Source organism: Euprymna scolopes, chromosome 31 (genome assembly GCF_053919585.1).
Source record: "Euprymna scolopes isolate OS-2025 chromosome 31, ASM5391958v1, whole genome shotgun sequence".
Taxonomy (NCBI): Eukaryota; Metazoa; Mollusca; class Cephalopoda; order Sepiida; family Sepiolidae; genus Euprymna; species Euprymna scolopes.
The window spans coordinates 37,418,073-37,490,161 of record NC_136512.1 but is presented as its reverse complement, the minus strand read 5'-3'; the positions used below and the strand labels follow the sequence as shown (position 1 = coordinate 37,490,161).

Sequence of the window (72,089 nt, the reverse complement as noted above, 5' to 3'; positions counted from 1 at the left end):
TCTACCGCTCCAGTAGATATCTCACTGCTGATGCAATTCTCTACCTGTATAAGAGCCAACTACGTCCAATGATTGAGTACTCTTGCCACGTCTGGCCAGGAGCTACTAGAAGTACTTATCCTGCCTTGACATAGTTCAAAATAGACTGCGTAGCTTTAGTTGGGGATGCCCTTTTCTCTTCTCACAGAAAAAATGTTGCGAGTCTGTCTCTGCTTTATAATTATTTTCATGGCAAGTGTTTATCTGAGCTCAAATCTATGGTTTCCTTTGTCTTGACTTTCACAAAAACCACGCGTCTAGTTGAAACCACTATCGATAATTTCCCCCACTATTTATCTGTGTCTAAACCTAAACGTAGATTCCATGAACAAAGCCACTTTCTTAGAACTGCACGCCCGTGGAACTCTGTTCCGTTTTTATTCTTTCCAACTGACTACAATATGGTTGTTTTCAAGTCCAATATGAACAAATTCTTGATGAGCCATCCCCTTACGTAATCCAATTTACCAAATTCCCAGTACTAACGATTACTACATTTTCTCGTTGACTACTGTACACTCATTAACCCTTATCCTTGAGTGGTATCCGAGCTTTGATAAGTGGTGACTCATTTGGAAAAAAAAGGACGTTATCTTTATTACAGAAAGAATTAATCAGTAATTCCCATAAGTTGAACAGTACAAGTCTAATCAGAAATGATTTTGCGAATGAGGAAGTATATATACTTTTGATTAATGAGTTTTTATCAATGAACGAAAATGTTACAATGTAGTTCTTTTAACTTTAATTTTGTAACTGATACTCCTCTGGAAATCTTTTCTGTGTTCGTTAACCGTGGTACCCCTATTAGTGGACAAGTTCATTCGTTTATTATCGATATATCACTTCCAGAATCGAATAGCAATTCTACAGTCTGCCCATTTATTTTTATATTTACGTAATTTCTTTCCCCGCCTTCATTTTGTTTTTAGACAAAACTGCGTTCACCTCCGACTTTTATTTGATGCTTTTTACTTGTCTCTATTTAGTCAGTCAATGCGAACTTCTCACAGCCTACACGCCGACAAATACAGTATATTTAATCTTTAAAGAAAAAGTCATTTTCATACACTTTCCACCACATCCCTTGCATATAACATTCCTTTCTTTATTTGGATTCGACTTTTGTCTTACAATCAGTATCCGTGATATGCTTTTCTCTTTAATCCCATTATTATCTTTTTTAACATTTATTAGACACTGGTATCCCTTCGTTATTTGTTGAAGCGTAACGTTTTTTAGGTTATGTTCCATAGTACTAAGAATTCTTGTTCTAATTTCTTTATCCTCCGGCGGTGTTAAGCCTTGGACGTAAATTAAACATTTAAATATCGCTCAATAATTCGGTTAGATTAAATGTGTTCACCATACCAGCATACGTAACAATGTTATCGTCCTCATTTTTTTTATGATATTTAAGAATTTATATCCCGTATGAAACAAACTGTCTCTTTTATCGAAATTTTTTTTTTCACTTAATGATATGTCCTCCGTTTATTATTTTTTTTATCTGGAATAATTAAATTTATGTATTTACTACTTTCTCCTGTCCCCAACGTTTGTAGCAATAACGCAATTTTTTTCTTCGTCCAACCATTGTTTACATCTTTTAGAAAATATGGTTTCACACTTACGAAAATAAGCTGGAAACGTTAAACCAATAATCGGATTCTATTTAAATTCCGATGGTGAATTTGAGATTTCCTTCAGCTGAAAAAGTCCTCTCTTTACATTATGTTTTGTTTTTTCCTTCATCCTTTACGTTTTATATTTTTATTTGCCTTCCTTCTATTTTAATTTAGATTTCAACTCTAATTTTTCCTAAGCTAACTGTCGCACTTCCCCTTTTCTGTAAACAAACTCCCTCCTTCTCTTCTGGCGAGAAGTGTTAGGCTTCGAAATGCCTAGGTATAATGAGCGTTTATAACTTCTCTTTGTATATGATGTTTGGCTTTATTGGACTGAGAAATAAATTTATATATACCTATATTTATATTATTTTATGTTGAATACCTTTATATATACTAGCAGGGATATCCGACGTTGTCCGGGATGGAATGATGGTCAGCAAATGTTCCACCCTCTAATATTTTTTTGTCATTAAAATCGATGAAATCGCCCGTTTTTTATCAAGTCGATTGATTGTCTGTAATAGTTAGGAACCCACTTCCCCATACTGTACCGAGAGGAAGTTTCACATGTTTCAGTGACTTACTCTTGGCCTTCGGGACAAGATCAAAGCGTAGTATCTGTTCTTCAGATGCTGCACTTCTATTTCTTGTTCTCTTTCGGTGGAGGAGAAATCCTTCACGACTGAGGCAATTTTTATTTTTGTACCTTTTCTCCACGTTAAAAAACGACCCTGGTGTCTAACTCTGTCCCGTGGGGAGGCATAGTAAATAGGTACATTGCATTGTAGGGGATCTACTGGTGATTTTATGTAATTATCTATAAATAATTGTTTCACTTAAAGTTTGACATGCAAAAATCAAGTATTATGGTTCAATTGTGCTCTAAAAACGAAACATTCATTTTAGATGTGTTCCTACTTTATAAAAGAATATACAGTTGATTTTATAGGCTGTGCCTTTCTGCTTCTGCAGTGATACAACTTTTCAAATACACGTGTGATGTTAGAGTGTTAACGTTGCTAAAAAGCAGACTTCCTTCATTAACCTAATTTTTTTTTTCGATTATCGATTTTCGATACTTATCAGGCGCATATCGATACAAAACTTACGTTAGTACACTCCCAAACACATCAAGTACATTTGTGTGAAATTTTGATATATATATATATATATATATATATATATATATATATATATATATATATATATATATATATATATATATATTTGTAATATATATATATATATATATATATATATATTTATAATATATATATATATTAGTATGGATACCCAGCGTTACTAGGGTCGACATGAAGTTCGGTTTGGCCACACCTGCTATACTTAGAATGTTGAGCAGTTGTTCATTATTACATGTCAACTCTATCGTTGCCTCAACAAAAATTTCAAAAATAAAAGAACTAATCAAAGCAGGAAAATGTCCCCCCCCCGCCCCGAAAAAAGAAATACGTGACAAACTCTCCACCAGATATTTCAACAGAAGGGATACGAAGAGAAGCTATTCTCCGGATATTGAACACCTTTTTATGACTATATTCCAGTTTGAGTGAATTTCTTTTTTGCTATCTCAGTCTAGAAAGATTTATTGTTACGATTTGTTGTAACGAAAACAAATTGTAACTAATTCAGTTTCAAAAATACCAAAGTAGAATTTGTGTTGACCGAAATACACGTTTTTATGTTATAAAAATGATGAGTTATGACTTAATGCGTTATTAAAAAAAATTAGTTACGATGTCAAAAAAATGTGAAGAAAAAAAATTGGAAAAAAAAAACGTAAATGAAAGTTTTTTTTTGTTTTTGTTTTAAATAAAGAATCGTAGTTGAATTGGAGTGTTTGTTTATTTTAAAATAAAAATCCACTGGACTACAACGTTAATTGTGAAATCACGGAAATTATTTTATTTAAACTTATTAAAAAAATAATGTTTGAAAGTTTTTATTTTTAATGACTGCCGAGAAAGGAAACAAAAAACAAAAACAAAAAAAAAAAAAACAAAGTTCGCGCCCAGAGGAAATAACTCCAACAATTTATAAAAAAATCGATTTCGGTAAAAAATAAATTAAATTAAATATGTTAGAAATATAAATCAAATTTAAATGTTAGAGAATGTATCGAGAGAGAGAGAGAGAGAGAGAGAGAGAGAGGGGGGAGGGGGGGAGGTGAGTAAATTATATCGTAGACACGTTGACCGGAAGTGAGGGTCAGCTGACTGGATTTCGTGTGAGTCACGTTATCAGGTTAGCTGGATCGTGGAGATTGAGTTTTGACATAGAAGGCGATGGACGGCTTAACAGTCGTCTCTTCCCCTTCACTGGGGGGGGGGGGCGCTGACGTGTGTGGAAATGAGACCAAGAAGAAACCACGCAAGCCAGAGATTCAATTCCATTCTTCTGCGGTCGACATCTGGAAGGTGAATGAAACTATAAAACCAATTCATCGTTTTGGAGTAATTGAATCTTCGTCCAAACAGGTTCCCGTCTCCCCTCCAAGACACGAGATGAATTCAGGTGGACCAATATCGCGAAGCATGAAGGTATGGCCAAATAATACATGTACCACACACACACACACACACACACACACACACACAACGGCATATGAACAAATAGACAGAACAACTAGACGCTCACACGACGTTTCCCCTAATTAGATGCGGAACTTTTATAGTAAGCCCTACTCTCCCCAATGGTTTACGTCGACTTGCGCAACTGCCATTACTCAAAAGCAGCATGCATACTGTAGGTTTAACCGACATAAGTCCAGTTCAAACAGACTGAAGTATATAGAAGCTAGAAATAACGTTAAGAAAGAAATAGCGACAGCTAAGAGAGAATTTACGGAAACCACTAAAAAGCGCATCGAAGTACAAAAACTAGGAACTCGAGACTTCTGGAAAATCTACAACAGTGTAGTGAATAATGGGCACTCAACAATTCCCCCACTATCCAACAATCACGAGGTTGTCTCCTCAGCAACCGACAAGGCTAACATGCTTTCCAGTCGGTTTGCCTCAAACTCCACACTGGACCCTTCCAACCACCCCTACCTGACTTTCCTATGCGGACAGACGCCACGCTAGATGATCTGAAAATCACCCCTGCTCAGGTACATGCTATCATAAAAAACCTTGACACTTCAAAAGCATGTAGACCCGATCTTATCCCAGCTGTGCTATTAAAGAAATGCTCAGCCGAAGTAGCTCCAGTTCTCTCCAAACTCTACAGCAAATGCCTTGATGAAGCTTGCTTTCCGGACTGTTGGAAAACTGCTTCTGTTGTATCAGTATTCAAGAATTCTGGCGAAAGGACTGACCCATCAAATTATCGCTCCATTAGCCTCCTCCCACTTTTTGCCAAAATATTTGAGACCTTAATTAACCATGCTCTAGTCCATCACCTTTCAGATGCTAAACTTCTGACTGACCAACAATATGGATTTAGACAAGCCTGTTCCACAGCAGACATCTTAACTGTAATCTCTGAACGTATATACCATTCACTGGACAAAGCGGGGAGGGGCAGAGCGGTAGCTCTAGATATATCTAAGGCTTTTGACAGGGTATGGCATGAGGGTCTCCTCAGGAAAATTAGATCATACGGTATCACTGGTAGAATACTTAACATGATTAAATCCTTCTTAGATAAGAGAAAAATCCAGGTTATCCTCGACGGTCGTACATCTAAACAATATGATATAAATGCGAGGGTGCCCCAGGGTTCTATCCTTGGGCCTCTATTGTTCCTGATATTCATAAATGACCTCCCCGACAAAATTGCCTCTGAGATGGGTATATATGCTGATGACACTACACTCTATGGCAGGCACGACAGGAAGACGAATGAACACATTTCTAAAGAAATGGCAGAAACACTAGAGGAAGACCTCCAATCTGTGGTGGAATGGGGACAAAAGTGGTTGGTCGCGTTCAATGCTGCCAAGACTAAACTAGTTTCATTCAATAATTACAAGAAACCCTCCCTACCACCTATAGCAATGGCCAACGACTCTTTATCTGAGAGTACATCTTTCAAATTCCTTGGCCTAACGTTCACAGGAAACATGAGTTGGAACAATTACATTGAAGGCATTGCCAGGGCCGCTGCAAGAAAGGTAGGCTCTCTCTACCGTGCTAGACAATTACTAACACCCGAAAGTATCCTGCACCTCTCTAAGGCCACCATTCGCCCATGTATGGAGTATTGCTGTCACATCTGGGCTGATGCATCTGTTACTAGTCTCTCGCTCCTTGACAAGATTCAAAAGAGAGTCGCAAACCTGATAGGCCCTGAACTGGCATCTAAGCTTCAGCTTCTGTCCCATCGACGAAATGTTGCATCCCTCTGCCTTTTCTACAAGTATTTTAGTGGTGAATGCTCTGACCAACTGCAATCGCTTGTGCCCCCACGACGCAGACACCCTCGACAAACCCGACAGGCTGCTAAATCCCACCCCCACACTGTAGAGATCCCTAGATGTAAAAGATCTTTCTACTCCAATAGTTTCTTCCCTAGAATTGCTAGACTCTGGAATTCCATTCCACGTCCCTGATTCCCCAACAGTACTGACGTGCAGAAGTTCAAGTGTAACGTGAACCGACATCTTGCTGCCCAAATCCCTACATAGTACCCCAGTAGTTGTTGCCCCTGATAGTAGCCCCCTACACCAAGGTGGCAATTTGCCTTGTTTGGGGTGAAAATGTAAATAAAAAAATTTAAAAAAAACAACATAAATAATAAACTTAAATAGAAAACTTGAAACAATTATCTCACTATTAACAAAAACTAACACACGGCTATTTAATAAAATCGATTTTCCTTAATGTAATATGTAAATGACGTCTCTTCTTAATCGTATGTTTTGCAAGAATCATATTATATATAGGAATGAATGAAACATTAAAGTAACGGACGGTTTGTATATATTAATCAAATTGTGAACAAATAAACAGACAGGAATACGAATTTTTTTATATATATATATATATATATATATATATATATATATATATAAACACTAGCCGTTGCTGTGGCTCAGTTTATGTAAATGAAACCCCCAGCACCACCAAAAAAGACAAAATTCATTTTTTATTAAGAAGGAATTAGGGTGGCCAACCTTTTTTTTTTCATTATAGAAAAATATTGGTAAATTAATTAATAAAGGAAATAGTTATGTAATTATTTGCATCTTCTATGATAATCGGAGTGAGAGAAGAGTGAGCGAGAAAGTGAGAGAGTAAGAGACAGTGTGAGAGAGGTGAGTTGGAAAGAATATATACATAGAGGGAGTGAGAGAGAGAGAGGAAATAAAAACTGTTGTAGATGTTTGGTTTTTTTCGACATAAGAAGAAATGTAAAAAGCGAATGCACGTGAGAAAGAGAAAATAAAAACTCTTGTAGCTAGTGTTGACGCTGTGAAATGTTTTTATTTTCGGCATAAAAAGATATGTAAAAAGTGAGGGATAGAGAAAGAGAATAAATAAAAACTGTTGTAGGTAGGGTTCACACCATAAAATGTATGTTTCTTTTCGGCATAAAAAGAAATGTACAAAGCGAGCGGGCGAGAACGAGTCAGTGAGGAAATAAAAACTGTTGACGCCGTGAATTCTTTTTTTTTTTTCGGCATAAAAAGAAATGTGAAAAGCAAGGAAATGAGAGAGAGCATGCGCCGGAGAGAGAGAGAGAGAGAGACAGACAGACAGACAGAAAGAGAGACAGAAAGACAGAGAGCAAGAACGAGCACACACAAGAGAGGAGAGGGCAAGAGCGAGCACGTGTAAGAGAGAGAGAGAGAGAGAGAGATCGAGCGAGAGAGAGAGAGTGTGTGTGAGATAGAAAGAAAGGAAATAAAATCTGTTGTAGGAAGTATTGACACCGTAAAATGAATGTTTTTTTGGCATAAAAAGAAATGTACAAAGCGAGCGAAGAAATATAAACTGTTGTAGATAACGTTGATGCTGTAAAATGTTCGGGGGGGGGGGGGGTTCGGCATAGAAAGAAATGTACAAAGCGAGCGAGAGACAGAGAGAGGAAACAAATGTTGTTGTTTTTTTTCTTTGGCATCGCCATGAAATATTTTTTTTCTTCGGCATAAAAAAATGTGAAAAGCGAGCGAGAGAGAGAGTGAGAGAGAGAAAGAGAGAGTTGGGAAGAATATATACAGAGAGAGTTCGGGGGAAGAGAAAGAGAAAGAGAAAGAGAAAGAGAGAGACAGCGGAAATACAAATTGGTGTACATATTGTTGATGCCATAAAATGTACGAAAATGAACGCAGCAATTTACTCAGAGTGCAAAAGTAGATATCATTGCAACGCCATATTTGAATGGTACATTAGCGTTCGTTTAGCATACAAATACCGTAAATCTGGAATAGAGGAATAGTCAGACCTCAATCAGAATAAGCGGAATTGGTTTGGGAGATCTTATAATTTTTGAATTTGAAAAAGGGGAAGATTATGTAATGTCTATGAGTTTATTATCCAATTACTGGGGGCGGTAGGAGGACTTGATATTAAGATGGAAAATTAGGAACTACTTCTTGTAAAGATGGTTGCGATTGTGATGATGTTGATTTTATGATGAAATGTAGAATTTTATTATAACGACTAAATGTGCCTAAAATGCCAGTCTAAGGTTACATAAGATAGTGGCTACTAGTCTAGACATAATAAATTTGTATGCGGCATCTGTTGTTGCAAAACTGCGGTACTTTGGTAAAGATGGAAATTTCTTCAATCAAAATATTATATATATATATATATATATATATATATATATATATTTATAAAGCACTTTACATGGGTGAAAACATTGTAACTTGCCAGACGTAAGTCGATTAAACGTGTTAGTTCTTCACTGATCATATGTATATAAGTTTAACAACGTTTTTTTTAACAATTTTATGAATTTAGCTCAAACGATAATGGACAAGGCTGCAAAGATATGTTTTCATGTCGATTCTAGCTGATGGCATCCAAGTTATATATTTTGTAACATTTTAAATCATTACTATATATTGGGTACAATGTAATAATCAATAAAGTATTGGCTCTATAATAATAAATACATAATAATAATAATACATAATAATTGTTCAGACGACGAATTAGAATGAATCTAAGAATCCAATCTAAGGGAAATAACTCCTACATTTTCTGAGAAGAGTTGCTTCCCCTTAATTGTTAAACGGTCCCTGGGATTCTCGTATGTAAACACGGGAATGAGAACACAACACAATACGAGATTAGGACAAGAGGCGGCAGTCTGCGATTGGCACAATGAAGGAACGAACATCGTTCTTCGTAGCAGAGACATTCCTAATTCAATCTGTTCCATCTGAGTATATATTTTTATATAATCGTTAGGTTAACAATCAATAAACCATTATTTTTATCTCTCCATCGATGTGATTCATTACCATGCTTTTTACTGTTATGAAGGATTCCATTTACCCACGTCATAACAATAATAAAAAAAAACAAAGTCTTTGGAACGCTGATGTTTTTAAAGCTAAAATTCTCTTCTACAGTTTGCATTTTTGAGGCGGAAGTGTTTTTCGAGAAAAGTGACTTCTATATTAATCCTACTTTTTATCTTTCGATACAAATATTACTAACTACATTTTTATTTCAGTATTTAATTTATATATTTATTTTCTGATTGTTATATTTAATGCTAGCATTTTCTCGTCCATAAATGTTGTTTATTTATCTACCAAGTTGATTTCAAAAATACATTAGGTAATTGTATTCATTTATAGTTCGTGAGAGGGGAATCTATCACCATACTTTCCCTTAAACACGCCAGTTGGAGTTTTATTAAGTACAATATTTAATAATTGTTTTTTTTAATGGAGTAGAAATCGCATTGTGGATGCATTATCGGCAGCTCTCGTTATTCTCGCTTATCTTTATTTGTCCCTCAGTCCTCATTTTTTAATGACTGATTTTTCTGACAAAGAGAGAAGAAAAAGCTGTATTCTAGGTTGGCCGTATTTTGTGCGAACAGTCGGCAGAGATGGCGGAAATTTTCTGTTTCTATGTCTATCCATGTCACTAGTAAGGGTGCTGGAGGTGAATGTTTTATCTGGGCTGACGTTATCCACCTGATAGTCAGAGACCCGAACCTTTGATTAACCGTTAAGGAGGCTGTCCTATCAGCAGGTGCAAAGTACTGGAGCTGCTGTATTGCAATTTGGTGAATGGATTCTGGACCATGCAGTAGCTTCTGGTGGGGCCTCTCGATGCCATATTAGTGGGCAATTGTTACGGATTTCCCTTTTCATGTTCTACAAAAAAAATTTCTTCGTTTCTTTTTCTCTCTTAGTTCCCCCTCTCTGTCCTGTTCTAAGCAAGTCTGACGGCCTAGTACACAAATTCAAGAATTCTATTATGACAAGTTTCAAGAAAAAATACACGATTAAACCCAGATCTCCAACTTCCAACGTAGACCCCCACTACCATGTCTCCTTCTCCAACATCAGGGGTCTGAGTTTTAACCTTCCAGAGGTTGAAACCCAATTACAGGAGACTAAACCAGACCTTTTATTCTTAAGCGAAACTGGCATTGGACAAGCTATTTCCCTAGATGAGTTTGCAATTAAAGGATACTCTAACTTCTAAATCTGACCCCCAAAATCGCCATGGGCATGGAATATGTGCCTATATTAAAGATGGCTTTCCATGTGGTAGGGACATCTCCAGAGAAAATCCTGATTACCCTATATGTGCTTCTGGGTTGCACTAGCTCACACTACTGCATTTATATTTACTCTCTATCGTCTCCACAACAGCGGAGTTACTATCTTTAAAAGCATATCTGAGAAAATTGACCAAGACCTATCTGCTTATCCTTCAGCTAACATTCACGTATGTGGAGATTTCAATGTTCACAACGTCGAATGGTTGTCCCAGGCAAACAAGACTGATGATGAGGGGAGGTTCTGTCATGATTTCTCCATGGCTTATGACCTCACTCAGATTGTTCACGAACCCACCCGTGTGCCGAACAATGACGGCCAGTATGCGAGTCTCCTAAACCTTTTTCTGACAACTTGCCCTGAACTATGTTTAGTTTCCGTTCCGTCTCCACTTGGATCTTCCGACCATTCTGTTGTATCAATTAAGATAAAAATGAAATGTAATAAGTGCCCAGATGTACCTCACCATCGTACAGTATATCGATACACTAAGGCTGATTGGGATAGCTTCCGTACATTTATATCAGATCTACCTCTGCGTTCCATGTTTAAAAAGGATGTATCCTCTATAGTATCAGACCTGACGAAATCGTCAATTATAGGTATAGACCGTTTCATACACTCGAAAAGTTCCAATAAAAACCTAACAGCCAGCCATGGTTCCCTCCAGAATGTGCTGCTGCCATTGTGCACAGAAATCACTTTTTCCACTGCTTCCAATGTAATAGATGTATGGAAACTAAAGCCGCTTTCAGGACTACCAGCAACAATTGTAAGAAAGCAATAAAGAACGCAAGAGATTTGTATGCTCAGTCCGTCAAGTCTAAAGTAGCTGAGCAGCGGCTTGGTTCCCACCAGTTTTTGCAAATAGCAAACAGAATCCTGAACAGAAGCGTGTGCTCTATCCCAACTATCATCAATGGACCTGAGGCAATCTTGTTAGCATCAGACAAAGCCAAACACTTTTCCAGGAATTTTGCAGCTAATTCTACCCTTTGCGACCAAGGCCGCCAACCCCCAATATTTCCTCCTGTCTCAAAAAAACATGCTATTTGATATACATACATCTGTACGTGATGTTGTCAAGCTAATCAAAAACCTTAATTCCAATAAAGCAACCGGCCCTGACGGTATTCCAATTATAGAACTCAAAAAACTTACAAAACTGTTTAAACGTTGTCTTAAGGAGAATAGCTTCCCATCACCCTGGAAAATCTCATCAGTATGCCCTGTATTTAAGAATTCAGGTGATCGACCATCCCCCTCTCAGTACAGGCCAATAAGTTTCCTGCACGTCATGAGTAAGTTGCTGGAATCTATGTTAAATACAGAAGTAATCAACCATCTCAACAAAAATAACCTTCTTAGTGACACTCAATATGATTTCCGTTCTGCTAGCTCTACAGTAGATGTGCTTACAGTAATATCTCATCGGATTAGCGAATCTCTCGACAGAGGCAACCTTTCTAGGGCAATTGCTCTTGACATATCAAAGGCCTTTGATAGTGTATGGCATAAAGGTTTACTTCACAAGATCTCTAGCTATGGTATAGCTGGAAATATCTTCTCAATTATCAAATCATTTCTTTCTGATAGGTTCATAAGAGTAGTAGTTGATGGGCAAAAATCAGAAGCTCACAGTATTAATGCTGGTGTCCCTCAGGGGTCCATCCTGAGCCCAACTCTTTTCCTGATCTACATTAGTGATCTTCCAAATCACATCCTTACATCATTTGTAGACATTTATGCTGATGACACTACCATTTATGGTAGCACATCTAAGACAGTAAACGACCAAGTTATCTCTGATTCTCTCTCCTCTGATCTTGCGCACGTGGTACAATGGGGAAAGGGGTGGCTGGTTACTTTTAATGCATCTAAAACCAAGCTCCTCTCTTTACATCATCAACGTTCTGATCCACATCTGGCATCAATTGAAATGAATGGCTCTCATTTTGAGGAGGCCTCAAGTTTTGACAAGCTTCTGGGCTTGACCTTTACTCCTGATCTTAAATGAAACACATACATCAAATCTGTTTCCAAGGCCGCTGGAAAAATGGTCGGATCCTTCTATCCATCCAGTAGATATCTCACTGCTGATGCTATTCTCTATCTATATAAGAGCCAGGTACGTCCAAGGATGGAATACTTTTGCCACATCTGGGCAGGAGCTGCTAGGAAGGACTAGTCCTGCCTTGATAGAGTTCAAAATAGACTTCATAGCCTCGTAGGAGATGTCCTTTTCTCTATCTCACAGACGAGATGTTGCAAGTTTGTCTCTGCTGTATTGTTATTTTCATGGAAAGTGTTCGACTGAGCTTCAGTCTATGGTCCCCCTTCACCAAACTTTCACAAGAAACACTCATCTAGTAGCTGAAAACACTATCAATAATTCCTCCTCTCTTTATCTGTGCCTAAACCTAAACGTAGATTCCATGAACAAAGCTTCTTTCTTAGAACTGCTCGCCTGTGGAACTGTCTTCTGTTTTCCTGCTTTCCAGCTGACTACAATTTGGTTGTCTTCAAGTCTAACGTAAACAAGTTCTTGATGAGCCGTTCCACTTGTTAACAAATTTACTGAATTTCCATTACTAACGATTACTATATCCTTATTACCTTATTACCCTTATCCTCGAGTGGCCTCTTGGCCTTGATAAGTGGTGATCCCTATGTAAAAAAAAAACTTTTATTAACAAAAATATCATATTTAAGCCTATTTTACGACCAAGCAAAGCCGGGCGACTTGCTAGCATATATATATATATATATATATATATATATATATATATATATATATATACTCGGGTTTTTTTATTCAAAAGTAATGGACTAATGAATTCAACGAGGTTGTTAGATAGTGCTCAATAAAAAGAGCTGATAATATTTGTTTATTGCTATATAAACATGGTCAGATTTGAAAGCAAAAAAAGTGAAGCAGAGGGAATATGGTGAAGAAAAAGGTGATTACACATAAATCATCCATTCATGTGTAATCACCTTTTTCTTCACTATATTCCCTCTGCTTCACTGTTTTTGTTTTCAAGTAAGATCTTTGACTAACTTGTTGTTTCATCAAATACTTCTGCATGCAAAATCCGATCCCGCATTTTGCTAATTCCTACCCTCTGATGAGAAGGAAAGTATTTCTTCGAAACTCCGCAGATTAAGGACTATCCATTTATCTAGTGTTTCCTTTTAAGATTAAATATGTTTTTTAACTCATTTCAAAGTGTTTTTTAACATATTTTATGAACTATTTGCTCATATATATATATATATATATATATATATATGTATAGAGAGAGAGAGAGAGAGAGAGAGAGAGATAGTGAGTGAATGAGAGACAGACAGACAGACAGAAAGAAAGAAAACAAAGAAGGAAAGAGAGAGTGAGAAGGAAACATTCAAACATATTGATAATAGTTAATATTTTATAATTTATTGCATTTAGCAGACAGTTCATTGATTGTTGGGAATTTTCATTTTATTTTTTTTCTTAATTTACGAAATTCCTCCGAATCAAGCATCTTTTATCAAAATGATTGCGTTGTCGATCAGTGTAAGGCCAATGCAGTTTCGCAATCTAGAGAAGCATAAAAAAAGTTCTGACTGTAAAACATAATTTGTGAACTTTTCCAATTTAATCTGGAAAGAAGAACACACACACACACACACACACACACACACACACACACACATATATACTAGCAGGGAAACCTGACGTTGCCCGGGATTGAATGATGACCAGCAAATATTTCCCACTTCCATATCTTTATTGTCATCAAAATCAGTTAAGTCAACCATTTTTCAATCGATTGATTGCATGCTTTATTTAAGGACCAATTGCAGTGCACCGGCCGGAAGCTTCACATGCCTTCCCGCAGTGACAGTCCACAATATATTGTAGTCTACATTGCACTGTAGAGAACCTACTGTTGATTTTATAAAATTATTTTTATATACAATAATTTGAATTAAAGTTTAAAATGCAAAAGTATTATGCTTCAATTGACCTTTAAACAGAAACATTCATTTCGAACGGGCCTCTGTTATATCAAAGAACCTACTGTTGAATTTGGTACTCTCATAAAACTTCCTCCTTTGAAGTACTACTTTGTCTCCAAATAATAAAATGTAGGTCAAACAAAAAATAATTTTTATAAGTTATCCAAAGGAAATACTGTTAGAAATACAGAATCATTTCCTTCTCCCATGTTCTTTGTGGTATTATCCTAAGACTAATATACCACCTCAAAAACGTTTAAATCTTTAGAATACTAATTGAATCCGCATATTGCTGACTTAGAACTTGTAAAGACTAATTTCACTGCTAGTAAATTCAAAAATACCAAAGATGATTTCTTCTTTTCCCTTCTACAAAAAACACACGTTGCTTATCTGCTGTTATTTCCATGGTAGATGCTTGACCGTACTCCAACCTTAATTCCTCCTTGTAAAACATTCATAGCAATAACTTGTTTTGCTATCACAGCAAAACAAAAGCTTGTCTTTCATCTTCCATATGCCTAGCGTCAGGTGGTATTTCCATGAATAGAGCTTTGTCACAAGTGTTTCTCATCTGTGAAACATTACCACAGGTCGGCTTCTCTGCAGATTACAATATGGTCTTCTTCAAATCCGTTGTCAATGAACCGTCCCCACAAATATTCGATCTTGGTTCAGTCCATTAATCATTTACAATCCTCTCGTAAGTTTCTTCTCCTTTCAACTGACAATCATTACTTTTAATTAACCTTTATCTTCTAGTAGCTTTTAACCTTGATAAGTGGTCATTCACTAATATAAAAGCAGTATTATACACAACATCGTCTCAGAAATAAATTTGGGCTGCTCTTAAAAATCTCTGATCCTTCCTTGTAAGACATTCACAGCAAGAACTTGTTTTTTTTTTACCACAATGTTTCATACATATTGTAGAAGACAAAAACAAACAAGAACAAAATAGAAATGCCCAGAGAAGAGTCCTTCTTACCGTTTCCCAAAGAATTCCTTTTTAGGTCTTCCAGTAAAACATTCTTCTACTTTTCTATTTCTCTGACGTCTTTGACAGTTCTTGGCATACTTTGCTTCTTCTGTTTTCTTGATAAACAAAACAAAACTAAATATTTTGTATATTAACCAACTTACAAGTGTAACTCTTATTCACTATTTTCTTTAGTTTCTATTTTTCCACTCTCATAGAATAAATTATTGTCTATTCAATAATGCACAAACAGAAGTAGCAGCCAAAAAACTGACATTGGTTTTCTTGCTGTCAAACTGAGATATGGTCCTGTTCAGTTCTAGAAGGTTCACCCTCTCAGGCTTTACCTTATCTCTGAGAAGGGGTTAGTTTATTGTTAACCGCTTAAGGCGCCCCTAACATGGAATATCAAAGGGACTGCTTAGGCATTTAGTAGGTCAGAATGCGTTTCTCATATCTACACTTGAATACTTATATACATTATATAATTATTATATATATTATATAATTTCCACTAGAAAGGAAAATTCTATAGTAATATAAATCTATTTTGAGTGGTAAATAATTCACACTCAGAAAAGAAAAATTAGATAAAATAAATTCCAGAATAAAAGAAACATTAGATAAAATAAATTCCAGAATAAAAGAAACATTAGATAAAATAAATTCCAGAATAAAAGAAAAATTAGATAAAATAAATTCCAGAATAAAAGAAAAATTAGATAAAATAAATTCCAGAATAAAAGAAAAATTAGATAAAATAAATTCCAGAATAAAAGAAAAATTAGATAAAATAAATTCCAGAATAAAAGCAAAATCTCTAGCGATTTATGATTTAAGTACGCTATATACTAAAAAAAACTTATAAAAGAATTAAACAATACTGTAGATTTAGCTTTTGAAGATGGCAAAGATATATATAGACGTTTCAAACTCTGAAGCTTTTTGGTGTCAAAATAAAAACAGCAAAACTAATGTTTCCAAAGGCATTTTAAAAATACTTATAAGTTATCTTATTAAAGAAAGTTATTTTCAAATAGAAAATAAAATATTACTCCAAACTATAGGCATCCCAATGGAATTGGATGCTTCACCATTTGGGGCAAATCTGTATTTACATAGACTTGAGTATATATACATGTCATCACAAATAAAAATGATATACAGTGTATCACAAAAGTGAGTACACCTCTCACATTTCTTCAAATATTTAAGTACATCTCTTCATAGGAAACACTGTAAAATGATTTTTGACACAATGAAAAGTAGTCTTTCTGAAGCATATATATATATAGAGAGAGTTAATTTATTTCTCCCTCAAAATAACTCAAAATATAGCCATTAAAAGCTGACAACAAAGGGGAGTACACCCCTTACGAAAAGTTGTCAATATCAACATACAACATATAAACACTCAATATTTTGTGTGGCCACCATCATTATCCAAAATTGCCTTTACTCTCCTGGGCATGGAGTTTACCAGAGCTTCACAGGTAGCCACTGCAATGCTTTTCCACTCTTCAATTATAGCGTCGCAGAGCTAGCAGGTATTTAAGACTTTGCATATCTCCACCTTCTGCTTGAGGATGCCCCAAAGATGTTCTCTTGGGTTCAAGTCTGGAGATATGCTTGGCCAATCTATTACCGTCACCCTCAGCCTCTTCAGTAAAGCAGTGGTTTTCTTGGGTGTGTGTTTTGGGTCATTGTCATGCTGGAACACTGCTCTGCGACCCAGTTTCTGGAGAGAGGAGATCATGCTCTACTGCAGTATTTGACAGTACATGTTGGAGTTCATGTTTCCCTCAATTAAATGTAACTCTCCAATACTTGCAGCACTCATGCAGCCCCAGACCACCACCATGCTTGACTGTAAGCATGACACACTTATATTTGTACTCCTCAAATTGGTGTGCATGGCTGTCGCTCCAGGAGGAAGCCTCTTCTGAAGGCAATACACAAGAAAGCCCGCAAACAGTTTGCTGAAGACATGTCAACAAAGTTCATAGATTACTGGAACCATGTCCTATGGTCTGATGAGACGAAATTTAATTTGTTAGGTTCTGATGTGTGGTGGCGACCAGGTGAGGAGTACAAAGATAAGTGTGTTAAATATTTGAAGAAATATGTGGGGGTGTACTCACTTTTATGATACACTGTATCTAAAACATATAATTTTCATGATTGTAGGAGATTGTAATGACCTTATATGTATAAATGATAACGAGGAATTTGAAAAAAAAAATCATCTTATATTTCCAAACGAGTTAGAATTAAATCGTGAACATAGAGGAACACAAGCTACATTTCTGGATTTAGATATAAAAATTGAGGATAGAATTTTTATTAATAAAATATTTGATAAAAGAAAACCTTTCCCCTTTCAAATAGTTTGTATGTAGCACAAAGATAGTACCTGCCCTGTATTTATGTTTTATGGAACCATTATGTCAGAGTTTTTGAGAATAGCTCGCATTACTTTAAAATTATTAGATTTTATACCACCAGTTTCTAGCTTAGTAATAAGGATGATTAAACAAGGTGGTGATAAAACTAAAATATTTAAACATTAAATAAAGCATTTGTTCGTTATCTAGATGCTTTTGAATCGTATAAAATTAACCAGAATATATTAATAAAGGAAATCCAAAACTATATTAGTAATGTATAAATTGTCTTGTATATATAAAAAAAGTGTGTGTATATATATATATATATATATATATATATATATATATATATATATATATATATATATATATATATATTTAAATAAGGGGGTAGTCACCAACAATGTGTATTTTTTAACATTATTTTATTATTCCGTGTCTTGGTTTTTCTTTGAGAATTATGTTTAAATCATTGTAATAATGTTTTTAAATCATTGAAATCGTTTTTAACGCGTTTCAGACGTTATGTGAAGCGTCCTCGTTAGAAATTATTTTCAAATGTGTTGGAGATGTAAAATAGCATTTTCGTAGTTCATTTGAAGTGTTTCCAAGGGTTGGAGACGTGTAAGTGTCTACTATTCATAGGAATGTTCAATTTTTATTACGCTTTTATTGGGTTGAGTAATAAAAATTAAACATTCCTATGAATAGTAGACACTTACACGTCTCCACCCCTTGGAAACACTTCAAATGAACTAGAAAATGCTATTTTTATATATCCAAAAGAGGACGCTTCACAGAACGTCTGAAACGCGTTAAAAACGATTTCAATGATTTAAAAACATTATTACAATGATCTAAACATAATTCTCAATGAAAAACCAAGACACGGAATAATAAAATAATGTACAAAAATACACATTGTTGGTGACTGCCCCCTTATTTAAATAGACATCTTTCTTTCGTTGGAATTTTTTAATCCATTATATATATATATATATATATATATATATATATATATATATATATATATATATATATATATATATATATATATATATATATATATATATATAAGAATTACAATTAAATTTACCAAAATGATCCAAGATGGTAAAATTAAAGTATATTATAAATATTAAAGAATTAATATTTATAAAATTATCTCAGCCAGAACTTTTTATATATTTTTAATAAATAAATAAAAATGTGAATATATTTTATGCCCTTTCATGTTTAAACACATAGTCAAAAATTCACGTCGAAAAATACTACAGTGAATTTCTGTTGGCACCAATCCACGAGAAAAGTAGAGCAAAAGTTGCATTTTCTGACGATGATGATGCTGTTGCAAAACTGTGACAACTGCAAAACTACGTGCATCCATGACAATAGAAAATTCAACGTCAGATATAAGATGCGACAACATGATTAATCTGAAAGCTTATTCTTTGCCTTGTGAAAGGATTTTAGCTGGCAGACATCAAATGAAATAAGTTCATCTTTTCTTTATATTCTTCAATAGATCGGTTAAAAGAGCAAGCATATTTGCACAGATCAAGATGAACCCTGTAGTAATTTAATAGTTCAAGAAAATGTAGTAGAGAAGTTAGTGAACATAAATCAAGCAGAGCTTTAAACTTTTTCAGGTAAAGGTAAAATAGAAGCTGAGCTTATGATACAAAAATACACAATTTGTGGAACTAGAGATACGTTTAACAGTGTTTATCCTGACATGGTAATGCTGAAAACGTTCAAGAAAAATACACAGACGTTTTAAATGTTCCTCTGCTGAGGTGTTAGCTATATAGATATATCGTTTATGTAATTGTACACAAAGTTTGTCATGAACTACTTCATCCATAAAATGCCGAATGACATTGTTAAATATTCAAACGCTCTGACAACAGTCTTAGGAATATCTGCAGCATTTACCAGAATTTGGTTGTAAGACTTTTTAAAATCTAATTTTGAAAAAATTTTATATATGTGCAACAATAAAACAGAATCTTGAATATGAGGAATAAAGTAGTGGAGTTAAGACAATGGAAAGCTCCAGTAGCGCACCGATCTCCAGAACGCTTTGGAACTATATGCAAAAGGGTTGCCTAACTGTTAGATGAAGAATGAATTATACCTAAAAAAAAAAATTAGATTCATGTCTGACTCTCATTACTTGTGATAAAGGTGCGAAAAACGAGGACATCAACAGTTTCAATAAAATGCACAGTAGAATAAACAAGTTTGTTCATTTCCAAAATTATATTTTTTAGATATGGGAAAGAAATTAATAGCAAATAATAAGAGTGTTCAGAGAAAGCTATAAGGAGTACTAAACTAGTAAGTGGATTAGAAACTTTCCTATCAGATAATTATTGGCTAGTACGTGTCTTCTCTTCACATGTCCACTATCAAGCTAAAACAGTATAGGAAATTATCACATAGGATGGAGTTATGGACATCTGCAACTATGTGCGTAATCTCTGCATAGTTGCAAGTCTAAAGATCGTGCAACTTGACCTGATACGTGGATGTAAACGAACAATTTACAGCCTGGAGTACAAGCGTTGAGGTAGGAGGGTTCACTTTTAGGAGCCAAATACTACATGCAGCTTCTGTGTAAACTAGCAAGCGACGCTAAGAAGCGAAATCCTTTATCTAATATAATACAATAGTGTATTATTTATGAGTGTTTGAAAGCAAGGACCTATCGCTTCATGCTTTCATAAGAGGATCCTGGCTGTAGATCCATGGTAAGATCTTTCATGGTAGTCGTTAACAATCTGCAAATGCACTTAGCAATACATTTAGCTGCTTCGACTGTAACAAAGTGTATCTCACTTTAAGCGAACCACTATGCGGATGTCATCGGCGATAGCTGAAATATAACCAGCTACTTTTCTGTATGAATTATTATGATTCCAAATAAGCAATCGAGAAAAAAAGAGACTCCTGAATAAAATGAAGAGCTTGTAAAACAAACAAATTGGAAGTGTAAAGGAGAAACACGAATACAATGAAGACAAATTCTCCGTGTTGGGGATTTGGGTAAAGAAAAAACTCTGGGAAATATTGTGTCTTTACTTCCGTTAGGAAACACACCAAAGAAAAATTCAAATCATCACTTGGCAAAGAAATTCAAAATGAAACTGAAACAATATATAAAATAAATTGTGAGACTAATTGCAAAAAGAACCTAATGAAATATTTAACTGAAAGTTTATACAATTTACATATTATGCGGCAAAGTTAAAAACAAAGTTTATTTGTTTTTCCAGTTTTGTAAAGAGAAAAATAAATGTTCACTAAACTAAGAGGCAGAATAATATTCATTTTGGCACCATCGAATTTGGAAGCTAGAAACTTCAAATCAGCCATGTTTATATCACGGACGTGCGGGAATTGGTACACCATGTGGTGATCGTATTACAGTTGGTGGGCATTTATATATTTTTTATATGTTAAAGTAATTTTGAATTTAACCCCGGATATAAAACAGTATAGTTTGTATTCTATCAATAATCAGTGGCTATTTAAAAAAAAAAATTAAAGATGTATACAAGCATATGAATCTTCCATAAAAAAGAAAACGCTATACAACGAATATCATGCCAGGAAAAATAAAACCCAAAGTAAAATGCATCTGCTTACATATGCTATTGTCAGCTGGTATTTTTCTGCGAGAATCTAGGATTATATTTTAAAAACAAGAATATTTAGTTGTGTTATTTTTCACTACTTTTTAAGCTTTTGTATTGTGTCTTTAAATTGCTGAGGAAAAATAACGTGGTTGTAGTAGTAGAATTTGCATTGTTTGACTGCATTTGAAATTGGGAAAAATATAACGAGACCAATCAAAATTTAGATGAAAAAAAAATAAACATATTTATTTAACTTCTAATTTTCGACCCATATAAATCTTCATCAGGAAAATACGGACAATATTTTCTTTCTTTTTTACCTGACATATTGTTATTTAGTCGTACGTAATCTTCTGTTCTTATTGAAGATCAAGATTTTTTTATGGCCGAGTCCAGTGGCTTTGTGTCTTTGTGTGTAAGTGTAAGTTGCAAAAGTATTTCCACTAAATGTATTAAGATTGGAAAAATGTAACGGTTCAGAAATGTATTCAAATACAGTTAATACAAAAATGAAACCTTTTGTTGAAATCGAGCGTTTTTCGATTTTTTATTATATGCTCCGGTTTTCAAAATGTTGATGTTGATATAAGAGATGTTGTATTTTTAGATCACGTCGCCGTCAAAATTTTATGGTGAGTTTTTGGTGTAAGTTGGATGTCATGATAGGAAATCGTTATTTTGTTGAGTCGACCATGTCTGTATGCATCTCACAGAACTAGTTTGAATTAAAAAAAAAAAAAGGTTACCAAGTTCAAAAAAAAAATACTAATATCTTCACTACAATAAAATTAACTTTATTTCTTCTTTTCATCAAAACAGAAACGAACATAAGCATGTAAGGTTTGCTCAGCAGACAGGCAGGCGTTGGCTAAAGAGAAAATGTGGAATTTTGGGGTTCGATTTTGTTTTGTCTTTTTCTGGCTGAAAACCGAGAGCATATTTTTAACATCGTAAGCTTATGACAGAATATCGAGTTCTAGAGTTCACTTTTGTCTTTGCTATTTTCTGGTTAATAATGAAAATATGTTTTAAGCGCCTTATCAACATGGCATCTTGTTCAGGAACTGGATTCTCTCTTAGCTAGAAACGAATGTTTGCTGAAAAAAGTGTTCAAATTACCCATTGGTATTTCTACATGAATCTAGATCTGCCTGTTTTAGCCCACCGAATGCCAACTAAATATTATGCTAAAAAAAACTACATACAAGAGAAATAGATCTTTATCATGTAACTGCTTAACTGGTTTATAAAAGGGTTGAAATATTCCATTATGCTTGGATATGCAAGTACATTTTCCGAGCACTGATTGGCTACTAGTCTGTGAATAGATAACCCATTTAGGAAACTGCTTGTTTGTATTAAATAATATTTGCATCTCAATTTTGGAACTTTTTATGCCGGTAAGTGTCGATTTGAGTCTACAGTAATCACGTTATGCATTAAAGATGGCTGACATCAATTATGGAAATTAGATTGAACTTATTTAAAAAACAATATTTTTGAAGAATATTCAGATGAAAAATAAACATGTACGTCAACAGTACTTAAAATGCGATTAGCATTCTTAATATGGTTGATTCGTTCCAATTCTAGGTATTTTAGTGCTCAGGACCATGTCAAATTGTGATCTTCCAAGAGATTGAAAAAAAACTAATAATACAGATATGATATCTGCATGTCGTTGCAAAAGATTTTGCCGGTTTGTAGAAAGAACGTTTTAAACCATTGCAATTTATTTTATGCATTTTGTTATTACTTGAACATACCTCGATTAATTTATAACTTTTATTTTAGATTATTAAAGCATTATTCATATTTTTCTGCAATATTTTTCACCCATGTTGACCCGAAAATGACCTCCTTTAACTAATAGAAAGAGAGTAATTTTTCATCATGATAATGCTCGCACTCACATATTACTACTGACCAAAGATCTCCTAGAAGAATTTGTTTGGAAAATCTTACCTCAATAATTTGGGTTGTTTGGACGACAATTTTCACTTCAGATGTTATTCGAATGCAGGAATCTTTATATCCAACTTTTGAATCTCTGTGGAATTTCAAATTTATTTCTATTCTTCAGATCGCCCATGCTCAGGATCGAAACTTCAACTGCCAAAAGACTTTTACTTAGAACTGATTATTACAATTACGAATTACTTAAGACTTCTATCTAATCGTTGCTAAAAGGATGAGAGCAAACTACTCGCTGTGATTTAATAAAGATTTTCCATTCAAAATTTCATACAGATTTCTGAGTCCGGCATAAAGATGCTCGAGTTTGACGAAACGCACCTGGAGAAGGTTGGAGGGTATATCAGCCGAAACATTGTTGTGACGATAATATGTAACGTAGTCTTGGAACCAACGCGTTGTAGCCTCAGTCGCAAAGGGGATAAAGGATAGAAAAGAACTTCATTTTGCTTTTTTTGTTGTACAACGACATTTATTTCCTTATTCCCTCATTACTGCTGTGACGTTCCTCACGTGATCGCCTTCTCGAACGTCATCTACTACTCACGTGATCTCGAATGCTGTTCACGCCTTTAATGTGATCTCCTTTTTATTTTTTCCTACCAGTGACGTCATTTCGCATGCATTTGCATACGCGCATCTGCACTATGTTACAATATCCCAGATGAGAACAAATAATATAAATATAAAATAAAATACGCATCAAGTGCGCTTGAAAGCCAAATCACAACGCAATATTACCAAATATTGTAATATTGCGTTGTGATTTGGTTTTCAAGCGCATCTGATGAGTATTTTATTTTATTTAAATTAAATCAACGCTTCTATAACGGAACTCACACCCCTGACGTTCGATTGCTTTTTCATGTGACGAACAACTCGCAATAAATTCATAGGTCATTCGTGATAAGGAGTTTGTAAGTTGTTTCAGCTTATTTATTGGTCAATTTCGTTCCCTGAATATAAAGTCTCGGCAAAGTTTTCAAAGGTTAATAACCAGTGTTTCTAATGCTTTTAGCCATCTCTGGTGAAATGGTCAATTATTTTGTATTTAGTTTCAGTCTGAAAAGTTATTTTCAAAATAGATTTCAAAATCTAGATCAATTAATTATGAATTTATTTTTTTTGCTATATATTCTGGTAATAAGTTACAATATCAGATGAAAGTCAGCAGTATCATAGAATATTTTAAATTGGAATCGGAAGAATCTAAAATAAATGGTAAAAGAAAAAATAATAACATAGCAGTTTTAGGAACTATCGGATGAACTACTAAACAGAATTTAATACCTATTTTTAACAGAATTTAATACCAATACTATTCTGTTAATAATGGAGATGTAGTAACTGCCTGTCTAAAGCTGGAATTTCTATCATCTTTTAATGCTAAATTTAGTTTACTAAACAATTTTTCAAACTAAAGCACTGTCGTTTGATGCTCAATGCAGGTGTGGTAGTAGTGGAGTATCTGTTCTGTTGACATGATACCAACCTACCTCTTTTTTAGGGATGAGATAGTGTAGTATTTGTTCTGTTGTCATGAGGCGATACATCCAAGCATTACTTCATCTTTATGCGAGGACAGTGTAGTATATGTTCGTTTATTATAGCACCATCCTCTCAGACATTATCTCCTCTTTTTTAGTGGACGAGGAAATAATGTAGCATCTGTTCTGTTGTCATGGTACGATCTTCCCAGAGATTGCCATCTTCTTTTTAAAATTTGTTATCGCTACTTACTCTATCCTTAGGGTTATTTTTTATTTTTTTTTTTTTATTAGATTTTCACCCCAAACAAGGCACATTGCCACTCAGGTGTAGGGGGCTACTATCAGGGTCAGCAACTACGGGGGCACTATGTAGGGATTTGGGCAGCAAGATGTCGGTTCACGTTGCACTTGAACTTCTGCATGTCAGTACAGTTAGGGAAGTATGATCCTGGAATGGAATTCCAGAGTCCAGCGGTTCTGGGGAAGAAACTACTGGAGTAGAAGGATCTTTTGCATCTAGGGATCTCTACTGTGTGGGGGTGGGATTTAGCTGCCTGTCTTTCTAAAATGAAACAAGGTTTCGAGGGGAGAAGGGTGCTAATTTCAGACTTAAAAGATATTAAAAAACAAAACAAAAAAAAGAAGTCCAAGGGTAGTTGCTATTTAAATTGGGATCGGTTTTTTTATTACTATCTTTAAGTCTTAAATTAGCGACCATTTTCTCAAGAAATAAACTGTCATTTTGGAAAATAACTCTAACAATAGATTAAAAGTGATGATCACAAATTTTTAGATAACTATCTGACAATCAGTATTGGCACTTATAATGATAGGTAGGAAAGTAAGTTTTCTTGCGTTTGGTAACAGTTATTTGTTGAATATTTTTTTCTTTTTTTTTTTGCATTGTAAACTATAATACACGTTTGTTTCTTTAAATTTGTCATTGTAAATTTATTTTTATTTATATTATCTGTACGTCTTCCTACCATATTTTTATAGGGGATATTCGCCCGTTTTCACCGGTAAAATAATATAACCATTTCCACAACTTGTATTATATAGTAAGTAGTTACAGCCTATATTAAATAAATTCACAATTGTTACTCAGAATTTTTTTTTTATAAAGTCAGATATGTGTATATGTTTATATATTTTTATGTGTATATGTTTATATATTTTTATGTGCATGTTTAAATATTTGTAGTAATTCTACAAACAATCTTACCTCAAAAAGCAAAAGATATGCTTTCTTTGCTGCCAGTGCGAGGAAGCCATGAGGAGAAGAAGGTGCATGTTTTATGAAGAAGGACGAAATATGCAACCTGAAGTGGCGAGAGTTTCTGAACATAAATGGCCAAACTCTAAGGGAAAGGAGTCAGTATTTCGCTCACATTTGATGTGTAAAGCTCTGTCAGTAAAAGACGTGCATGCATATGTAACAAAGTGCTGAACAAGGAAAAAAGTCTCCCTTGCAAAGAGTTTCAATGCTGTGAGCAATAATTCTCCAAAATCTAGAGATATATTCCTATGTGTATATGTTTATATATTTCTATGTGTATATGTTTATATATTTCTATGTGTATATGTTTGTATATTTCTATGTGTGTATGTTTATATATTTCTATGTGTATATGTTATATATATTTCTATGTGTATATGTTTATATATTCCTATGTGTATATATTTATATATTCCTATGTGTATATATTCATATATTCCTATGTGTATATGTTTATATATTTCTATGTGTATATGTTTATATATTTCTATGTGTATATGTTTATATATTCCTATGTGTATATGTTTATATGTTCCTATGTGTATATGTTTATATATTTCTATGTGTATATGTTTATATATTTCTATGTTTATATATTTCTATGTGTATATGTTTATATATTTCTATGTGTATATGTTTATATATTTCTATGTGTATATGTTTATATATTTCTATGTGTATATGTTTATATATTTCTATGTGTATATGTTTATATATTCCTATGTGTATATGTTTATATATTTCTATGTGTATATGTTTATATATTTCTATGTCTATATGTTTATATATTCCTATGTGTATATGTTTATATATTCCTATGTGTATATGTTTATATATTCCTATGTGTATATGTTTATATATTTCTATGCATAGGATTCACTTCGAAAGCAATATACGGCACAATCACATTAACGCACCAGTTCTTTTTAGATCACCAAAGTTAAATAATGTCGAGCCTGATCAGTACCAGAGATGACATTTTGGGAATACCAGGTCTTGAGTTGTAAGCCTTGTTTAGTTTCAGAAGAGTTTTCGATGGTTAGTTATCCCATACAAGTTCCGGAGACAACGAGTTCTCAGTAGACAGCTGTTCAGTACAGGTTCCAGACTTTACAATTTTGTAACCAAGGAGCAAAAAAATTCTTCCTATGTTTACACCAAGAAAACATATGCAAGGTTGCTAAAAAAAAAGGGTTAATTATTATGGAGCAATTCTTTAGAATGTTATTTTTGCAAATACGATAGACAAAATCGCATTACCTTTCATGTTGAATGATGACAAATGAAGACTTATAACTAACTTGATGATCTTTATTCCTACCAGCTGCTGCTGCTTCTGCTTCTGCTGCTGCTTCTGCTGCTGCTGCTGCTGATGATGATGATGAATTCAGTTGCCTTTAAAATTACATTGTCTTGTCACCCATTTCTTTCGCTTTCGAAAGGAGCTTAACTAACTCTCATCCACTCTCACCGAATCTGACTGATCTGCTTGATTTCAAATCCTCTTCACTGAATATGTTGAATCTATCCTTCTTTGTGACGTCAGAAACATGCCCAACCACGTGAATATTGGATTCACATGCACATATGTCCACACGTTTCTGCACACAAAGAAAATTCCTCAATCCATTGTCTATTATTTCTAACTGACGTATCTTTGTTTTATAATTATTTCTACTATAATGCCAATTCACTAAATTCATGGAATCGCAACTAAATAGTAATATTTATTCTTTTTAACTCTTGTATACTTGGTTCGATTCTAGCCTTTTCCTTTAATAAATATTATTTTCAAACTTATTTACGTTATTCTTCTAATGACTGGGATCTGTCCCCTTTCATATATGACAATAAGTGGTGACTCATTCATAAAAAATAAATACTATCTTCAGTCAGATTGTGAATCTTATTAACGATTTTACTATTTCTACTCACTACGAATTTTCACACAGGTCATCATCAGTGATAACTATGGATAGGACAACAGCATATTCTTTTCATTGTTTTGACTCTCGAGTGTGTATCCGTTGATATCTTGTATGCTTTCATATAGAGTGATGTGTTTCTCGGTTAATTAACTGTGTCTAACTGTGTCGGATATATACTCGAGAGCCAAAACAATGAAAAGAATATGCTGTTGTCATAGCCCTAGTGATTCCTCACTGATGATAACTAGCGTTGTTTCCTGTAACAAGTCTTTTTATTATTATTATTATTATTATTATTATTATTATTATTATTATTATTATTATTATTATTATTATTATTTAATAGTTTTCAGGCGGTGTTCTCTGAAGTCTGAATGACAGCAAGTCTCCCTAGATTTCCCGCACAATCTTTGTTTTTAATCATCGTTGCAAATCATTTTGCATTTTCGCAACAGCTATTTACCATTAAATTCTGGTTACTACACGCTTGAAATACAAATGCACACACATACATGCTCATTAGCAAACGAACACACACAAGCACAATTATACCACTCATACTAAACAGACAATGTTATAAACACACACACACACACACACACACACACATATATATATATGCACACACACATACACACACACGCACACATCTGCACATTTCGTCATTTGTGAGGGTTTTTTTTTTATCTTTTAATGTTGGTTTTTATTTTATTTTTTTGTTTCTTTCTCCTTTTCAATTTTTCTTCTTTTTTTTTGTTTTGTTTTTTCCTGTCTGTATTTTGCAATTTGTTGTTTTCAGTACAAAAATAAATGGCTTAATTAAAAACAGTTTAATTAGAGGTCAGTTAATGAATAAGATATTTCACTCAATTAACAATGGTCCCTTTGGCAAATATCGTCAGGTGCGCCTTTAAGTCTTAATACTGGTGTACTAATTCTTTCCTTTCTTTCTTTTTCTCTTTCTTTCTTTCTTATTCTTAGTCTTCTTTCATAACCTCTTTTTTCACATTTTTTCTCCTTTTTCTTTTTCTCATTCTCATTCTTTTTCCTCTTATTTTTATCCTCTTCTTTATTTTTCTATTTCTTCTTTCTGTTTTCTTTTTCTTATTCATCTTTTCTTTCATCTTTTACTTGTATCTATTCTCCTTCTTCTTCTTCTTCTTCTTCTTCTTCTTCTTCTTCTTTCAAAGTTCAGTTTTTAGTCGCGTGCAGGTGACTCAATAAGTCACTCGGTCGGTCGGTCGGTCGGTCAGTCGGTCAGTCGCTCGGTCGGTCTGTCTGTCCGTAACACTTTTGTGCTTGGCCTTTTTGGTTAAGATCAAAGGTCTGTTGCTAATAGATGTTGTTCTTAACTTTTTAAGCTTTTCTTGGCCTTTTGGCCAAGATCAAAGTGGAGTATCTGATTTTATTAATATTGTTATCTTTTTTGTATTTTTTGATATTAAAAAAAAAAAAATGTAATTGGGTTTAAGTAGGAAGACCCCCCTCCCACCACACACATAAATACAGATTTAAAAGGGTAACCATGATTAAAGATGCTGGCCGAGAGAAAAATCATTTAAAATTTCCAATAGAGACGAGATGGATCAACCAACCTCACCATCCCCCCTTCTTTTTGTAGTTGGCCTTGTGCCTAAGTTTTTTGTTCATTTTCCCTAATGTATTTTTTTCCTGTGAATAAAAAATTTAATATCTCAAAGTGTAGTATCTGTACTGGCAGATACTGCAAGCAAAGACCATATGTGGGGGTAACCCCACATATAAGACCTTGGTCAATGTAGGGGCAACCCTTCATACCAATCGTCACTATCCAGCTCCCCTACTACCCAGGGAGTTGGTCCCCATTTCCCCTTCACTCCTCACATTAAAAATAGGCCTTGTGCCTAATTTGCTCGGTGAGGGAGCAAATAAATACCCTTTTCTTGGCCTTTTGGCTAAGATCAAAGTGTAGTATCTGTTCTTACTACATGCTGTACTTATTGTGATATAAAGTGGGGGATCACTTTTCTGTATTAATTTAATGTAAAATGATCACCCACTTCACAACCAGTCAGTCTCAAAGCCATTCAAGTCATTCTCCAGATCATTCAAGTTGTTTTTTAAGGATATCAGTTATTTTTTAAGCATTCAAGTCATTCTTAAGGTCATACAATTCATCCTTAAGTTCATTAAAGTCATTCTAAGTCATTACTTTTTATTTATTGAAGTCATTTCAGCCCATTTTTCGGTCATTTTAGTTTATCTTTAAGAATTTCATGTCAATCCTACATTCACGCATTCATTCATTACATAAGAGCACGCGACTAATGGCTATCGGCCTTGTTTATATTTCAAGCAGACCTCCGCTCTTGGTCATAAAAAAGTATCGAAAAATAACAATAAAAATATTAAATACAAAAAGTAACATCGTTTTTTATGCTTCAAAAACCCCTCATAACCTTTAAATCACTATCCTAGAAGCATACGTGTACTTTTAACATTATATCTATATATATATATATATATATATATATATATATATATATGCGCCATGTTTTCTCCCATCTTTCTTTTCTCATTTACACACTAATAACAATGGGAAAGGTATCAATCTCCTAGTTAACTAGTTAACTAGTTAAAAGAAATACTTGTGTATAGTCAATCATCATCAATGACCCTTTACAACTAATAAAATTAAACATATTATTATTATTATTGGCTCACATGGAGCTTTCACACAAGTCAATAAACGATCTGATTGGAAACCTGTGGTATTCTCTGGAAGCTGAGTGACAACAAGTCTCCCCAGACGTCCAGCCCTCTCCACTTCCTTCGATAGCATTTGCAAATGAATTTGCATCATCGCAACAGCCGCTTACCATTGATTTCTCGCTGGTAGTGGCCATTGGTTTATACTGGATTTGAGTGGTCCCAGTTCTCTTTGCGCTTGTCCAGCCGAGGTCTGGTTGGCGCTCGCTCCTCTGTCTTTCAGTCCTTATTGACCCTTCTCGGCCCTTTGGTATCATTTTTTTTGTGGGGGGGGGGGAGATCGGTGATGAAACAATGGGGGGAATGCATGATGGGGGGTGTAGAACTTGTAAATATGCAGTTTCGGTGTTCTTCATTTCCTGTAACGCTTATTCGTTATATTGTCTTGTATTATTCTCCGCATTCAAGGGTTTTCCTTAATATTTCAGTCGTTGGAAGTTATTATTATCATTATTATTATTATTATTATTATTCGCTTTATTTCACCTACTGTTCTCATCTTGAATTTTATTCCTACAGCATTTTGACCGATGTACACTCCGACCTTTCCAAGGTGCGTATTATCGAACTTAAAAATCTCTATGTTTAACTCGAAAATCTGTATGTAGTCTTGAACAGAACCCATTATTGTTTAATCAGCTATCTAATGAATCTAAAAAATCTAAGAATAATTTGAGTTTTACAACATGCAACAAAAGAAATGACTGTCGAACATTTGCCCTGACCCATTTAGCCCTAAAAGTTACCAAGGCCTTAACATATTTAAATTTGAGTTCAGCACCATGCAAAACTGCTAAACAGACACACAGAAAATTTTGGACAAATATGGTAAAATAGTCCCAAAAATGGAGTGTGTTTTATTAGCCCTAAGAAATACCCTGGGGCACAACCAAGAGTTATTGCGAAGTATAGACAAACAAAATTATATAGAAATCAGTTAGTCACAACTTTTCAGAAAGTTTTATAAAAATCCAAGGCATCAATTTTTTGTTAATAGACACAAAAGTGTCGATTTTAGCCATTTTAACCCAAAAGGCACCCCTAGGAGGGAAACAAGAATTTTCCCGAAAAAATCCGTTCTGTTACTTTTTACTCATATCATGTTTAATGTTTGTGCAAAATTTCAAAAAATTCCAAGGCGTAGTTATTGAGAAAAGTGCAGACAGACGTACAGACGACTGGACAAGGGTGAATTTACAGGTTTACCCTCTTTTTGTTGAATATAATTCTTCTTTTTCCCCATTTCTTTCGTTACTTATTCCTTTTAAATTATTTCCCGATTATTGTTTTAACGATTGATTCGAATTATGAATCTTTTGGGACCAACAGACAATTTTGCAAAAATGATGAGTAGGGACGTTTAGAAGAATTATTAGCCAAAAGATTTAAATAGATTGTTAGCCATAGTGAAATCAATCATGAAACTTATTTTTAGAGTTGAGAGTTGATACAGAAGTTCAGAGAGCTTCTGCAGCTAAACAGCAGATCAGGGGGAGAGTCTATCAGACTTGTGTATGCAGTGTGATGGTGTAATCTGACCAGTCAGGGTTGACGACATGCGTTGCATGGGGGGAAATTATATGAGAATGATATTATTAATGAGTAATGTGAATCTTAATGATAGACTTAGATCTAATAACTAAAATTAAATCTAAACAATTTAGGGAGATACGTGCAGAACTTGCGACTTAACTTGTATGGCCATGTTCAAAGAATGGCTGAGAGCTTTGGGGGTTAATAGATGTAGAACAGTTAAGGTAGCAGGTTTACTGGAGAAGAACAAGGTAAAATGAAAAGAAGTGAAAAAAAAGTCAAAGGGATAAATAGATTGAGGGTAGGTTTGATGATGATGATGATGATGATGATGATGATGATGATGATGATGATGATGATGATGATGATGATTTCTTTTGGGGAATCTCTTATTTTAATCTCATTTCAACTTTTGATCAAAAAAAATGTTTTTAATTATGAATGTAATTAATAACACAACATTTAAAAGCATCGGTTTGTGAAAAATGCAAAAATCAAATACAAAAACATATATCACGATACAATAGATTAGAAGTCAATTTCTTAGTCGTCCAACGCATGCCAGCATGTAAACTGGACGGTAAGCAATGATGATGATGATGATGATGGTGATGGTGATGATGATGATGATGATGATGATGATGATGATGATGACGACGACGATGATGATGATGATGATGATGATGATGATGATGATGATGATGATAACGATGACGATGACGATGACGATGATGATGATGATGATGATGATGGTGATGGTGGTGGTGGTGGTGGTGGTGGTGGTGGTGGTGGTGGTGGTGGTGGTGGTGGTGGTGGTGATGATGATGGTGGTGGTGGTGGTGGTGGTGGTGGTGGTGATGATGATGATGATGATGATGATGATGATGATGATGATGATGATGATGGTGGTGGTGGTGGTGGTGGTGGTGATGATGATGATGATGATGATGATGATGATGATGATGATGATGATGATGATGATGATGCCTTGGGCTAAAATGGACTAAGGGGTAATGGAAACTTGGTAATGGTGACTTCACATTTGCCAAAAGTCTAAAATCGGTTCTTACCAACGAATTAAATTTGTATTAGGGAGATCTTGAGTAGTCGATAGTGTTAGGAAATAAAATAATCAGAAATAGGGTCATCGTGGCCGTTATGTGCTGTGTCCAGGATCAATGAATCATTCACAATAGGTATCATGCCTGTGTATTAAATAATATAAAATCTTTGTAACGACTCCTATTTAACAAACTTGCCCAAAGCAATTTGATTATTCGATATCATTACACACAATAAATTATTTCATGACCAACACAGCATGAAGAACTAATAAATTTTACAATTTATTTAAATTAACAAAAGATTATTAGCAATTTAATGTAATTTTTTTAAAGTCTTCTTCATGCAGATTTCCATGATCATTTTTATTCTTTTTGATTTTGTCGTTCATTTATTTTGGCGGTAAAAGTTTTCGATCACGGTCTCTATGGAAAAGGCTAATGGCTCCATTAGGTTTAGAAAACAATCTTTTTTTTTGTTTTCATCTTTCAAAGAAATTTCTTTAACTCTCCTGCAGGTGAAGATGCAATTCTGGCCAGGAGGTGTGCATGCGTTCTTGTGGCAATTCGGATGCCATCAAAAACACCTGTTTCATTCAACTCAATTTTAAAGACTTTTCAGAGGGGGTATGGGAGAGAATAGAAAGGAGGGGGTGTTTCTTTTATTCTTTTCTCCTAACTCTTTTAGTTTCTCGGTCTGTTTCTTATTCCCTACTTCGTTCCCTTTTCAGCAGAGGTGCACAATTAGCCCAACAGATACAGTTGCAGAATATGAGATCGGTTATGCTGAGTTACAGGTAACCCGTACCCATGTGCATCACATGCGTCCCTGCTCAACAATTGTCACTTCCTTCTCTTTTGTCTTCTCTTCTGGCTGTGTTATCATATTTCTCATTGGCGTCTGCCGAGGGAGCGCGCATGGTTTTTACTTCCACATTGCACTTATTTACACCACTGCATTTTTATTTGCTCTCTATCGTCCGCACAACAGCAGAATTACTATCTTTAAGAGCATATCGGAGAAAATTGACCACATCCTGTCTGCTCATCCTTTGGGTAACATCCACATTTGTGGTGACTTCAATGTCCACAATGTGGAATGGCTGACCCACTCGAACAAGGCAGATGATGAGGGGAGGTTGCCTATGACCTCACCAAGATTGTTCACGAACCCACCCGTGTACCTGATACTTCCGGTCAATATGCTAGCCTTCTAGACCTTTTTCTCACAACTTCCTGTGAGCTATGTTCATGTTCCATTCTGTCTCCTCTGAGATCTTCCGATCACTGGGTTGTATCAGTTAAGATAAAAACGAAATGTAATAAGTCTTCAGACGTACCTCTCCAACATACTGTATATCGATACTCTACAGCTGACTGGGATAGCTTCTGTAAATTTATATCTGATCTAGCTCCGCATTCCATGTTAAAAAAGGATGTGTCCTCTATAGTATCAGACCTGACCGAATGGTTAATTGTAGGCATAGACTGATTCATGCTATCCAAAAATTTCCAACAAAAACCTAACAGCCAGCCATGGTTCTCCCCAGAATATGCTGCTGCCATCGCGCACAGAAATCACTTTTTCCGTAGCTACCAATGTAAAGCTAAAGCTGCTTTCAGGACTGCCAGAAACCACTGTAAAAGAGTAATAAAAAATGCAAGAGAGCTATATGCTCAGTCTGCTAAATCCAAAGTAGCTGAGCAGTGGCTTGGTTCCCACCAGTTTTGACAAATAGCAAACAGGATCCTGAACAGAGGCGTGCATACCCCAACCATCTTCAATGGACCTGAGGTCATCTCATCAGTATCAGACAAGGCCAAACTATTTACCAAGAACTTTGCAGCTAATTCTACTCTATGCGACAAAGGCCATCAACTCCCTGTATTTCCTCCTATAACAGACAACACGCTATGAAACATAAAAATATCTGTGCGTGAGGTCGCCAAGCTAATCAAGAACCTTGATTTCAGTAAAGCAACTGGCCCTGACGGCATTCCAATTATATTGTTGAAAAAGCTTCAACCAGAACTTGCTCCCATACTTACAAAACTGTTTAAGCATAGCTTTAAGGAGAAGTACTTCCCAACACCTTGGAAAAACTTGTCAGTTTGCCCTGTATTTAAGAATTCAGGTGATAAGTCATCTCTCTCTCAGTACAGACCAGTAAGTCTCCTGTGTGTCATGAGTAAGTTGTTGGAATCCATATTAAATAGAGAAGTAGTCAACCACCTCAACAGAAATAACCTTCTTAGTGACATGCAATATGGTTTCCGTTCGACCAGATCTACAGCAGATGTGCTAACGGTTATATCTCATATATCTCATAGGATTAGTGACTCAATTGACAATGGCTTTCCTTGTAGGGCAATTGATCTTGACATATCAAAGGTCTTCGATAAGGTATGGCATAAGGGCCTACTTCACAAGATTTCCAGCTATGGTATAACTGGAAATGTTTTCTCAATCATTAAATCATTTCTCTCTGATAGGCTTATAAGAGTAGTGGTTGATGGGCAGAAATCAGAGGCCCACAGTATTAACGCTGGAGTCCCTCAGGGGTCCATCCTAGACCCAACTCTCTTCCTGATCTACATCAATGATCTCCCAAAACACATACTTAAATCATTCGTTGACATCTATGCTGATGACACGACCATCTATGGCAAAACATCAAAGGCTGTAAATGACAAAGTTCTCTCTGATTCTCTCTCCTCTGATCTTGAGCACGTGGTACAGAGGGGGAAGAGGTGGCTGGTTACTTTTAATGCATCTAAAACCAAATTCCTATCTTTACATCATCAACGCTCTGATCCCCATCTGGCATCAATTGAAATGGATGGCTCTCGTCTAAGGGAAGCTCCATGTTTTGATAAGCTTCTGGGCTTGACCTTTACTCCTGACCTGAAATGGAACACGTACATCAAATCAGTTGCTAAGGTCGCTAGAAAAATGGTGGGATCCTTCTACCGCTCCAGAAGATATCTCACTGCTGATGCAATTCTCTATCTATATAAAAGCTAAGTACGTCCAAGGATGGAGTACTGTTCCCACACCTGAGCAGGAGCTGCTAAAAATAGCCTATTCTGTCTTGACAGAGTACAAAATAGGTTTTGTTGCTTAGTGGGGGATGCCCTTTTCTGTTCCCTGCAACCTCTCTTCCACAGAAGAGAGATGTTGCGAGCCTGTCTTTGTTTTATCGTTATTTCCATGGCAAGTGCTCGTCTGAGCTCCAATCTCTGATCCCCCATTGCCAATCTTTCATGATAAACACCTGTCTAGCTGAAACCACTATCAAAATTTCCCCCACACTTTATCTGTGCCAAAACCAAAACATAGATTCCATGAACAAAGCTTCTTTCTTAGAAGTGCACGCCTGTGGAACTCTCTTCCGTTTGCCACCTGACTACAACCTGGATGTCTTCAAGTCCAATATAAACAAATTCCTGATGAACCGCCCCCTGTAATAAGACACTTTATCAAATCTCTAATACTATGATTACTACGATACTATCCCATTGATTACTGTACATTCAATAAATCTTATTCCCGAGTGGCTTCCAGGCCTTTATAAGTGGTGACTACCTTGTAAAAAAAAATATATAAACAAAGACAAACAAGAACTTGAGAGAAACAAAAGATTCAAACACATTCCGTATATATCTGTTATGCCATGTGTGTGTGTGTGTGTGTGTGTGTGTGTGTGTGTGTGTGTGTGTGTGTGCGTGTGTGTGTGTGTGTGTGTGTGTGTGACACCATTGTGGCAAATGGCCCTCTAAAAGCTATATATTCTGTCAAGGCCGTGTTCGTCAGTTGATGCCAGCTCATCTCGATCTGCTCCATGCCACGACCTGTGTTCAACTGTTCACTGTCCCCAACTTAAAACTGTCCTCAAACCCAGAACTGTTCATAAAATGTGATAGAACTCATTGCCAGTCAAAAAACTTTCCGTAAACTAACGTTAAATACACTGGCCACTATATTGTCTGGCTCTTTGTCATCATCATTGCCAAAATGTATGCACAATTCCCCACAACTTGATATGTAAAGTTACATATAGGTTTACGCAACTTCCCCCACTCTCTATCTATGCCTAAATCTAAACATAGATACCATAAACAAACCTTCTTTCGTAGAAATGCTCGCCTATGGAACACTGTTCCACTGGCCTGCTTCCCATCCGATTACAATATAGTAGCCTTCAAGTCGAATGTAAACAAGTTCTTGTCAAGCGGTCCTCTTAAATAATTCTATAATTCTATCCATTAAAGATCGCTACACTACCACCTTACATTCATAGACCCTTGTCTTCAAATGGCTTTATGGTCTTGATAAATGATGACTCCTTTGTTTTGTTGTACACACAGGACCTATCATGTTGTATGCAGTTTATTTTGCAAAGGAGACCAAGACAAAGAATAACTCAAATTCACTTTTTCTTTGTAACAATGACATTTATTTCCTCACTCTCCCACCATGCGTGACTTCTCATTATAGCTGTGATGTCTCTCGCGTGATCATCCTCTCTAACATACTCTCTTTCCTTTTTATAGTCTTTTTCCTTTCAGTGACGTCATTTTGCATTTTGTGGAGACATTGATAGTATCATACCCAGCTTTGATAATGCTAGCCTTGACAAAGAAATATACTAAATTTAAGTGGACTGTGAAAAGGATACCCACACCACCACCACCATCACCACTACCTGTCGCTTTGAAGATATGGAAAATAAATGTAGGTATTATCAGGGTTGCGGAATCAGAAAGTATAAGTTTTGGCTTCAAATTCCAGGATTCTTAAGATTCTGCGTTCAATGATTCTAAAAAATTCCAACTCCGGCTCCTTATCTTAAAGTCTTTTATTATTCTGACTCTGTTGATTTATCTGAGATTGCTCCGTCTCCAGTTCCGACTCTGAGAAATCTCATAAGTTCAATGCCAACTTCTTCCAAAACATATGGCTTTGCAACTCTTTACCTAGTAAGCAAAATGAAGTTTTGCAATGTCTTGGCTAATGCGTGTAGAGTTTAAAGAGATAACTTTGAATTCTTTATAACCGTCCCATTGAGACCCAATCGATCTAAAATGACGTTGATTATTTTACATTCAATGTGTGTCTGTTTAGTTTATCCCATTCCTTGTTTTTCTTCTATTTCTTTATTTTGCTTCTCTTTCGATTCAAGGAAAAATATTTTTTTTAGTATTCAGTTTGCTTTCACACAAAGTAACCTAATTAATATATAATATAACCTATAATTCCTTAATCTATAATTAATCTATAATCAATCTATAATTGTGTATAATTCAGTGCCATCCTAGAAATGTATGTTCTTCTCACAATCGGATGATGTGACACAAGTCATAAAGTGGGATTTGAAAAGCCAGCACCTTAAAGGAAGAGCACTCTGATCTACAAAAATTGCCTGGACAGCTTCGTCGACACTTCCCGGTAGGGAAACTTCAGGCAATTAGCAATAAACTAACTCTTTCTCAAAGGGAGAAGACCAAGCCCAATAGATACAGTATGGATATCCTAGAACTGCAAAAAACCAAAGCCATCCATCAGTCAACAGGAAAAAATGTATTTCAACAATGGACTAGACTCTGTTGTTTGATGACAAGGGAAAAAGCAGCCTTCTGTCGACTAGAGATAAGACCTAGATTTCTAATCTAAATTCCGCAACATAGAAGAAGATTAGCCCAATCAATGAAGACGTTTCGACACTACCATTCTTCATCAGTAAAGAAAAATTTCCCTGCTCAGCTCTTTGACATTCCAAAAAACCAATGCCAATCAAATTCAATATCAGCACTAGAGTGTCAGGGTACATTTTTATGTACATAGAGTAATACTTACTCTGTCTTTAGAAGGAATTTTTTTGTTTCTTTGTCTTTAATTTTTTTTCTGGCAACTGATGGTTCAGTACCTCTTTTAATCCGAAAAAGTATCACAAAGGAGAATTTATTAATCTACCGCTAGTCTAGTTTACTGGTCACTTAACAGATGGCGCCGTGTGTAGTGCGTTATCTATTTGTTTATGCTGCACCTGCTAGTGTTAGTATTCGTGTATCTCTTATTTTGCTGAAATTTAACCGTGGGACAAATTCAAGGGTAAACGTAATGTTAAACATAAACACCAGTTTATTCCCATCAAAGAAAAATTGAAACTGCTAAAAAGTTGTTTTTAGCAAACCCCGGTAGTTTAAAGACATTGTAAGGATATAATTAGTGCGTTAGAGGTGTGTTGATGAACTACTGTAATGAGATTGCTTCTAAGGGGGTTAGTGCATTAATTCTGCAGAAAAGTATATGAGGAAAAGTTTTGGAATTGAATTAAGAATGCAATGTAAACACAGTGTTGTGAGGTTTGAAAAACAAACAAAAGTGATTTCTATGCTAGTTGGAAATTTAGAGAAACAAAAAACAATTGAATAGCTAGAAAATAGAAAAACACCGGAGCAAGTTTCAAGACCGAGAGAGGGAGAGTTAGTCAGAACGTCGCACGGTTCTTGCAAGAGTGTCAAGAAACCAAGCTCTTTTAATAAAAATGAATTGTTGGTAAAATTGCACTTTATGCACTTTACTGCATATTTTAAAGAAGCAATTTTACTCTGGGTATTTAACTTATAAAATGGTAAAATAATAATGCATATGCAACGAGAGGCTTCGAAAAACTACTAAACACAGCGTTAGCATATACATACTTTAACCCGATATTACACACAAGTAAGTACATACTCACTCTCACTAACAGACACATGCATGCTAATGTGCACTCATATCTACGTGCTTATTCCATTTACACCGCTGAAACAAACGCGAAAAATTTCATTCTTCAAAAAAGTTATATTTTTAATTACTCTTACATTTCTAACGAGATTACCCCTGATGAGGATTTGCTTGAGTGTCATGCTAATTCTCGTGAAAATCGTGTGAAGTCAAATTTTGGAATTTAATAAAGATTGCAAAGATGAAATATAAAAACAATTTTGTGAGGTTTGGAAAATAAACCAAAAGTGAAGTGAGATAAGCGAAAACAATTGAATAGCTAGAAAATAGAAAAAACATAAAAGCAAGTTTCAGGAAAGGGCAGCGAAGATGCATCTTTACTGCATCTATCACTACAGGGTGGAACGATAAAATTGTTGCGCTAGAAAAGATGACATGATTCAATTTCCGTTTGATGAAAACGGGTTTCTTTTTTTTTTGTAAACCATCTATTAGTTGGTCAGTTGTGTACAAATCCCAAGAGCAATAGGAGCCTTTTATCATGTCTGAAAGTGACACAATGTTCAACAAACAAAATCAGAGATGCGCCACTGTACAACTCATGCTCTATACCATCCGTTTGATGAAAACAGGTTTTCTTCTTTTTTTTTGTTACAGACCGTCTACTAGTTGGCCAGTTGTGTACAAATCCTAAGAATAATAGGAGCCTTCTATAATGTCTGAAAGTGATACAATGTTCAACGAGCAAAATCGGAGATGCGCCGCTCTACAAATCATGCTCTCTACTAATCCAAATTATGACAACAGGACTATTGCCAGCACCCTTAAAATGCAAAGCTGGACAGCTCAATGCTTGAGGGCACAGCTCAACTCACCAGTTATGATCTTTGGTGTGGTTTCAAGTAAGGGCCACATCATGCCACCTCACATGTTTGAAGTCGGCTTGAAAGTTAACACCAAAGTGTACCTGGATGTGCTGAAGAGTATGGTGATCACTTGGTGCAATCAGGTGGCTGCTGGCAAACCCTGGGTGTGGCAGAAAGACTTGGCAGCGACCCACAAGTTCAAAGAGACCCAGGCTTGGCTTCAGAAGGAGTGCTATGACTGTGTACCCTTCTCTCACTGCCCCCTCCTCCTCCTCCTTCGCAGACCTGAACCTACTGAATTACTTTGTTTGGTCAAATATGACCTCCCACAACACCAAAGTCAGCCTGATTGCTGTTGTCTGCCAAGTTTTTACTGAGCTCTTGTTAGCGCTTGTGGAAAAAGCATCCTCCCAGTTCCTGACCCGACGGCGATTGAGGCTGAATGCGGCTACATTGAATAGATTTCTGCTCTACAACATTATCAAGTTACCTGAATTGATTTTTCAATAAAAGTTTTAAAATAAAGCTGTAGTGTTGTTTTCTTTAAGGTGACAATTTTATCATTCCACCTAATAGAGTAGGGGGAGAGGAAACCTTTACTTGGACGAGTGTAAGAGGACTTTTACAAGATAAAGCGAGTGATAAAACTTGCTTTTTTTTTCTTTTTTTTTCGAGTTCTCAATTATAAGATGTGAGTCAAAGAAGTGTATATCTTTTGCAGTAGCTGAATTTTCTTAACATTAAAAACTGACTTGTGCCTAACTGTGCCCTCATGGGGAGACAAATAAACAGGGACACATCAGACTCTACCATTCATCTTTCACCTCTTTTAAACGTTTCCTTCCTTTTCCAATTGTTTTTATTCTTTGATTCTTCGTTTGCTTTTGCTTCTTCTTTTCTTTCACTTTTCTTTCTTCTTTCCTTTATCATTTGTCTGTTCTTCAAGTCCATTCTTCAGCATCTCATTTCATTTTGATGCATCCCTGCTTTTTTCTTTCATTCCTCATCTAATTTCTAACAAAACTGCTTATACTTTTTGGTTCGTTTTTCGCTCCTTCTATTTCTTCTCGTCTTTTTCTTTTTCTTTCCTTTTCATTTGTTTTCACGTCTTCTTCTTCTTCTTCTTTCTATCTATCTATCTATTAGCCCTTCTTTCCCCTCTTCTTTGTTTTTTTTTACTCTTCTTCACCTCAAACAAGACGCTTGGGCGTAAGCGGCTATAATTTAGGACTATGTCTACAGGAAACTATATAGAAAGTTCCGGAACGAGATGTCTGTTCACATTACATTTAAATTCCTGCATGTTAGTACAGTCAGAGAAGCAGGAAACGGGGAGAACATTCCAAAGTTTAACAGTCTGAAGGAGGAAATTATTAGAGTAGAAGGCTTTACTGCATTCCTCTAGAGTAGAGGGGTGCAATTTTGCTGCTTGTCGGGTTAGTCGTGAATATTTTCGTCAAATGCTAGAGTTTGTTAGGGCACATTCCATTATCTTCTTCTTCTTCTTCTTCTTCTTCTTCTTATTATTATTATTATTATTATTATTATTATTATTATTAATTTCATCATCTTTTTCCTCCTAACCATTTATTCATGTTTCATTTTTCCATTTCTTGCTTTCCTTCTATTTCTTCTTCCCTCCGTACTTGTTCATTTTTACATCATCCCTTTTTTAATTCTTTCTTCCAGTCTTTTTTTCCTTTTTTTTTTTTTTTAAATTATATGACTTTATTTTTTTTCTTTACAATACCATTCATTTCCCTACTTCTCAAACTATCTTCTTCCGACCATTACTTTTCTTTCTTCTTCCCTCTCTCTACTAAATTTCATACAACCCCCTCATCCCAACGAACCTCACCAAGGGTTGACAGTTGATTAAAAGCCTCTTAAATAAACTTCCCCAAATAACGGCATTTTCCCCAATAGTATTTTTTATCACAAATCACATAATTAATTGTCTCCCCCTTTAAAGCCTCCTCCCTATAACTCTCCCCCCTCCCGCCTGCATCACGAGATTAATGCATAACAACAACTAATTGCAACTGACATCTGCCATTTCACACGCCCTAACAACGCACTTCACTCCTTACAATTCAACACCTTTTTTTTTCAACCTGATCAGATTTCAAAATAACAAAATCGAAAACTTAGACGTCCAGAAAATCAACTTTTCAGAGACTCAACATTTTATAAAGAGAGAATTCCATTTAGTCAATTACAGATAATCAAAATAAAGAAAAGATGATAAAGAGCTTTTGGAAGGAAGCTGGAGCTCCCCACATTTAAAAACCTTCTACCGGACTTTCCTTATACTCGTGGGGTGCAAGTGTATATAAAAGGTATTATGGAAAACATGACAAATACAGCAACCCTTCACTAGACTAAGGCTGACAGTTGTTGACAAAAAGCAGATACAGCCAGGTTGCAAAAAGTACAGATCAATGTTGACTGATATCGGCTTTCTAAAGGTTAAAATTCAGAAAATCTGTCAAGATTAATACCAATACATGTATTAACGCTCCCTCTCTCTCACACATATACACATTTTCTTTCTCTTTTTCTCTTTCTCTCACTCACTCTTTTTCTCGTTTTTGCTACGAGGAACGATTTATAATTCAGTTGGGATCCGATCCCTATCAGCGATCGATGGGTCGTGCTAGCTCAATGTTTTGAGTTTTTAAAATCCTCCTTCAATATTAAAAGACATTTCTATTTTTATTTTAAAAAATATATTAGTTGCCTGTTATATACAATGTACAATTCCAGCATCAAAGTTTCCAGTCCAGATAATTAATTCTCAGGAGAGAATTAATGACGCCAAAAACACTCCCATTAATGACGCTGAAAACATATCAACTGTTGATCTAAAGGGGATATGCCTATCGTTTTATCGTTTATATCCCTGGGGAGCTGGTGTGTCGTGCCAAAACGTAACAGTCTTTTGAGAGATGTTCCTACAGCACAGACGAATCAAGTTATTCTCACCAGTAAACGATCATAGTAGGGATGTATGCTAGTAATATATCTAAGTTAAAATATAGTGTCATAAGTCATATACAGGGTGCATTATAAACAAAATATCAACAAAGTTCTGTAGTGAGAATGCTATAACAGGATACTGTTTGTATTCTGTATTTTGATTTGCATATTTTAACTTCATTTTATTCAAGTGCGATATGCTTAGCAATACCACAACAAACAGTTGCACATCTCAAAACGCCTATTATCACTAAAGCACTAATATCTATCCATGTATCTATCCATCTATCTATCCATCCATCTATCTATCTATCTATATAGTCCCATTGACTAGAGAAACAAAACTAGAATCAGACGATCAGGCCTTTATGTGCTTCAGACTAAACATGCAACATAATATTAGCTACTTGTATTTTCTTTACCGCTCCCCCTCAACCCAGGACTGTACTCTAATAAACAAAGTCTCTGACAGCATAGATATAGCACTCTCTCTTGATACTAGAGTACATGTATTTGGTGACTTCAATGTCCACCACAGTAACTGACATGGATTGTCTACTTATACAGGTGTAGTTGGTAGCGCAACACATAGCTTCTCTATATCTCATTCCCTATCACAGATGGTTACATTTCCGACACGTCTCCCAGACCAGCAAGATCAGCATGCCTCACTTCTAAATCTATTTCTGACCACAGTTCCCGATGATTGTATAACGAATGTACACAGCCTACTCGGGAATGCTGATCACGTTGTGATAATGGTAGAAATCGCCCTTAATTCTAGACCCAAAACTGAAGACCCACTGCTCAAAACAACGAGGTATTACAAAAAGGCTGACTGGGAAGCCATCAGGGATTTCATCAGAGATGCCCCATGAGGAAATATCTTTTCTCTTCCAGCTGAACAGTGCGCAAATGAGACCACTGAATGTTTCAAAGCTGCAATTGAAGCACATAATCCCACACGGAAATTCTATAACAAGCCCCAATCTCCCCAATGGTTTACTTCTACTTGTGCAGATACCATTGCTCAAAGGCAGCATGCGTACCGCAGATTCAAACAGACAGAAGTATATAGATGCTAGAAGTGATTGTAAGAGAGAAATAGCAACAGCTAAGACAGAATACACTGAAACCACCAGAAAACATCGAAGCACAGAAATTAGGAACTCGTGATTTTTAGAAAATCTACAACAGTGTAGAAAATAATGGGCAGTCAACGATTCCTCCACTATCAAACGATCACAAGGTTTTTTGCACGGCAACCGAGAAGGCTAACCTGCTCGCCAGTCGGTTTGCCTCAAACTCCACATTGGATCCGGCACACCACTCCCTCCCTGACTTTCCTTTGTGGACAGACACCACACTAGATGACTTGAAAATCACCCCCTCCCAGGTACATGGTATCATAAAAAGCCTAGACACTTCAAAAGCATGGGGACCCGATTTCATCCTGTCTGTGCTATTAAAAAAATTCTGCTCCAGTACTCTCCAAACTTTACAACAAATGCCTTAACGAATCTTGCTTTCCTAACTGCTGGAAAACCGCTTCTGTGGTCCCAGTTTTTAAGAATTGTGGCGAAAAAACTGACCCATTAAATTATCACCCCATTAGCCTTCTCACACTTTTCCCAAAATATTTGAGTCCTTAATTAATCAAGCTCTAGTCAATCACCTTACAGCTGCTAGACTCCTGACCGACAATCAGTATGGATTTAGGCAAGCTCATTCCACAGCATATATCCTAACTATAATCTCTGAACGTATATACTGTTCACTGGACAAAACAGAGGAGGCTAGAGCGGTAGCCCTCGATATATCTAAGGCTTTTGACAGGGTATGGCACGATGGTCTTTTAAGGAAAATTAGATTATATGGTATCGCTGGAAGAATACATAAAGTAATTAATTCCTTCTGAAGTAAGAGAAAAATCCAGATTGTCCTCGACGGTCGTACATCTAAACAATATGATATAAATGCAGGAGTACCTCAGGAGCCCATCATCGGACCTTTATTATTCTTGATATTCATAAATGACATCCGTGATGAAATTGTTTTTGAGATGGGTATATTTGCAGATGACACCACTCTCTATAACAAGTACGAGGGGAAAACAAATGAACACATATCTAAGGAAATGGTAGAAACACTAGAAGATTACCTTCAATCTGTAATGGACTGGGGACAAAAATGGAGGATCACATTCAATACTGCCAAGACTAAGCTTGTTTCCTTCAATAATTACAAGAAACCTTCACTACCAATAATAGCAATGGCCAAGAACACATTACCCAAAAGTACTTCCTTTAAACTCCTCGACCTATCGTTTACAGGGAACATGATCTGGAATAGATACATTGAGAGCATTGCCAAAGCTGCTGCAAAGAAGGTGGGCTCTTTCTACCGTGCTAGAAAATTACTTACGCATGAAAGTATCCTGTACCTCTATAAGGCCACCATTCGCCCATGTATGGAGTATTGTTGTCACATTTTCTGCTACTTGTCTCTCACTCCTTGACAGGGTTCAAAAGAGAGTCGCCAACCTGATATGTCGTGAACTGTCATCTAGGCTTCAGCCTCTGTCCCATCGACGAAATGTTGCATCCCTCTGCCTGTTCTACAAGTATTGTAATGGTGAATTCTCTGACGAACTACAAGCACTTGTACCCCATCGACGTGAATACTCCCGACAAACTCGACAAGCAGCTAAATCCCACCCCTTCACAGTAGAGATCCCTAGGTGTAAGAAAGCATTCTATTTCAATAGTTTCTTCCCCAGAACTGGTAGACCTTGGAACTCACTTTCGGGTTCTTGCTTTCCCAACTGTACTGATATGCAGAAGTCCAAGAGTAATGTGAACAGACATCTTGCTACTCATCTCCCTTCATAATACCCCCGCAACTTATGTCCCCGATAGTAGTCCTCTACTTCAAAGTGGCACTATGCCTCGTTTGGAGTGAAAAGTGAATTAATATATATATATATATATATATATATATATATATATATATATATATATATATATAGAATAAATGACAAAAACTATATTCTAAAATTCATGATGTTTACCATCTTATAATTTATTCCTTTAATTCAGTTGACATTTACAAGTATTGACAGTATCTGTTTCGTAGTGCAATATCAATCACTTAATTATTATATCAATCAGTGGGTCTATTATGCCTTTAACTCCCCAGAAGAAATAGCAACAATTAATCCGTCAAAAGGAAATAGAGTGTAATTTGACAAGATTAAAATCCGAAAATTGGAAGAGAAGCTGCAAATACCTTTAATATGTTTCCAATTACGCCATTCATGTCAACTGGATTAAAGAAATAAATGATAAGATGGTCAACATCATGAATTTTGGAATATAGTTTTTCTCATTTATTCACTATATTTCTCTGTAATTACATTGACCTGCTTAAATAAGGATTAGTATGTATTATAAGAAAATATATTTCTACAGAAATATATATATATATATATATGATGATTGCAATGTCTTGTCAGACGAGTGCCACTCCCTCAGACATTTAAAATCCATGAGCCCAAATGTCTGAGGGAGTATCTATACAAATATGATGTTAAAGAGACTTAGCTTTGTACGACAGCTAAGTCTCTCTCTCGGTTCAAAATGTTGAGATCCAGCAACAAGCAAGAGCAAGATAGCCAGCAACAAATTAAACTGCAGACCAGCTTAATGCGGGTACTGGTCTTCCGCTTTATGATTTTTTAAATCAGAGATTTGCTTCTCCTAGAAAGGTTGCCTTCACCACGGCTAATGGGAGCCCTCTCTACCCCAATACACATATACACACACACAAATATACACGGTGCTAGTTGGCCGTTGACCCAGAAAAAGAGTTCATTCGCCCTTTGGAAGGTCTTGTTTTTAATCCTTCAGGGAGACTAGCCGCCCTCCTCACCAAACAAGTCTGGTGGGGGAACCAGTTTAGTCGCCGGTGACCCGACCATGAGGCAGGTAGTACTGGGTTACATGGTACCAGTAGCATATGACATGACCTGACATATATATATATATATATATATATATATATATATATATATATATATATATATACATACATGCACACACACACACACACACACACACACATATATATATATATATATATATATATATATATATATATATATATATATCCCCATCTCTCAAAGATACGAATTATTAATCTTATATCGAATCATCAATAAAAAAAAAATCCTTTGTAAACCATAGGTCACTGCATTTCATATTTTTGTTTGAGTTTTTTTTTTTTTTTTTTTTTGCATGGCACGAGAGATTCTTTGTTGTTTATTTCACGGGATACGCCTTACTTATTACAGGTTCAAAAAGCAGGAAAATCTGACACGAAGGTCGGAAGTGAGACTGAAGAGCTAGTGTCCTAGAGAAAGAGAACTATGGACTGAAAAAAATATAAATTTACCATAAACTAGCAAGACCCCACAGAAATGTTTTCATAATTTACTGTTACTTTATATCTCGTTTGAAATAATACATTTATGTAAGGCTTAATAATATTACACAAAAAAGAAACTGGCTCTTTCCTCTTCAGTAAAAATAATTGTTATTCTCAGTTAAATATTATTTAAATTAATAAAACGAATATGTTTGAGGTGGAGACGAGTAAAAAAGAAGAGGGGAAAGAAAGGCGAACGATAGAAGAAGAAGAAGAAGAAGAAGAAGAAGAAGAAGAAGAAGAAGAAGAAGAAGAAGAAGAAGAAGATGTGGAAACAAATGAAAAGAAAAGAAGAAGAAAAAGACGAGGAGAAATAGAAGGAGCGAAAAAAGAACCAAAAAGTATAAGTAGTTTTGTAAGAAATTAGATGAGAAATGAAAGAAAAAAGCAGGGATGCATCCAAATGAAATGAGATGCTGAAGAATGGACTTAAAGAACAGACAAATGATAAAGGAAAGAAGAAAGAAAATTGGAAGAAAGGAGAGTGACGGTGGCTAAGTGGTTAATGACACGAACTGACAACCTGGGTGTACCAAAGTTCACACACACAATTTTATTTAGGATGTTGAAAACCTTAAAGCGGTCTCTCCTGTACCCAATCTCAATAGAATTCTGACTAAAACGATATCGTGGAAACCAATGCTAACAATAGAATCATCCTACGAAATGGATGAATTTATTGAAAATTGTAACAAGTTATATATTGTATTATTTTGATTATTCAAAGAACTGTTCTCGTCTTATATGTTATTCTCGCGACGTTTCGGCAATGTAATCTTTGACCTTCTTCGAAATTCCGAACAGGTTTCCAAATTTAACAGAAAGATTGTCGAATTCGACAAGATACTTTGAAGATGATCAGAGATTACATCGGCCGAAACGTTGTAAGAATACATCCAACATGACAAGAATAGTTCCAATAATTCTAAGTAATGCAAATTAGCAATCTTCATCTAAAAAAAAATGGCGAAACATTAGTTATATTTTTAATCCCAAAAAATATTCTCGTTTTTCTTATCATAAAAATAATTTTCATGTGTCCTGGATATGACCGTAAACTATATCCAGTGGTGAGGCCCCATCTTGCGGGTTTTGGAGAGTATGGAGCCACCCTTTAATTGCCATTGCTCCCAGGTCCACTCTGACCCGGAGTGGTAGTATCTGTTAAGGTCCCAACTATGGGTTGAATATAAACCGCCTTGAAAACAACAAATATATTGTATTAAAAAATTTATCTTCAAAATATTTGGATTCGGCATTAAATAACCTGAAAAGGGTTGATATGCCGTAAAACATAAACAACCAACCAAAAATAATTTTCATCTAAATATCTTCTTTGAACTAAAACGAAACGAAAGTTTTTACGTTTTTATTTAATTTATTTAGGGTTATAATTCCAATCGTTTCAAAATAAATATTCTTTCTTCTTAGTGAAAAAAAAAAATAGTTTATCTATATACATAAAACAGTATATGTATGCATGTGTGTCTGTAAATATTTAACCGATAAACTTTTAAACTACTGGTCACATAACACTGAAATTAACAGGAAATAGTAATCATACATCAAGGATGGTTTATAACGAGTGAAATATTTGTTTGGATGGATGAATAACGCGTACAGACATATATCACCAAGTTGAAATGCAAAATGTTCATTTCAACTTGCCAACATATTTGTATTACTTTTGTGCATGCGCAAATTCATTTATAGCTTGAACTAGTTGAATTTTAAATCTTTCTTATCTATCTTTCGATAGTTTAAACGGCAGGGAACGCGACAGGAGCGCTAAATGCTTTGATTTCGATTCTAGCTGATGGCACCCACTCATTTTTTTAACTTTTGAAATCACTACAATATATTAGGTATAATATAATATTCAATAGAGAATTAGTTATGTAATAATAAATACGAAATCTGCATGAATTAAAATATACTTAAGGTCCTAGATATGACCTTAAACTATATCCGATGGTGAGGCCCCAGCTTGCAAGCCTTAGGGAGTGTGGAGCCACCCTTTAATTGCCATTGCTCCCAGGTCCACTCTGACCCGGAGTGGTAGTACCTGTTAGGGTCCCAACTATGGGTTAAATAGAATACGACTTAAAAAACAAATATACTATATTAAAAAATCGTTCTTCAAAATCACCAGATTCGGCATTAAATAACATGAAAAAGGTTGATATGCCGTAAAACAAAGCAACCAACCAAAATATATTTAAGCGTATTTTACTACCTGGCAAGGCCGGGCGCCCTCACTAGTTCTTTAAATTAATCTTCGGCGATCAGGCGATTCCATCTTTAAAAGTAAAGGGGGTGTTGGGTATGTACGGACATGTAATGATCTTAGTGTGTTATTAGAATTGTTTCTTCTTACATATAAAATTATTTTGGTATTCTTGTAGTTGGCTTTAAAATAGGCAATGCCACCTTTTAAAATGATCGAAATGATTGCCTTCGCCGGTTTCATAATAGACCGTCTTGTTGAGTATTTTAGACAGAATTTACAACGTTCGGCCCATCCCTTTCCAATCTACTTTTGCAAGAAAATATTGTTTGCAAAGTGAAATAAATGTCTCAGTTGAGCCATAATAAACAACTTTGCGGTTTTATTTATTGCTCGTACCACGAGCTTGCATTTATAACATTGGAAACAAATTGCTTCACGGTAAACTACGTAATTTTTGTTGTATTATTTTTATTATTATTTGTGTGTGTGTGTGTGTGTGTGTGTGTGTGTGTGTGTGTGTGTGTGTGTGTGTGTGTGTGTGTGCGCGCGTATGTGTGTGTGTGTGTGTTCATCTGTTTCAAAAATGGCGTGTTTATAACTCACTCTTTTACTTCTAGACTAGCGTGCGTGTTTTGCACAGAACGTTCTACATACAGAGATTTAAATAAAAGAAAAACGAAAACATTTTATTTATTTATTCGTACCGCTTCAAAAACATCGGTAATGAAGTGTTGATTTATAGGGAAATGTCTAAAAGGCGATCACGGTATTAACAGTTTTACTGCCTGTTCGATTTCTGGCACGGTAAAAAAAAAAAAAATGAACACGAACAACGCATTATTTTCAGGCCTTGCAAAAATGTCTACCTGCTGTGAAGCGTGCCACCTTCTCTTTCATAGTACCTTTTATTATTTCAAAACTTTCATACAAACAGGTATTCTTACGGTTTTTAGACCAGAATTTAAACGACACTAAACTTCACAATCCATACGTACTCTGTGGTTTAGTTTGATTGGTCTGTTTTGTAACAAATTAATCGTTACTTGTCCAGAACTCACTCTATCTATATCTTAAATCAAAAATAAAGAACAAAATCTATACGTATTCGTGACGGGAAGAAAATACAATATATCAGAAGTCATATAAATTGATCAAGTAGTTTTAGTTTTGTGATTAAATGCCTTAAAAATTAGTAAAAACCTGATTTTTTGCAACTTGTAGTGTAAGGTGGCAGACAAAAAGAATAAAGAAAATTAAATGGCTATTGCTTCTATTTAAATGCTGGCGATCTCGTGAAGTAACGAGATTGTATGTACAGGGAGATTCTGAAGAAGAACCTTCAGAAATCTGCAACTATTTTGAGACATGGTCGGAATTTTGTGCCTCAACACGACAATGATTCCAAACATACCGCAAAACTTACAAAAGAATGGTTTGAAGATAATGGTATTAGTACTCTCAATTGACTAAGTCAGTCAAGCATTGTTTTTTGGAGTATTATGGCAAACAATAAATTTACCTGTAAATTTTAATTTACATTCTTAATTTCTCTTCTTTTCCTTTCATATATATATATATATATATATATATACACACACACACACACACACACACACACACACATATATATATATATATATATATATATATATATATATATATATATATATAATGTTAAAAGTCCACGTATGCTTCTAGGGTAGCGATTTAAAGGTTATGAGGGTTTTTTGAAGCATAAAAAACGATGTTACCCTTTGTATTTAATATTTTTATTGTTAATTTTCGATACTTTTTTATGACCGCTTGAAATATAAACAAGGCCGATAGCCATTAGTCGCGTGCTCTCGTGTAATGAATGAATGTGTGAATGTAAGATTAACATGAAATTCTTAAAGATAAACTAAAATGACCGAAAAATGGGTTGGAATTACTGAAATAAATAAAAAGTAAATGACTTAGAATGACTTTAATGAACTTAAGGATGAATTGAATGACCTTAAGAACGACTTGAATGCTTAACTGCAAATCCTTCAAAAACAACTTGAATGATCTGGAAAATGACTTGAATAGCTTTGAGACTGACTGGTTGTAAAGTGGGTGATCATTTTACATTAAATTAATAAAGAAAAGTGATCCCCCACTTTATATCACAATAAGTACAGCATGTAGTAAGAACAGATACTACACTTTGAGATATTAAATCCTTTATTCATGTTAAAAGTACAGTGAAAATCAACAATGAACAAAAAACTTAGGCACATGGCCAACTAAAAAGGGGGGATTGTGGGGGTCGTTGGTCATCCTTGTCACTCCAGAACTAAACAAAATCAAAAGTTTCTCCCAGCTAGTATCTTCTCTCACCATAATACCGCATTCACCCTTTCGTACTGGGGGACGTCCTACTTAACTCCCAATTTTTAAAACATTTTTTATTGACATGTAAAAACAAAAAAAAAATTACAATAAAAATGGTACAATAATTCATTTGTGTCGAGGGCGGAGGAAGAAAAAACAAAAGGTGATTAGTAGGACCCTCCCAACCCCGTCTAGTTCATAGACTGCCCGTTCCACTAGGTTTGTAAAAGGAACCTCGCTTCTGCGGGTCAGTCCCTAAGTGGGGATGCCCTCTAGAGGGGGGGGGGTGAATGGAGAAAAGAAAATTTTGTGGGTAAGGAATGGGGGTTAGTTTGTATTTCTTTCTCTCCAAGATGGTTGAAATTTAGAGGAAGAGGTGAAAACAAAAAGTGCAAGTAGGAGGGGTGGGGATCTTGGAGGTTTCCTAATCGGGAAGGGATGGAACACACACTCAGCTAGCTGAGAGGCTACTTGTTTAATTTTACTTTACGGAACTGCACGTTCCACACCTAGGCGGGGAACACGTATTCAAATTTGGCTCCTCTTCATACACACAGACTTGCTACATATATCCATCTTCTGTCAAATACCGCACGATGCAGCCTTCTTCTATCACATCTGATCTTCACCCATAGTTGGTGTTTAAAGAAAGCGATCAGATCCTGATCAGAAAAAGACAACACTCCCCGGCAACCTTGCAGACGCGATGTCCAAATCACCATTCTCGCCACGGCCATGATCGTAACAAAGACCATTTGTCTTTCCCGGTCCCACGGCAGCCTCCCGTTGTCCACAACATTGGATACGGTAATTGGGCGAGGATGTTCAGAATCGATGCGAGCTGTCACCTCGCTGACATATGACCAGTACCGGCGGAGTTTGCGGCAATCAAAGAAAGATCTTGGCCAAAAGGCCAAGAAAAGCTTAAAAAGCTAAGAACAGCATCTATTAACAACAGACCTTTGATCTTAACCAAAAAGGCCAAGCACAAAAGTGTTATGGACCGACCGAGACCGACAGACCGACCGATCGACAGACCGACCGACGGATCGACGGAGTGACTTATAGAGTCGTTTGCACGCGACTAAAAATAACAATAAAAATATTAAATACAAAAAGTAACATCGTTTTTTATGCTTCAAAAATCCCTCATAACCTTTAAAACACTATATATATATATATATATATATATATATATATATATATATATATATATATATATATATGGCTCCTTCAGTCTTTGACAGACTAGGGATACACACGAAGGTGTACCTGTGCGTGAAATCTTTTGTCAGGAGGTGTGCAACCTTCAACCACACCTCTCCTGAGCCGACATTGTTAAATACCAGTGGCAAGTGAAGTGTCTGTACAGGACAACTGGAAACAAATGCCAAGATAAGCGGAGAGCGCATACAGTGCCTATAATTCCCAAATGGTTACCCATCTGGTAGTAACCAGGCTCAACGTTGCTTAATTTTGGTGATCTGATAAGAACCGGTGTGTCAATGCAATTATGCTGTATATATATATATATATATATATATATATATATATATATATATATATATATGTGTGTGTGTGTGTGTGTGTGTGTGTGTGTGTGTATAAATATACACACGCATATATATGTGTGTGTGTGTGTGTGTGTGTGTATCCCACATATATATTCATAATGTGTGCATGTATGCGCATACGCGTATATGTGTATATATTCAATTGTTTGCATCTGTAATATATTACTTGTAAGAAATTTTTTACTTTTTTATATTTCTATATATTATATATTTTTATATTTCTATATATTATATATTTTTACATTTCTATATACTATATATTTTTGTATTTCTATATATTATACTTCATTTTTCATGCATTTATTCTTGTCTTAATTTTCATTCATTTTTATTTAACTTATAAAATGTGTATGGATGTATACACATGTGCGTGTGTATTCTTAGCAAGTTGCACTCGTTTTTTCATTTGAAAATTCTAGAAACCATTCACATTAAGTTTCTGAGATATTCTCTTTGTAAGCAAAAAGAAAACCTTTTAGGACTTAATGTAGTTTCTATTTGATTCTTTCCCTTTTTTTATTTTTTCTGTCCCCATCATATTTCCATTTTCATGATATTTTTAAATCCTAATTTTGATTTAGTCTTGTTAAGTGAGATTCGAAACCGGTTACCTCGCCTTGTCATTTTTTAAATCCTTTAATTAATTTTGTTCTCTCTCTCTCTCTCTCTCTCTCTCTCTCTCTCTCTCTCTCTCTCTCTCTCTCTATATATATATATATATATATATATATATATATATATATATATATATATATATATATGTATATAAGAACTGTGTGTGTGTGTGTGCGTGCGCGCGTGTGTGTGTGTGTGTGTGAGGAAGGGAGAGAGAGTTCCGTATGGACTGGGAACGGCTAGACCATTTTATTTTTGGCTGAGAGGGGGGAAATTTCACAAAAAGGTACTTGATGCGTGTGGGGTGTTTTAGGAAGGTTTTATATCGAAATACATCTGATAAGTATCGAAAATCGATAATGAAAAAATCCGATTGAAGTAGGAAGTTCGATTTGACCAAAGTTAACACTTTTATACAACCTAGCATCACAACTGCGTTTGGGAAGTTTATTTACCGCACAAGCAGAAAGGCTCAGTCTTTAAAATCAACTCTTGATTCTTTTATAAGACAAAGGTGCGTTCGAAATGAATGTTTTTTTTTTAAGAGTACAATTTGTTTTCTTTAATTCTCACTTGAATTATAGTGGAGATATTCTTTATGTTAAAATACTTTCATAAAATCAAAAGTTGGTTCTTTGATAACACATAAACAAATGAACATACTACTTGAGTTTTGCATTTTTCACTTTAAGTGAAGCCATTATTTATAGATAATTTCATAAAATCAACAGTAGATTCTCTACAGTGCAATGTAGACTACAATATATTGTGGACTGCGAGGAGATATGTGAAGCTTCCTCCCGTTACACTGCGGGTAAAGTGAGCCAACTAAAATGGGCAATCAATCGATTTGATTAAAAAATGGGCGATTTCATCGATTTTGATGACAATAACAGTATAGGGAGGGTGGAACATTTTCTGATCCTCATTTATTCCTGGACAACGGCAGATTTCCCTGCTGGTATATATATATTATTCGTGTGAAGCCCTAAAAATTATTTGAGCAACATTATCTGAAAAATATCACCAAATTTATCTTTAAATATATTTCTTCATTCATTATGTATCATTTGTTTTGGTTTTACGCCTACGTGTTTACGCGAGTTTTCTTTGCGCGTGTGTTTGTGTCTGCATTTGTGTGCGTGTGCTTGTATCTGTATTTGTGTGCGTGTGTGTGTGTGTGTGTGTCTGTGTGTGTCTGTGTGTGTGCGTGCGCGCGTGTGTGCGTCTGTGTGTGTCTGTGTGTGTGTGTGCTTGTATCTGTATTTGTGTGTGTGTGTCTGTGTGTGTGTCTGTGTGTGTGTCTGTGTGTGTGTGTCCGTGTGTCTGTGATCTTAGGATGAATGTGTGCATATCGATTCCAGACGAGCACAAGCTGGATGCATGTCTGTTTGCGTTAACCTTGATTCAACAATGTTTAATCTGGCTGATTAAAAAAACATAATCAATTAATTAATGAGTAAATAGTAGGCAGTTCGGAATATTTTAAAGTAATTTAAATTAATTTCTCTGAGAGTAACTTTGTCTCATTCCCTTAACTGAAGACGTAAACATAAGATGTCGACTTATAGCTGTTTCTGAAATATATTTTACAAATACATAGCAAAATAATGTTTGTATATATAGAAATATTTGAAAATTATTTAAGACTTAATTAAGTTTTCTGTCCAATCATGGCTGACAGAACGAGAGCAAGCGACCCCCGTTTATTAAATAAGGGGTTTCGGTTAAAATTCTGTACAGATTCCCAAGTTCGACAAAAAGATTCCAGAGTTCAACAAGATATACCTGAAGAAGGTCGAGAGTTATATCGACCGAAGCGCTGTGAGATTGACACTCATAATGAGAAAAAAATAGTCCGAATAATCCAATAAAATAAAATGTCTTTATAACAATTAATTTATGATTGCACACTGTCACATAAATCTAGAAAAAATTATCCGGATGTTTACCCTATAGATGTAAACGTACCTGAATTAACAGGCTCTTTCAGTCTGGGACAGACTAAGGATACCCACAAAGGGTGCCTGCGCATGAAATTTTTGTGGCAGGAGGTGTGCAATCTCCAACTGCACCTCTCCTGAGACGACATTGTTAAATACCGGTGGCAAGTGAAGTACAGGACGACTCGAAACAAATGCCGAGATAAACATACAGCACATACAGCGACTAGAATTCCCAAATGGTCACCCATCTGGTAGTAACCAGGCTCAATGTTGCTTAATTTCGGTGATCTGACGAGAACCGGTGTGTCAACGCGATTATGCCAATATATTTCAATGCGATTATGCCAATACATTTCAATGCGATTATGCCAATATATTTCAATGCGATTATGGCAATACATTTCAATGCGATTATTCCAATACATTTCAATGCGATTATGCCAATATATTTCAATGCGATTATGCCAATATATTTCAATGCGATTATGCCGTACCTGAATTACTATATATATATATATATATATATATATATATATATATATATATATATATATATATATATATATATATATATATAGTAATTCAGGTACGGCATAATCGCATTGAAATATATTGGCATATATATATATATATATATATATATATATATATATATATATATATATATATATATATATATAGTATTTTTCAGATTAACATGTGAAATACAATGTTTTTTCTGGCCCCTGGTTATGGTATTTTCCCCGCCTTACGGTGTTATTTATAATGTTATTTGATTATATATGTTACTGTATTTTGTTAATAATTTTTTATGCCGTATCCCGCGGTTCTACTGTATATATTAGTGTTCACAATATTAGATGGCTACTCCACACAAACAAGATACCTGATGAGGGAAGGTACTGTCATGATTTCTCAATTGCTTATGACCTAGCACAAATTGACCATATGCTCGACTCCGACAGACAATATGCAAGTCTCCTTGGCCTTTTTTATAACTTGCCCAGAAATGTTCTCATCTTCCGTTCTGTCTCCATTTTGGGATTTTCCGATCACTCATTTTTCCAGGTTAAGTTAAATACAAAATGTAATACACTTTCAGATGTACCTCTTAATCGTACTGTATATCTATACTTTATGGCTGATTGGAATAACTTCTGAACATTTATATCAGGTATACCTCTGCACGCCATGTTCAAAAAGAACCTCTATATTATCTGATCTGACTGAATGATTAATTGTAGGTATAGATCGCTTCATACCCTACAAGGAATTCAAACAAAAGTCCAAAAGTCCAAAAGTCAGCCGTGGTTCCTGTCAGAATGTGTCGATGTCATTGCGCACAGAAATCACTATTTCCATTGCTTCCAGCGTAATAGATGTTATGAAAGAAAAGCCACCTTTAGGACTTCCAGCAACCATTGTAAAAGAGCAATAAAGAATGTGAGATTCGTACGCTCAGTATGTTAAGTTTAAAGTAGCTGAACAGCGGCTTGGTTCTCACCACTTTTGATGAATAACAAACAGGGTCCTGAACAGAAGCTAGCTGGTTCACTCCAGAATGCATCGCCGACATTTCATACAGAAATCACTATTTGCATTGTTTCCAGCCTAATAGATGTTGCGAAATTAAAGCTAGCTTTAGGACTGCCAGCAAAATTTGTAAAAGAGTAATAAAAAATGCAAGAAATTCATATTCTCAGTATGTCAAGTTTAAAGTAGCGGAGCAGCAGCTTGGTGGATTTATTTGCTTCCCCACTCAGCAAATTAGGCACAAGGCCGTTTTTTAACGTGGAGAGTGAAAGGGGAGGGGGACCAGTTCCCCCAAGAGGGAACTGGATAGTGACAATTGGTATGAAGGGTTTCCCCTACAGTGACCAATAACTGATTGCTCAAGAGCAATGGTCTCATGCGTGGGGTTGCCCCCGCATATGTTCTTTGAAATTTATGCCCAGCCCCTGCAAGGACCGGGAGCAGCGGTTTGGTTTCCACCAGTTTTAGCAAATAACAAACAAGGTCCTGAACAGAAGTGTGTCCTCTGTCCTTTCCATCATCAATGGACCTGAGGTAATTTCGTCAGCATTTGACAAAGAGAAACACTTTGCCCAGAACTTTGCAGCTAATTCTACCTTTTGCGATCAGGGCCGCATATCCCCCCCCCCATATTTCCTCCTGTGACTGAAAACACATTATGAAATATACAAATATCTGAACGTGATGTTGCCAAGCTTATCAAAAACCTTGATTCCAGTAAAGCAACTGGCTCCAACGGCATTCCAGTCATAGTGCTCAAAAAGCTTCAACCGGAACTAGCTCCCATACTTACAAAGCTGTTTAAACGTTGACTTAAGGAGAAATGCTTCTCAACACCCCTGGAAAACTTCATCAGTCTGCACTGTATTAAAAAATTCTGGAGATCGGTCATCTCCCTCTCAGTACAGACTAGTCAGTCTCCTGTGCATCACGAGTAAGTTGAATCTGTGATAAACAGAGAAGTGGTCAACCACCTCAGCAAAAATAGCTTGCTCAATGAAATGCAATATGGCTTTCGTTCTGCAAAATCTACAGCTGATGTTATATCACACAGGATTAGTGAATTTCTCAACAAGGGAGTTTCTAGAGCAATACGTCTTCACATATCAAAGGCTTTTGATAGAGTATGGCATAAAGGTCTACTTCACAAGATCGCCAGCTATAGAAGAGCCTGTCTCTGCTCTATCGTTGTTTTTATAGTAACTGCTCGACTGACTTCCAATCTATGGTAACCCCTTGCAAAACATTCACAAAAAACACTCGACTAACTACAACCACTATATACGATATCCCCTCCCAATTTTCTATCTGTGCCTAAATCTAAATGTAGATTCCATGAACAAAACTTCTTTTCCAGAATCGTCCGCCTGTAGAACACTGTTCCGCCGGCCTGTTTCACAATTGAATACAACATGGTGGCCTTCAAGTCCAATGTAAAGAAGTTCTTGTTGAGCCGTCCCTTTAAATAATAAAATTCTACCCAATTTACACTATTAATGATACGACATCGCCATCTTGCATTCATTAACACGTATCCTCGAGTGGCCTTTAGCTCTTGATGTGATAACTCTCAAGTAAAAAATAAAAACAATATATATATACGTAAATCTAATATATAAAAGGCTTTATGTCTGTTTGTCTCCATATTTCAAACTCTATTTCACCCGAAACTAAAAGTCGTAGAGTGGGCGAGGGGCCCCAAATGATTCGATTTTTATGGACCCTTCTTTCATGGGTCTTTAACTAGTTAAAATAGTTTTAAGGGATCAAAAAGGTGTCAAACATAAAAAAAATCGTTATATATAATGCACATTCATCTTAGTTTATTTTTAATTTTAATTTAAATCAGTTTATATGCGTGTCAACTTGGTACAATGGTAACGTTACCAACTTTGAATGATCAGTTTTGCTTGCGGTTTCTATTCTAACTGATTGCACCCAAACACTTTTTTTCCTTTTGAAATCACGACTCTATAATAATATATAGGAAATCTGGACAAATAAATATATCATATTTAAGCAAATTTTATGATCAGGCAAAGCCGGGCACCCCCTCCCCGGCTAGTATATGCATATATATATATATATATATATATATATATATATATATATATATATATATGATGATTGCAACGTCTTGTCGGACGAGTGCCACTCCCTCAGACATTTAAAATCCATGAGCCCAAATATCTGAAGGAGTATCTATACAAAGATGATGTTACAGAGTCTTAGCTTTGTACGACAGCTAAGTCTCTCTCTCGGTTCAAAATGTTCAGATCCAGCAACAAGTAAGAGCAAGATAGCCAGCAACAAATTAAACTGCAGACCAGCTTAATGCGGGTAATGGTCTTCCGCTTTATGGTGTTTTAAATCAGAGATTTGCTTCTAGAAAGGTTGCCTTCACCACGGCTTACTGGAGCCCTCTCCACCCCAATACACATATACACACACACAAATATACACGGTGCTAGTTGGCCATTGACCCAGAAAAAGAGTTCATTCGCCCTTTGGAAAGTCTTGTTTTTAATCCTTCAGGGAGACTAGCCGCCCTCCTCACCAAACAAGTCTGGTAGGGGAACCAGTTTAGTCGCCGGTGACCTAACCATGAGGCAGGTAGTACTGGGTTACATGGTACCTGTAGCATATGACATGACCTGACAATATATATATATATATATATATATATATATATATATATATATATATATATAGAGAGAGAGAGAGAGAGAGAGAGAGAGAGAGAGATAGATAGATAGATAGATAGATAGATAGTTAGATAAAGTAGTAGCCTCCATGAGAGTGTGTGTGTGTATGTACAACTAATCTACAGCCCACACCACTGGACCGATCATTACCAAACCTGACAATATGAATAGTACACATTATTTTCAAGGTCATGGTCAAAGGTTAAGGTCGGGACTTTGTTAGTATATATATATATATATATATATATATATATATATATATATATATATATTGAGAGAGAGAAAAAGAGAAGGGAGAGGAGAGAGATGTTTTTCACTGTAGGTGTAAACTTAGCTGTATTACAATATATTTATATATATATATATGTGTGCATGTGTGTGTGTGTCTGTGTGTGTGTATAGACATATGCATATATGTTCATACATAAATATGTGCATGTGTGTGTATATATATATACATATATATATATATATGTATATATATATATATATATATATATATATATATATATATATATATATATATATACTCACACATATATTTATATAACTAATATGCGAGGAGGAGGATGTGTATGTCTGACAAATATATGAGAGTGAGAGAAAGGGGACTAAATACAAATTCTTATCTAAACAAATAATCTGAAAATAAAAAAAACGCAAAATTAATTTGTCAATAAGCAAAATAAAAGTTCTGAATCTCAAATTGGAGGTCAGAATTGAGACTTCCAGGCAGAGATTTTCTAGTGGAATTCAACAACTCTGACGTCAACCAATACTTTATCTGTGGATATTGTAATAGAATTTAAGATTGATGACGTCAATGGTTTTTTTAGGGGGATGGGGGTGTTCAAAGTATAATTACATTATTAATAGGATGAGCATATGGATTGGATCTGCTTACTATTGCTAGTGGAGATTTTGTATCTGTCTGTTATTATTAGTCCTAGTAATGTCGATCTTGTATAGGTGTATCCGAAGCTGAATCTATGCTATTATTTATGAATGTATTTGGCACATATATAACACAAAATGGGGTATCTATTCCGAAAGCCGCCATTCCGAAGCCATTCTGAACATGAGGAGGTTGGGAGTGTCTATTTCGAAGGCGTTCTTAATATGAAGAGGTTGGGGGTTGGGCGACAACAACAACAACAACAACATCAACCGTACTTTAATTTTTCTACATTGAGGCATGCTTCCACCAGGCAACGCCGATTAAACGGGTCCTGTTAGTATATATATATATATATATATATATATATATATATATATATATATATATATATATATATATATATATATATACGTGTGTGTGTGTGTTGTCGCCCAACCCCCAACCACCTTCATATTAAGAACGGCTTTAGGAATAGACTTCCCATTTTGTGAGTGGGGATGGCTGTCAAAATATTTGCCTAAAATTTAAACATTATAATAGGATGTCCACGTACAAATACTATAGAGCAACAAAGAAATTTGGGGATGGCAGTGTCAATCAGATATAATTAGATTTGTTCTTCGCCTGGGAGTACTAATCTGGCGGCCAGCGATTTAAAGGGTATAATACAGGGCTTTATATCTCAAAAAGTACTTGTATCCGCCAAATATTCATTAAGTTTTCTTAATCGGCATAGTGGAAAACCGATAAAAGTTGTTATTTAAAAAAAAGTGTGTAGGTGGATCTAAGGTAAAAATGTATCTCTGAAAAAAAAATAATAATTGGTCTATAATCAAACTTGTATAAAAAAAATCTTTTTGTTGCCAAATCCCCAATCACGTCACGTTTAAAACAGCTTTTAGAATAGACACCCACAACCTCGTCATGTTAAGAACGGCTTTCGGAATGGACACCTCAAACCTCTTCATTTTTAGAAAAACTTTCAGAATAGCTACCTGTAACACCCCCATGTTAAGAACGGCTTTCGGAATAGACCCCTCCATCTTGTGAGTGGGGGAGGGATTGTCAAAGCATTTGCTCCAAATTTAGCCTTGATAATAGCTGTCAGGATCCCCATGCGCAAATACTATGAATCAAAAGTAAAAAAGTCGTAATTTTAAAGAAAAGTGTGTCTATAATCAAACACCTGTATATAATATTGGGGCATCAACTTAATTCTAAGCGGTTAATGCCGAAACCGGAAAATAAACAATGGTACCTTAAAAAAGTAATGTTGTGTTTCGAGTGCTTTTTGTTTGTTTTGTTTTTATTGGGTGGGGGTATATCTGCGCAATTTTAATGTGTGCATGGGTCTAGAAAAAATATAAATAAAAAAAACCAAAAAGGAAACGCCCTGTTATAACACAAAGTAAAAGTAAAGAAAACAAAGAACTGGCCGAGTTGTAAGTGTGGTAAGGATATTCGCAATCGAAAACAAACAGTGCTGTCCATAAATGTTTTTTGTTTCAGGGATTTTTTGTTCTTTCTTTTGTAGGGGGTAGTTGCATGTTGATAATGTGTGTGTAGATAACTGCGAATGTATCAGTACGTACATTTCTGATTATGAGCGGTTAATATTTTTGTATTTGGGTTAATATTTATAAAACGATAGCTTCGTGTAGATTCGCCATATTTGTAAAGGTTTGAGGCGTTCGTTTTCGTAATAAGGTGTGTAATCTGAAATACTCAGCGAATAGGAATTGCCGGTATTTTAGAAGGATAAATTATTATTTTCAAATTAGGAAATGGAAAAGTAATTGTATATCTCTGAGTGTATGTTCCAGTTACGAAGTGTTTCAGGACAATATAGTTATAATGTGTATATTTCTTCCCGGTGATGAGTAGTAGGACTTGATATTTAGATGGAAAAATAGGAACTACTGCGTCTAAAGGTGGTGCTATTGTGATGGTGTATCTCCTAGGATGATATGCAGGATTTTATTATAACGACTTAATGTATCTATAATGTCGTTCTACCGGTACATAAGATAGTGGCTAATATTCTAGACATAATAAATTTTTATATGGCATATGTTGTTGCAAACCTACAGTATTTTGGTTCAGAGGAAACTTTCTGCAATCAAAATGTTATATAGAAAATATATATATAGATGAGAGGTATCATTTCTGTGTATTTCTCTCTCTCTCTCTCTCTCTCTCTCTCTCTCTCTCTCTCTCGCTCTCTCTCTCAGTGTCTCTCTGTCTAACTTCTGTTTTTTTTTAAACAGGCATAACCACATTATCAAGGCCAAGAGGCCACTCGAGGATAAGGGTTAACGAGTATACAGTAGAAATTGGACAATGTAGTAATCAATTTGATAAATTTGTTAACTTATATGGAACAGCTAATCAAGAACTTGTTTACATTAGACTTGAAGACAACCATATTGTAGTCAGCCGGAAATCAGGAAAACGGAAGACAATTCCACAGGCGTGCAGTTCTAAGAAAGAATCTGTTCATGGAATCTATGTTTAGGTTTAGGCACTGTTAAAGAGTGGGGGGAATTATTGATAGTGTTTTCAGCTAGACGAGTGTTTCTTGTGAAAGTTTGGCGAGGGGCGACCATACACTGAAGCTCAGTCGAACACTTTCCATGAAAATAACGATACATCAGAGACAAACTCGCAACAGATCTTCTGTGAGATAGAGGTTGCAGGGAAGAGAAAAGGACATCTCCTACGAGACTACGAAGTCTATTTTGAACTCTATCAAGGCAGGAAAATCATTTCTAGCAGCTCCTGCCCAGATGTTGCAACAGTATTCCATCCTTGGACGTACCTGGCTCTTATATAGATAGAGAATTGCATCAGCAGTGAGATATTTACTGGATCAATAAAAAGATCCCACAATTTTTCCAGCGGCCTTGGCAACAGATTTGGTGTACGTGTTCCATTTAAGATCAGGAGTAAAGGTCAAGCCCAGAAGCTTGTCAAAACTTGAGGCCTCCTGAAGACGAGAGCCATTCATTTCAATTGATGCCAGATGTGGATCAGAGTGTTGATGATGTAAAGAGAGAAGCTTGGTTTTAGATGCATTAAAAGTAACCAACCACTCCTTTCCCCCATTGTACCACTTGCTCAAGATCAGAGGAGAGAGAATCGGAGAGAACTTGGTCGTTTACTGTCTCAGGTGTGCTACCATAGATGGTAGTGTCATCAGCATAAATGTCTACAAATGATGTAAGGATGTGATTTGGAAGATCATTAATGTAGATCAGGAATAGAGTTTGGCCCAGGATGGACCCCTGAGGGACTCCAGCATTAATAATGTGAGCTTCTGATTTTTGCCCCTCAACTACTACTCTTATAAACCTATTAGAAAGAAATGATTTAATAATCGAGAAGACATTTCTAGCTATACGATAGATAGAGATCTTGTGAAGTAAACCTTTATGCCATACCCTATCAAAGGCCTTTGATATGTCAAGAGCAATTACCCTAGAAAGGTTGCCTCCGTCGAGAGATTTGCTAATCCTATGAGATATAACTGTAAGCACATCTGCAGTAGATCTCACAGAACGGAAACCATATTGAGTGCCACTAAGAAGGTTATTTTTGCTGAGATGATTGATTACTTCTGTATTTAACACAGATTCCAGCAACTTACTCATGATGCACAGGAGACTTATTGGCCTGTACTGAGAGGAGGATGAACGATCACCTGAATTCTTAAATACAGGGCATACTGATGAGATTTTCCAGGGTAATTGGAAGCTATTCTCCTTAAGACAACGTTTAAACAGTTTTGTAATTATGGGCGCTAGTTCTGATTGAAGTTTTTTGAGTACTATAATTGGAATACCGTCATGGCCGGTTCCTTTACTGGAATCTAGGTTTTTGATTAGCTTGGCAACATCACGTACAGATATATGTATATCATATAGCGTGTTTTCTGATACAGGAGGAAATATTGGGGGCTGGCGGCCTTGGTTGCAAAGGGTAGAATTAGCTGCAAAGTTCTTGGCAAAGAGTTTGGCTTTGTCTTATGCTGACGAGATTACCTCAAGTCCATTTATGATAGTTGGGGTAGAGCACACGCTTCTGTTCAGGATACTGTTTGCTATTTACCAAAACTGGTGGGAACCAAGCCGCTGCTCAGCTACTTTGGACTTGACGGACTGAGCATACAACTCTCCTGCGTTCTTTATTACTCTCTTACAATCGTTGCTGGCAGTCCTGAAAACGGCTTTAGTTTCCATACATCTATTACGTTGGAAGCAGTGGAAAAAAGTGATTTCTGTGCGCAGTGGCAGCAGCACATTCTGGAGAGAACCGTGGCTGGCTGTTAGGTTTTTGCTGGAACTTTTTCAAGGGAATGGATCGGGCTCTATCTACAATTAACCATTCCTTCAGGTCTGATACTATAGAGAACACATCCTTTTTAAACATGAAACGCAGAGGTAGATCCGATATAAATGTATGGAAGCTATCCCAGTCAGCCTTAGTGCATCGATATACTGTACGATGAAGAGGTACGTCTGAGGACTTATTACACTTCATTTTTATCTTAATTGATACAACAGAGTGGTCGGAAGATCCAAGAGGAGAACAGAAGTCGTGAGAAAAAGGTCTAATAGACTCGCATACTGGCCGTCATTGTCGGGCCCATGGGTGGGTTCGTGAACAATCTGAGTGAGGTCATAAGCAATGGAGAAATCATGACAGAACTTCCCCTCATCATCGGTCTGGTTTGAGTGGGTCAACCATTTCACGTTGTGAACATTGAAGTCTTCTCTGGAGATGTCCCTACCACATGGAAAGCCATCTTTAATATAGGCACATATTCCATGGCCATGGCGATCTTGGGCGTCAGATTTAGAAGTTAAGTTAGAGTATCTTTTAAGTGCACTCTCTCTATCTATAAATCTCTGTTTGTCTTTCTGTCTATTTGTATATCTTTCTCTTTCTCTCTGTTTGTACCTCTGTCTCTCTGTCTCTCTCTCTCCGCCTTTCTCTCTATGTCTCTTTATTTCGCTCTCTCCCCCCTCTTCCTCTTTCTGTATATATATATATATATATATATATATATATATATATAGATGTATGTATTCTCTCTCTCTCTCTCTCTTTCTCTCTCTCTCTTTCTGTCAGAAACAGGATTGAACACTAACAAATGGAAGTTCATCCACACAAAACAATTAAATTTCATTCGATAAAATGTTAAGACAATGCAAAAAAAGATGTTTGTAAAGAATGAGGATCCAAAGAATCCAAGATACTTCTGGAGAAACGAGAAGCTGAGTACACATGTTTGTTTCGGCTGGCACTGTGTATGTTTACTTGTGTGTAAATGAATAACATGCAAATATGTGTGTGTTTCTAGAATACTTTTGTTGGCGAGATTATGTTTGCGTCTATGAACTTGTTTACATATTCATTTGCTGAGCAATGTGCATGTGTGCTTTGCTACAGAAGTTTGTGAAAGTCATCTTGTGTGTGCTATTTGTTGATGACCGTACGATTCAAAGCGCATGTGTGTCTAAACTTGGAATGAAAAGGAAGAAATAGGAAAAAAAACGTTTTTTTTTATAGTGCATGCTGAAATTCTCTGATTGGCTGAAAGAAACTGCTGGTTGAAGATTTTACCCAATCGAAAGTCAATTACGTAATAACCACGTCTATTACCCACCCTAACCCTGACACTGATAACACACTCTCTCCTTGATAAACACCTATTATTGATCTCGACTTCAGATTTTAAATCAAAGGAATAAATTCTCTAGAAATCTTTCTATTTCTATTAAAACACGACTACTTGTTTTTTATAAGTTAACAAACAAAAAACAAATAGCGTCATTGGTAATCTCTATATTTCCCCATCTTGTTTTAATAAGTTAACGAACAGGAAGAACATAGATTCAGGTAAGTATTGAAACTAAAACTTTGACTCAAATCGCAGATCTACAGCTGAATTAGAAATAATCCTCATTACGTGCAAACATAAGTTGAATATATTTTCTCTGTTAAATATCATATAAATATTCTATTATCGTATTATGATTTCTTGATTGTCATAGTGAAATGAAAATATATGTTATTTACTTTATTAGTGTAAAATATCTATTTTCTTAACTCAGGGTTGCTGGATCATCTTCATTAGGTGCCTCTACAACATTCATTGCCAATCACTTTAACTAGGCTAACATATTTGGATGAAAAGATTTTGTAGTTAGAGATAAGCTTTATAGTGATACCGTAAAATGAAAAACATGCGGTCCTCACTCCATAGACAAATTGATTTCACTAGTCATCTCTCTTTTTCCTTCTCAGAAATGCAAGACATATATTTTTAGAATTTTATTTATTTTTTATAAGTACTAGCAGGTCGCCCGGCATTGCCCGGTCATAAAATACGCTTGAATATGATATTTTGATTAATGCAGATTTCGTATATATTATATTATGTTAGCCTGGGTGTCCGACATTGCCCAGGTGTTTGAAGGTGTGTGTTTAGCAAAAAGAAACATGTGGTAGTAGGAAGGCAGGCAGGCTCGAACCTGTACCGCGAAGGAGGAAAAGAACGTGTAAATAAAAGAAAACATTACGTCTTTGCCGCTGCGTCCATCACCAAACTGGAAATGGCGAAGGCTTAAATTAAGGCTAGTCAATCGAAAAGAAGGAATGACTTTTGAAAATATTGGCGAAAAAAAGCGACCCCTCCTTGTAGAAAAGTGCCCAGATTAGGGTGAAGGAATTAATGTTTTTAGCCAATTTTTTTATATTTGTCCCCCTTTGATCGAGCTTTAAAACGATTCCGATCTCGTGAAAATCCGTCGCCTCTGTCGAAAGTTTTAGGCAAACATAATACATACATACATACATACATACATTTAAAAAAACAGGTGAGATTCATATCGTAGATTATATTGGACCCGACTCAATATATGGTAATGATTTTAAAAGTTAAAAAAAAAAAAATAGCTCGTCCGCCACCACCGAGAAACCAAAACGTTTAGCTTACGATTTATTTTTCCTTTGACGTTAATACTTGAGCTATGAAGACATGCTTGCTACAAGACTAAAAATTAAACCATGAACTAATAGCTATTACATTACACATGCATATTCGTAATGCCGTCGTTCAAACTTCACATTGCAAATTCCATCTTTTTTAAATTTCAAATCTTTACGCCAATTTTCCCCGGCTGAAACCCAAATATAAAGTTTTGCATGGATTCGAACATTCTATATTAAGTTTCATAGTTTGTAGACCGAAAACTGACAAAAGAGTTTGGTAGGCAAAATTTTTAAATCATCATACCATTTACATTTATACTCGGTTATTGTTTAAGACCAGACGACATTTTGAGGCTATTTTTAAGAACTCATTTCCTAATGTTTTTCTCCACGTTTTCAATTAGGCGTCTATTTTTCTACTTTTTTTTCTATCTAGTTTTCATTTTGATGAAATGAATGGCCTCGAGTAAAACCAGAGGCTCATTGTCGCTTGACGATGTCTTTTAAGACTGAAACAGTAAATTTATAGTAGCGACTAATAGTCATTTTATTTACCTAAAATGAATAAAATCATATATTTATAAGAGCAAATAGTTAATAAAACATGTTAAAAAACACTTTGCAAAAGAGTTAAAAACATATTTAATCTGAAAAGGAAACACTCAATAAGTGGATAGTCCTTAATCCGCAGAGTTTCGAAGAAATACTTTCCTTCTCATCAGAGGGTAGGAATTAGCAAAATGCTAATCGGATTTTACATACAAAAGTATTTGATGAAACTGCAAGTAAGTCAAAGATTTTACTTGATAACAAAAAGTAAAGCAGAGGGAATATGGTGAAGAAAAGGGTGATTTCACGTGAATGGATAGCCTGGTGAAAGGTAAAGTATCCAATGACGGTAAAATCCAAAAATGTAAATCCAAGAAAGTTAATAAAATTTAATTAGTTATTAGTTAATTCAGTTAATTTAAGTAACTTTCTTGGAACAAAGCAAACTGTTGGCTACTTGCGGGTTCATAAACATGCTGTTGAATTCTGGAGTTGATCGAAACTACGCGGACACCGGTTTGGTTTTAAAGAGTTTCATTCATAACAGAACAAGGACAGAAAACAAGTTCGTGTGTATGGAAGAGAAAGAGAGAGAGAGAGAGAGAGAGAGAGAGGGAGAGAGTTTTATTCATGACAGAACAATGACAGAAAACAACTTCGTGTGTATGAAAGAGAGAGAGAGAGAGAGAGAGAGAGAGAGAGAGAGAGATTCAGAAGAAATTAATGGGAGACAGCGATACCGCTTGCATATTTAGGCAGACCGACTTTTAGTCACTTGTGTCTTGACACACATACACCCTTGTCGGCTGTGCGTTTCTTATTGTCGATGACCAGGGGCTGAGAAAGTGAACTGCTTTCTCTGGACGGAAGTCACGTGATTTCTGACTTCCGCTGTTATACCCGCCTCCCTTTTCAGACGCCATTACTCCTGCCCCCTCTCGCTATATAACAAAATAACGGATCATTAACAGGAACCGAAACAGAAAATAAAAGTGGGAAATTTTGAAGAAGTGAAAATAGAAGGCACGTTGTCTACTGATTGTCCGCCTGGAGGGTTTCATGTTATTTTCGTTTCAATATTAATGTACAAAGATTTACATAGATAAATTCTTCAAAAATATGTTCGCTTGTTATCGACTAGAAGTCTACAGAGAATTCGTGATATTCACGGATCATCTAAGAGGAAAAAATATTATTTTTAAAGCGGGTGCATGGTTACAATCACATAATGTCTCAGATTTTTTTAGATGAGGATTGATACTTTTTATTATTTGGATTATTTGGACTATTGTTTTCATTTTGGGTGTTATTTTTACAACGTTTCAGCCAAAGTAACCTCCGGTCTTGTTAAGGAGTACTTTATCAAACTTGAAAATCCTTATGTAAAATTCAGGAATGTGTGCGTACCTGTGGCATAACGAATAAGTTTGTTAATAATCAGTTTTAAGTGACAGTATTTTAGGGGATAGAGGGTTCAATCCTCAGTAAGAATAATGAGAAAAATACAATTGTGAAATACTTCAGATTTTTACCCAGTCATGGCTGATGGAACGAGATCATTCTACCTCTGTGGATAAAATGAAGGATTTTATTAAAAGTTCTGTACAAATTTTAAAGTTAGACAGAAAGATTCCCGAGGTCGACATAACATACATTAAGACTTCTAGAAGATACATCAGCCGAAACATTGTGAAAATAACATTCAAGAAAAGAACAGTAGTTTGAATAATCCAAATAATATATACAATCACATTGTCATGAAAAAAGAATTGTCGTATAATCTCACTCCATTTCGATAATCAGCAACAAGAAGGTATCCTTTATTTTTTATTTAAAAATTACTATCTGTTAACATTATGAGTTTCAGTCACGTCGTTTATGATTTCAGCTCGTGATTAATTTCCTTTGAACTATATTCAAGTTATCTCCCGTAAATCATTTCGAGGAAACAAGAAAGTACACTGATGATCTCAGAGTGGTTTTGTTGCCTTGGTTTTATCATTGACGCATATGAAGAAGCAAGTGCTGGTGTCGTTATATGAGTGGATGAAGTAAATTCAGGGAACTTTTGTCATTACTAACCAGCAGAGCGTTACATCTGTCGAATAATGAAAGAGTCTATCAAGCATGTATATGCAGTGTAGCCATGAAGCTTGGCCAGTTAGGGTTGAAGACAGTCGTTGCATGTAGATAAATGATATGAAAATAATATTA

General features: G+C 35.5%; 2 pseudogenes; both read left to right on the top strand.

Annotated features, from left to right (window-relative positions):
* The first annotated feature begins 29,431 nt into the window (after nucleotides 1-29,431).
* On the top strand, nucleotides 29,432-29,569 carry LOC145255971 (U2 spliceosomal RNA; annotated as a pseudogene).
* A 416-nt stretch (nucleotides 29,570-29,985) lies between these two features.
* Nucleotides 29,986-30,112, top strand: LOC145255913 (U2 spliceosomal RNA; annotated as a pseudogene).
* Nucleotides 30,113-72,089: the final 41,977 nt, after the last annotated feature.